Raw genomic sequence first — 72,089 nt, forward strand, 5'->3', positions numbered from 1 at the left:
TCTTGAGAGTTTTATTTCCTTTTGGGTGGTTTGTAATGATCTTTCTCTTCAGGTCGGTGTCGTTTGACCCTTCTGTGTTTTATGCCCTGTTTGACCATTGGCATGCTCGTTATCATAATGTGTGTCACTTGTCTTTCCTCGGTGGATTTTTCCTTCATCGTTTGGGGATGGAAGGAGCATTGTTTATACGCTCTCATGCTCTTCTACTGCAGTTGACATCTTCCATATTTATGATTGTTATTCAGATGGATCGAACACTACAAAAGGGTGGGGGTGAAGTTTAGTTTGGAACTTGCTTTTAACTTTTTACGGAATTATAAAAGAAACTTCAAATCAAGTATAGATAATAATGCAAGAGAGAATTTAACGTGGAAATCTTCTTGGAAATTATCAAGAAGATAAAAACCACGACGGAGTGGGATTTTAACGATGAGCTCCATTCATCAAGCTAATGACCTTGTTACAACTTACTAGAAAACTCGACCAACCTAAGCTCCTCATGAACTTAGGTTCCCAAACATTGAATATACCTTTCACGTTCAGTTGTGTCTAAAACTCTCTCAAGACTTATCTCTAAGTCTTTCCAAATACACCAAGAACTCACTCAAGTTTCTACCCCAACCTTGATACAATATATGAAGCGTAGAAGAACATAAGGAACTGAAACTTTTAGTGGAACAAACTCATAAACGTAGAACAAATCTATTTCTTTTAAAACCTTCCACGTAAATCAAACCCTCTATGGCACGACTATAAAGTCAGACACTTTCAAATTAATGAAACTATGTGCTTTTATAGCTTTAAAGAATGCCTTTGGTCAATACTCCATGATTTTAACCATTACATGTTATGCATCCTAGTTTCTAGGCGTGATCTCTATGTTCCAAAAAACCAACACACTAATATGTTTGTTATATTCAACGTAAATTAATCAATAACTCCATAGAATTCCCAATTAATTTGGAACCTATGTGATTGATTTACTTAATTACGTATATTAAGCCTTGACTACCTAAGATTCCCAAATTTATAGAACTCTAATTAACTAAATAATTTTATTAATTTATTCTAAAATTCGATTTATCTTATTTGGAATCCTAGACTTAGTATATTTGGGAGTCTAATAACACCTTTAATCAAATTGAAACTCTTAAATAAACTAACCTAAATGCACGTTTATATCCTAAGTTAACTGATAACTAGATGAATAAATACTAACGTTTTGACTCTTAGATTTTAGGATGCAGACCAAATCCTAGAACGAGTTACATTGAAACGAGTTCAACAACACGAGTTCCACTGACAAGAGTTCCTGAACCCTTACACTGAAGCCTAGAATGTAAACTCATACATCCAGACTTCTTCTCTTCAAGTCCCTTATGAACTGCTCCATCTCTTCCGGAGTTCTTCTAGCTCGTTTGTAATTCCAGTTCCTCCACATGAATCGTGTAATTTCCAGCTTGTCTAGAGTGCGTTCTTAGGAACTGCTATGCAGTACAACTCTGGATTTTATGCTTATTTTCTATAAGCATCTCACAATCATCAACCTACAGTAAGCTCTATTATTGATGATGTTAGCACAACATTTCATTAATGATCCTTGCACACATATAACTTGAAAATCACGTTAGTTGATTATTTTATTTTGTTTTCATCAAATCTATATTATCTCAACTATGACGAATCTTGGATTTGTTCTTCCAACGAGGACGGGGTAGGATGTGTGTTTCAACATCCTCAGACCTCGGTCGACATTAATCTTGGTTGGAGGTCTTGAGGCTTGATTGCTGGGTTTTACGCTTCAGGCAAAGTTAACAACATGTTTGTTGGTTCTTCACATGACTTTTAGGCAGGGTTTCTCCAGGATCCTGATTTAATCCAACTCTTGTACGTGATCTGGTGTTGTTACTTCAAGGCCGAATCTGGGTTCAAATTGCTACAACGTACTTGGCTGCTTTTCTAGCTACTGGATCTTCTTTGTACTTTGGAGTTTCGTTGTGTTCGCAAGGTCCCTCGGTCAGTCATAGCCCCAACTCATGATTTAGTAGGCTCTTACTCGTCGTGGCGAGCTGCACTTTTATAGCTTTTAGTTTTTTTTTGTTTGGTTCTTTGTTGTTTGGACTTCTTGTCCCCCAGTCAATCACAACCCCAACTCATCGTTTCTTTTGCTAAAGTGAAAATAAATTCAAACACACTCAAAAATAAGTTACGATATTTTCTCTCTTAGAGGATTTTCTCATAGTTTATAATAATAACAAAGTGTTAAGCGCTTGAGCACTTGTAATAAGCTTGTATATATGCACTACAACATTAAGTGTTCCACTCGTGAGGAGTGTCTGCTAGTACTTTTCCTTTTGTTGTTACATTCAGAAGGAAAAGAGAAAAAAAGTAAAATAACCTTGTAGTAAGGTTGTAGACGACAAGTTTGCACGTATTGAACATCTGAACCATCGAATTATACAGGAACTCAAAAGACAATACTCAATAACATTATTCGTGACAACAAGTACTATAAGACGTTAGGGTTGCTACAACCTTTGAGCAAAGTAAAAACACCTTAAAGTTTTTGAAATAAAGAGAAAAAGAAGGAATGTCTATTTCAAAAGATAACCATAAATTTACCAACAAATGTAAAAGATATGTTTATTTCTATCATCCTCCTTACCTAGAAGTACCCATAATTGATTTAATTCACATCACTTAATTAATCTTTAAGTTCATAATTAAGAATGTTTCACAATAGCATTTTTTAACCGAAATCCTATCCTTTGTGTTAGAGATCAAAAATTTTCAAACAAGTACCAATCTACGATATAATTTCAACATAATTAATAAAGAAATTAGGTTGTGTTATATAGTGATAGACTGAATTTATCTAAATCAAAATTAATTTATTTATTGTTAAATTGAACTGATTTATGAAAAAATGTCCAAAAGAAAAAGACAATATTCTTTTGGCTTATTTTCACTTTTTTAGTTTAGTTCAAATCAAATAAGTTTGATTTCTATAGAACTGTATGAATCTGATATGACCGAATGAAGTTGATCTGAATTGAAAATAAAAGAATGATGCTTCAATATCAACACTTTCCTTCTCCGTATCTTAGAGTTTTAGCTCATCACAATTCAATTCAGTTCGTCTGAGATCGCTTCGATTCAATTCAATTCATGTGCCAGAGCGGAAGGTTCGAGTCTCGATCCGAGGAGTTAGTCTGGAAGTCTTCTTCATTAGATAAGATTCAAAGGTAAACCTAGTCTGGCTCTTCTAGTCCATTGTTTGCATCCGTTGTTTCTGCTCATTTTTTTTCTGCTGTTGGAGGAGATTGATTTGACTTGCCTCCTTAAGTAATTCGGTTACCCAAGGGCAAGGTCGGGGTCTTCGCAGCCGGTACTGACGCTTGAGCTCTTAATTTTTCTCTCTCCTTAAGAATCATCTAAGAGCTCCCCGCTATTATTGCTCTTATATCCGAAAAATGCATTCAGTACAAAAGAATATGACTCCAATAGCAAACACCACAATGAAATAGGAAAAAAAGTAACAAGTGGACATACGCATACACATTACACAAGGGGTGAAAAGAGGAGAGAGAAAAAAAAAGTGATGAGGTATTATATAGCTTTAGGCCTTAGGGGGGGACATGTGAAAGAGAGGGGCAAGGCAGAAGTTGTAATAAGTTGAGGATAAAATAGACAAAGGCGCCCGGAAATATAGGGGGTTGTGCAAAAAAGCGAATTTTATTCACTTCTACTTTTGTTATTATTTCTCTCTAAATTTTATCCAACAACTCCTCCCCATTTACTCATCACTCAACTCACTTTCTCTCTCTCCTCCTCATCTCACTTACTGTATCTCTCTGCCACACATCACAGGCTTACACCAGCTGCTGCCCCCGCTTCTCACTCTCTCTCTCCTCACCAACAGCGCGCAGCAGCAGCAGCAGTAGCAACAGTCTGCGCGCACTGCAAACAAAGCAACACTCTTTGGCAGTGACATCAAAAACAAACAATGCAAAATATGGTCCATTTTTACAAGAAAACAAATTAACCCCACAAAAAAATCTCCAAATAACCCCATTATAATTAATTTAACACAATACCCATTTCATAATTTTGCAAATAAAACAACCCCTTTTGATTTGACACCTTAAATCTCAAACCCCTCATCTTCAATCCTAGAGAGAGAAAGTGATACTTTAGGTTTCTAGGGAGAGAAATTCTTCTTCTTAGCCCCCTCTTTTTAGCAATGCAGTGGGTTCTCAGTTTAAGTACCTGTCTTACCTAAGTTTAACCCCCTTGTAGAAATTTTCACAATCCCCCATTTTACCCCAATTCTTTCTTTCACTCTCTCTAAAAATCCCATCTTTCTCCCTCTAGAATTGTGCTATGATGGGTGTCTTAATTGACTTAAACACTGTCAATGAAGATGAAGAAGATAACAACAGCAACATCAGCAACAACAACTACAATTACCAAAACACTCTCCAAAATCATCTTCAAAATTCTTCATCATCTGTTTGTATGGAGCTATGGCATGCTTGTGCTGGCCCACTCATCTCTTTGCCTAAGAAGGGTAATTTGGTAGTTTACTTGCCTCAAGGTCACCTTGAAGAACATCACCAACAAAATAATTTGCCTGGTTTTGATTTTTCTCGTGGGATTAACAGTAACAATCATAATTTTGATTCCCACCAAAGCAATATTCCTCCTCACGTGTTCTGTCGAGTTCTTGATGTCAAGCTTCATGTAAGTTCCCTTTTTAATATACCCTTTTTTAAATTTGAGTGATGGTCCTTTTTTGGTAATTTTTGATGATTTTTTTATGGGGTTTTAATGTTTCAGTTTTGGGTAACAAGGGGTTTAAATGAATTATGGGTTTATAGTGAGTTACACCGGGGCAACGATGTAGACGAGATTTGATTCCATATCCTGGACTTGGGTACTAATTCTGGGTATATGCTGTTTCTGCTCTATGTTTGGTTCTAAGTAGTTAAGTGAAATTGATTTTTGGTTGGATTAAGAAATTGATTAATGGGTTTGGTTCTTTTTGGCTTTTAAAGAAAGTTTGCTTTTTTTGGGTATGTGTTTTTTCATAAACATGTGTGAATGTTGGTTTGAGTATGTAATGATTTTCTTTTCTGGGGATTATTTATTTAATTCTGGGAATTTGGGAATTTTTAAGTAAGTTGATTAATTATGTTATGTTTGTTGTTGTTCCTTCAAAATTGGGTGTTGCAAAATTTAATTAATCAATTTTGAAATGTGTGCTTATTTGTGGTAGGCGGAAGTGGCAACAGATGAGGTTTATGCTCAAGTTTCTCTAATCCCAGAAAGCCAGGTAAGAATGTTTAAAATAATCATCCATTATTTTGTTAAAAAATGTACTTAACTACTATAGTTAATTCACATTTCAAGTTTCCTAATCAAAACGTGTTTGTTTAATTGTTTTTGTTCCTAAAGATTTGTGATTTTAATTAATTAAACAATGTTGGTCTGAATAATGTCTGACAATGTTTTCTGCATTTCTTCTTTCCTGCTTGTAATTGGAGCAGATTGAGGAGAAATTGAAAGAGAGTGAGGCTGATATTGAGGGAGATGAAGAGGATTTTGAGGACCTTGTCAAATCTACAACACCACATATGTTCTGCAAGACTCTTACCGCCTCGGATACCAGCACACATGGTGGATTTTCTGTCCCTCGCCGTGCTGCAGAGGACTGCTTCCCTCCCCTGGTAAATTCAGCTTCATTCTCGCTCAAGTATCGCGAATATGCGCTTCTTTCACTTGCTAGTTACTGATAAAATGCTGGTCTTCTGATATATTTATTTTTTGTGAAAATGGTGCAGGATTACAAGCAGCAGAGGCCATCTCAGGAGCTGGTTGCAAAAGATCTGCATGGATTAGAATGGAGGTTTAGGCACATTTACAGAGGTACATTGGAGGTTAGGGGCATTGAGTTCAATTTTGTAGGTCCTAGGTTCCTCATCTACTTGAGGCTTTATCAGAAGTAGTTATTGTTTAAGGTCAATGTTTGCTAGAAGCTACTCAACTAGTAACATTGTTCCCCAATATGCATACTGTCTCCCTATTGATATACTTTTTGATGATTATGTTAATAAGTTCCCAAAGCTTTTTGATTTGACTCATTTTCAAGGCTTATTCCATGTTTTTGGGTCTGATTTAGACTATTGGGGCATACTCTTTAATGGTCTTGACAATAAACTCCAAGCGTTTGTTATGTTATACGGACTTTTCATTTTACCTTAAGTGTCTTAGCCTAGACACTTGTAGATGGGTATGCGCACTTGACACTTTAGTTTGGAAACGAAAATGTGTAGAATAGCCGAGTCACCCCAATACCCCGAGTCTGAACATATCTTTTAATGGGGAAGGGCATCTTTATTATACAATGACATCAGATCCCCCCCCCCCCCCCCCCATGTATTTACGTTAATTTTTTTGTATTTCCTGTTATGCTCGAGCAGGCCAGCCGCGGAGGCATTTGCTTACTACAGGATGGAGTGCTTTTGTGAACAAGAAGAAGCTAGTCTCTGGAGATGCGGTGCTCTTCCTCAGGTAGCAAAAACAAGTTTATTTAAAGACAAGTTTTATGATTTCTTTAATAGTTTTTCTTACCATATCATGTTTGTGAATGATAGAGGTGACGATGGAGAGTTGAGGCTAGGAATCCGAAGAGCAGTTCAGCTAAAAGGATCAGGCTCTTTTCCTGCTCTCCCCACTAGACCAATGAGCAATAATAGTGTATCGGCTGCACTTGATGCCGTTTCTTCTGGACGTGTTTTCAATGTCTGCTATAACCCAAGGTATTGCAAGAATCCTTGACAAATTCTATGAGTTTCTTTGTAGCTGATTTGCCTCAGCTTTCTTCTATAAAATGAGCCTCAAAGGTCACCATATTATGATTGAAAATTTTCTATTTATTTAATTGTGTTATTTTATTTGCCAAAATTTTAACACATGCAATTTTTGCCCTTATAATGTTGTATGTGAGAGTGTCTCCCTGGAGTTTTTCTTCTGTGCAACTGTGCTCCTTTGTTCATGCCATATTTCCTATTCATCTTCAACTTGTATCAAAATTCAAGATAATCATTTGTTTTCTTTTATTGATCGTCATTGAGTTATTTGATCATAGGTTACTATTTAACTTATGCTGAAAGATTTGCATTTATGCTATACATAAGTCACAATTGCTGAGTTATTTGATCATATTATAATCACTTATAACCAACTTTGGTTTAAGGCTTTCCGTTTGTCTTACTTATTGTGATGTGCCGTGTACATATTAGCTACTGTTTCTGTATCCTATTCTTTAGTTGTACCGTTATTTATTGGGTAGAAAATGGTTAGAGATTTGCATGTGAATATCATCTTGTACTCTTGTGATGTGCTTATGTTGTGTCAAATATTTGTTTCCTACCCTAAGTACCTCCATCTGATCCCTCAAATCATAGCAGAAAATAGAGGCCGCCCTCAAAGTCAAAACTATTGTACCCGGTCCTTGTCTTTAAGTGTGAGTTGCGGTCCACAAGCACACGATTGATTGTTACTCCTTGGTTAATGTGTTTCTTTTGAACATCCTTTTATATATATTTTTTTTATTTAATCTTGTAGGGCAAGTTCGTCTGAGTTCGTCGTACCAATCCGGAGGTTCTTGAAGAGTTTGGATACTTCTTTTAATGTGGGAATGAGGTTCAAAATGCGTTTCGAGGCAGAAGATGCTGGTGAAAGAAGGTAAGGAAATGCCGTCTTACTGTAACAACTAACAGCATTATAATGTTAGCTTTTATGGCGTTATCTTATATGCTCCTGATACAGGTATACTGGAGTGGTCACCGGTATGGCTGAGTTGGATCCGGTTAGATGGCCTGGTTCGAAATGGAGATGCTTAATGGTATGCAAGTTTATGATATTTCTTTTCAGCTCTATTTTTTATACACATCTTCAATTATTAGAAGCTGTGGCTATACTACAAAGTCATTTTTGTTATGCATATATGAGGAGAAATATGGAGAAGCTTCTTCCTCCAATAAATCAAAGGTTTAGTGTTTTAAGTGATCATCGAAGAATAATCAACAATTTCCTTTGAACTCCATGGGACCATGACAGATTTCTCGGAGTGTGATGGATTAAAATGGAATTCACTCACCCTTTCCTCACATAGAATAATACTCTCTTGCTCTTGCATGTCTTGCCCCTTCTTTCCTCCCTGCATTTTCTGATAACATCCTTTTAGATTTAAGGTATTGACTTGGGTGAATCGTCAAAATTTGCAAATTGTGGTAGGAGGAATCTTCTAAACTACATAGAGACTTGACATCTCAATTTATGGCAATAAACAGGTTGGCTTAATAGTCATCTCCAGGAAGGTTGCCTGAAGACCAAGGCAATGACACAATATAAAGTATACGTGTAGCTGTTCTAGAATTTTTGTTAGAATTTTTTGATTGTTTATCTCGTGTAGAAACAGAAAATGAAATGGCATGCATCGTTATTTCTACTTCATAACCGTTCAGGTTATTAATCTGATTATGGTCATAATGTGACAGGTAAGGTGGGATGATGTAGAGGTTAACCGCCATGGCAGGGTCTCTCCATGGGAGATTGAACTAACTGGTTCATTTCCAAGTCCCAGCAGCATAATGGCCTCTGGTCTAAAAAGGAGCAGAATTGGTTTGCCATTATCAAAACCAGAATTTCCGATTCCAAGTAGGTCTTTTTCATCCTGAAAAGGCGTTGAGCACAAAACACGACTCATCTTTTCTTCTTTTGTTTTAATTGTCCTTTGATTCTGTGTAGGTGGAGTTGGAATGGCAGACTTCGGAGAATCCATGGGATTCCGGAAGGTCTTGCAAGGTCAAGAAAAATTAGGTTGTCGTTCAGCCTGTGATGGGAATGACAACCCACATCTCCCCCCATCTGATCCAGGAAGACGCTTCCACAGCTCCGTTCCTCCAGGAGAATTTGGGAGGACTGCCAAAGGCGGCATAGGCTTCAGGGAATCATTCCGATTCCAAAAGGTCTTGCAAGGTCAAGAAATACATCATCTAAGTCCGGCTCATTTAGATGGTTTAACATCATCACTCAACCGGGGTGGTCATGAGGGTTGTGGTGGACCCCTTGAAATTTACGAGGGAGTGCAGGTGCCAAACTCATGTGGAACCGGATGGTTAAAGGCACAAGTATCTTCACCATCCTCGATATTAATGTTCCCACATCCAAGCATTCAACAGCAAGCTAGGAGCAGCTTCAGACCGCCCATGTCCCAACCCAGGTTGATGAATTATTCCGGTGTTCCTGCTGCATACAATTTTCTGTCAAAAGCCAGTGATGAGTTGGTTCCCTCTGGTAAAGCCAGCTGCAGGTTGTTTGGTTTTTCTTTGACCGAGGGGGAACACGATCACAGGGTGGATAATGAGAGAAAACATAGTAACTCGTTTCAACCTCCCGAGAGTTCGTTTTGGCCTCTCGTTGAAGGACAGCCATGTTACAAGTCTCCTTCTGTGAACAAAGTTGGCAGCAATTGTCCTGGAACAAACGATCTATATGCTGTAAGGGATATGCTCCTTGATATCGCCCTTTAAACTCGGCGTTTTACAAGATCCAGATCCACTTTAGGGCTTTGAACAAAAGAGTGGTTCAATGGCCCATCATAGACAGTTTAGTAGGAGAAACTTCAGAATGTATTTGCTGCAACATTGGTATCAAGTCACAGATGAAAAGAAGACTCGGGATATTCCCTCGATCAAGTTGTTTCAGTTAATCAAAGGATGATTTGTAATTGTCTAACTTGCTTCTTTAGTGTAGATGAAAACTAATGATGCATGTATGAATTTTTTTTCCCTTCAAGATTTGATTGTAATGTCAATCACATGTTTTCTTCCCGGAATAATAATGCTATGTATTTATTTCCAGAAGAACATTGTACAACAGCGTTACAGTACACATAGCTGACACGAGCTTAATATGCTAGCGCTGAAAGTAAGCGAAAGTAATATGGTTCCCATGCCTTTTATTGTATGTATAGTATGGCGTATAGCTAGCATAAGTTTTGTTATCCTCCACTTTTTCAACACTGGTGTCGACACCGACACACGCCGTCAGACGAAGTGTCGGAGTAACGTAGTCCAAAACATTTTGACATGGGTGAAAAAACGATAGTCGCATGTCGGTGGGGGACCAAGTAACGATCATAGGCCGGTGCGACCACGTGCCTCCCTACTGCGAATCGATCTCTGAAACAACCACTGAACAGGCCGAGGGCATGATCGAAGAAGAGGGTTGGTTTATCTTGTGCTTCTGGTTTAATAATCCATTCATAGTGCAGCGAGCTGAGGATCATTTACAGCATGCGTGATCATTTACAGATCAAGTCTTTGGACTTTCTGATACATTTGGCAAAATTGCTGCTCCAAGATCCACTGCTAGCTTACTACTTACATCTAAGTGGTATTCAATCATAGTATATTGTCAGAAAAATTAAACATATGGTCCTCAGTGAAAGGCTCTGTTGGATATTTTGTTGCTGGTAAAGCAATGCATTTGGATTAAGTGTTTACAGTTCTTGCCAGGAAATCCGGGAGAGGATAGAGACACGCATAATATTGACTATGTTAGGAATTAAACACAACTTAGTTAAGTCGATAAGAATACGAAACAGAATTGGAGTCAAATATAAGTCTTGTTTGATTTAATATCTTATTTTCTAGTTTAATTAGAATTGTAATTAGGAAACTAGATATATTTTGGTATGTAACAATCTTTAGGATTATTTAGACTTGGGGAGCAAGTATAATTCTAATAGATGTAGGTTTCTAGTCTAGCCTATAAAAGAGGGTTTAGGCCTAGCTAGAAGATAAGAGGGAAAATACATTGGTGACAGGAATCATCAATTGAGGAGTTATTGTATTATTTTGTAGGAACTTAATAATAAGATAATATTTGAGGGGAGGAAATCTAAATTTCCTCACAAAAACTTGTGTCTTTTATTATGCTTTTGCTATTTGTTCTATATTGTATTTGCAGGGTTTGTTCCCTAATCGTTTGGGCGGGCGTTTGGTTATAACAAACTGGTATCAAGAGCTGGGTTTTAGCCATGTATAATTCCGGGAGCAAGTACAAGGTAGAACTTTTTAATGGGAAGACGAATTTCTCATTATTGCAAAGTACAATTAAGGATATTCTTATACATCAAGGTCTTCAAAAGAATTTGGAGGATAAAAAACCCAATTCGGTGGACAAGGACAAGTGGGAGGATATGCAACTACGGGCTACTAGTACGATCAGATTGGCTCTTGCACTGGAGATCAAGTACAACGACTTAGAGGAAAATAATCCAAAGGAGTTGTTGGACAAATTGATTAAGATGTATGCATCTAAGTCATTCGCCAACAAGTTGTTCTTGAAAAAGGACCTTTATTCACTCGAGATGGAGGAAGACAGAGCACTACAAGATCATCTAAATAAGTTTAAAGCCTTGATCACCCAATTGGCGAGTGTGGATGTGAAAATTGAGGAGGACAAAGCAATTTTATTGTTGACATCTCTCCCTAAAAGTTATAACTCTGTGATAACTAGTTTACTTGTAGGGAGACAGCAATTGATTTGGACGATATTGTGGTGGCGTTATTCGAGGCAGAGAGGTTCATGAAGCAAGAGAGATCGCCAATCCATGGAGGAGTAGGATTAGTAGCGGAGGGTAGTAGCAATAACTGGAAAGGCAAGAAGAAGGCGAGCAATACAAACCCTAACATCAAGTGTTGGTACTGTGACGAGGTAGGAAATATACAATTAAAGTGTTCTAGGTACAAGGAAGACTTGATGGTGTTGAGGAACGGTAGGGTTAGAGGTGCTGCTACTATTGCTATAGATGAGGATATATCTCTAATGATGGAGGAGAGTAAAGATCCAAAAGAGTGTTTGATTTTGGATTCGGGATGCTCACAACATATTTGTTGTAGGAAGGAGTGGTTTACTTCTTATAAACAAAGTGATGTGTTGTATTTTACCTTGCCTAACGGGGAAGAGGCTAAGGTTCAGGGTATAGGTGAGGTTGAGATCAGGACACATCATGGGAAGAATCGAAAATTACGAGAGGTAAGGTATATTTCGAAACTTGATTGTAATCTCATATCTTTGTGTTGTTTGGATGGCTTGGGTTATGCTATTCACATCGAGGGAGGTCGTTTGGAGGTCACCAGGGCTAGGAGCTTGATCTTGAGGGGACGACGTAACAAACAAAACCTCTTCATACTTGAAGGAGGTATTGGAAGACGAATTTTGGCTCATGGGAAGGCAAGCTCTGAAAGTTGTTCGTTGGTTCTTGAAGAGACTAAGTGGAGTTTAAGGGAAGGTTTGTTAGGAATTAAATACAACTTAGTTAAGTCGATAAGAATACGAAACGGACTTGGAGTCAAATATAAGTCTTGTTTGGTTTAATATCTTGTTTCCTAGTTTAACCAGAATTGTAATTAGGAAACTAGATATATTTTGGTATGTAAAAATCTTTAGGATTATTTAGACTTGGGGAGCAAGTATAATTCTAATAGGTGTAGGTTTCTAGTCTAGCCTATAAAAGAGGGTTTAGGCCTAGCTAGAAGATAAGAGGAAAAATACATTGGTGACAGGAAACATCAATTGAGGGGTTATTGTATTATTTTGTAGGAACTTAATAATACGATAATATTTGAGGGGAGGAAATCTAAATTTCCTCACAAAAATTTGTGTCTTTTATTATGCTTTTGCTATTTGTTCTATATTGTATTTCCAGGGTTTGTTCACTAATTGTTTGTGGCGGGCGTTTGGTTATTGCATGAGAGTTCAGTAGGAACATTGACAAGGGGGGGGGGGGGTGAATTGTTTTGAGGAACGTAGTACGTTTCTTGCGGAATTTAAACGTTAAAGGAACAACGATCAATAAACAAGAAGAATGTGAAAATGAGGAACCTTCTTGACACTAATCAAGAAGGAAAACCTCAACCTCTTTTATATATTGCAATGCCTCGAATACAATACCACTCAACAACTCGAGTTCCAGTTGAACACGAGTTCCTCACATCAATCCACATTGATTACTGTGCTTGCTCCTTTCACACTCTCTCACTGTCTGACTTGACTCTAAGTAACTTTAAGGATCACTCAACCCTTACACTCAAAACTCAAGAATCACTCAATCCTTGCACCCCAAAACTCAAGGATCAGTCGATCCTTAACCCCACAATTATAACTCGAATTATGAAACCTCTAGTATTTAATAAAGCTTATGAATAATAAAGTAACTTTGAGGAACACGCTCTTTTGTAAACTGACTTTTATAAAAACTCTTAAGTTCTTTAGAAATATTGCCCGTTGTCTGTTGTGATTTGAGAAATGAAAACTCTTTTCCTTTTATAGAGGAGCCTCCCTAGGTCAGTTTCCCATGTTCCCCTCAACTGCCACTAACAGTTACTGGGATCAGTAACGCGCACGTTACTTGAGAGAAACAGGGAGACTTCTTCAAACCACTTTTAACACGTTCATTTTAGAGAAAATAGTGGTAGTGGTTTTAGGAACAAGTAAAAACCTTTTCTTGGAAAGCAAGGAATTCTGAAACAGAATTCAACGTTGCTTTTATTAAAATCGTTTTATTTATTTTCCAAAGATTTTTTCTTTATAAAACATTATTTTATTTACAAATACTATTTTCTCAAAACGTATTAAAACACACGTGTTCCTTTTGTTCCATATTATGCATAAACAATATTAAAATACTTACATAAAATCCAAACATAAACTCATATGTTGTAGCTTTCATGTTGGCACCTTTTGAAGCTTTGCTTGAACGCTTCGCGCATTGTTCCTTCTCCGGAACTTCGATGATCCTCATAATATATGAGGAGCTCTCTTAATAACTTGTTTAGGATCAACCATATGAGGATCAGCCGTCTGAGGATCACCCTGTTGAGGATTGAGGATCAGCCGCCTGAGGAACAACCTCTTAGAGGATCAACCACTTTAAGGATCAACCTCTTAGAGGATCAACCACTTTGAGGATCAACCTCTTAGAGGATCAACCTCAGTGAGGATAAACCTTTTTGAGGATCAACCTCTTTGAGGATCAACCACTTGAGGATCAACAACCTCTTGAGGATCAACCTCTTGAGGATCAACCTCTTGAGGATCAACCACTTGAGAATCAACCACTTGAGAATCAACTTCCTGAGGATCAACTTCCTGAGGATCAACCTCTAGAGGATCAACTACTTGAGGATCAACCACACTTAAGGATCAACTTCTTGAGGATCAACTTCCTTAGGATCAACCATTGATAACATTTGCAAACTGATCGATTCTTTAGGAGCTCCTTATATTGCTTGTGCTTGTTCCACATGCTTAGTTTTTCCAACTCAGGCGCTTCCTAACTTAGCATTACAATAACACACGTAAACAATAATTAGCAAGTTTGCGTTGTTATCATCAAAACTCAGAACCAACAATATTCCCCCTTTTTGGTGATGACAACAGAAGCAAACTTTTACCAAAAGAAATCAAAAGTTTTTGCAATCCTAAACAAGCATTCAAGAACAATTAAATTAAATAAATATAAAAAGTAAAAATTTAACACAAACTTTTCAAAAATAAAAGAAACATAAACGAAAATTTATAAACAAAAAACTTACAGTGAGAAGAGAGTTAATGAGATACATGGAAATAAGAAAGATCATACTAAGAAAGTTTGCATTCTTTTCCCCCTGTTGGCATTAACAAAAAGAAAAAAAATACATGGCAACAATATAATATTCATAGCACCCCACGATCAACGGTTGACAAACTAAGTTAGCCTCAAAGTGAATTATCAACATGCACAATTAATCGTAAGCATAATATATATTTAAATAAAGCAACCAAGTTTTAGAGATGCGTTAATTAATGTTCCACATGTTAAAAAAATAAATAAAAATAAAATAGATGTTTCCCAACAGAGGGTTACATACCAAAAAGAAAAAGAAAAATAAGAAAAAGTTCCAAACAAATAATAAACCAAAGGAACAATCAAAGTGGAGGATCAGGCTTAGGAGGTGAAAGGATTAGTCTCAAGTTTCTAAAGAATAGTAGAGGAACTTGTAGTGACTTGAGTGTTGAGAAGATGTAAACCAGATCCTATCTACTGGATCACTATCATTAAAGCACCTACATGTGCCTGTAGCTGAACAATTCTAGCATCAGTGCCTTGCTGTATATCCATCATCCGAGCCATCCTCTCCTTAAGCTGACTAACCTGCTCCTTGAGTTCCTCAATAGAGGGATCCTTCTGTGATCCTAAGGAACTAGAGGAACTAGCAAAAAAATGAAAGCCACCAAAACCAGTAAAACCAATAGGAACAACCAATGGTGTAGGAACATGAACAACCTTTGGTTGAGGATCAAGAACAACATCCTTGGGTTGAGGAACTTGGGGGGAGTTCCTCTCATGGGATGCTTGTCCCGTTTCCTCCTTTTCAATTTCAATTTCCTCCATCCCTGTCTCCTCCGTTCCATCCTCATCATCACAAGAGATATCAACATAAGCAGCATGACAGATTATCTTTGGTGCCCTCGTAGCTATCCTAATACTCTTTTTACCTCCCTTAGGTGGTTTAGGAACAACCTTCTCCACCTTATTTTCTGTCACCTGTTTCTTCACCTTTTTTCACTTTCTTAACTTTCACAGGATCTTCCTCCTTTTCACTTGCTTCCTCTTACTCATCACTGACCAATTCGGTCCAATTCAATCCTAACTATTGCAAAACCTTCAACCAAATCAACCTACTTGGCCGAGAGGACCTTCGCCGCCTCCTTTTCATACCACCACCCACTTCCTCCGGCGCTCGGCCGGCTCCTCCTTCCCCCTGCGAACCGCCACTATTGTCGCCGGTGAGAATCATCTCTTCGTCGGTATTGGGTCGAGCACAGTTCCAAAACTTGGGGGTTTTTTGTGGAGAACGAGTTTGGAGTGGTTTTGGAGTATGAATTGGGGATTTGTCCATGGGAACAAGGGAAGTGGATTTCTTCTTTCTTTTAGTTTTCAGATCTGTGTTTATACTTGTTCTCACCATGGTTGATGAAGGGAGATGAAGAGGTGTGGAATAGAGTGTGAGAGAGGAACAAGGTGGAGGAGAGGAGAGGTTTGACCGTGTATATTCTTTTTTGGGGGAATGGTAGGTGCGTTCCATTGGGTTAGGTTGTTCCATTAGTTTCTTAATTGTTGGAAACAAGAAGAATTTGAGAATTAAACAAAGTATGAGGAGTTTTAAGAGAATTAGGAAGGATATATATGGAGGAAAAAAAAAGAAGTAGAAAAAAAAAAAAATTAGAGGATCTCGAAAAATAAAATAAAATATAGCAAATAACTTGTTTGTGGAACAACTTAATTTTTGCATCTCATATTACTAGTAGTTCATGTAAATATCTATTACGTACTTTCACTTAGTAGGTTGATCCTTAACAATGGTAAACTTCAGCTATGCTTTCGCACGTAAAATTATGAATATATATCGAAGCCATGCATTTAATATGAAAGTAATACCTTGAGGGGATCTTCCTGCTTACTTATCTTAGTTTGATCGTTCCGAGTTCCAGTCTCATTTTCTCGTGCTTCTCTCTGCTTGTTTACTTTGTAAGATCCATGCACATACTTTCATTAGTTGCACCAAATAGTATATTATCAACGTAAATTTGTACAACTAGTGAGTCAGTTCCTTTAGATTTTAAAAATAAAGTTTTTCGTTTAAAATCATTTTTCAGAAGGAATTTAGATAATATTTCGTACCACGATCTAGTAGCTTGCTTTAACCCATAATGAGCTTTGTCAAACTTATAGATGTGGTTTGGAAATTTAGGATTTTCATAATTGGGAGGTTGTTCCACATAGACTTCATCTTCCAAATATTCATGTAGGGAAGCACATTTGACGTCCATTTGGTACAACTTAATTTCCGTAAAGGCTGCAAAAACAGTTAAGGTTCTTATAGTTTTTAATCTATCAACATGAGCAAGAGTTTCTTCGAAATTAATACCTTCCTGTTGATTATGGCATTTAACAACTAACCCTGGTTTGTTCCTGACTATTGTTCCATGTTCATCAAGCTTGTTCATGAAGATCCATTTGAGTCCTAACCCCTTCTGGTTATTTGGCTTGATTATGGAGAGGAACGACTGGAAAGTACAGAAGTTCCTGAGTTGAGACCTTGTTTGAATTCTCCTTACAATGTTGCTGACGATCAGTTCCATTGGATGGGAACTCTGATGTTTCCATGGCTTAGGTTGAATTTAAGCCATAGGAACATCTAAAGTTTCTTCAGTTTCTTCTGTTTCTTGAGTTCCCTGAGATCCTTGGGTTTCCCGAGATCCTTGAGTTCCTCGAGATTCTCGAGTTCCTCTTGATCCTCGAGTTCCTTGTTCCTCTTGAACAGGGACTCCCTGATTTTCTGCTTGTTCCTCTTGAACAGGAACTCCCTGATTCGCTTTGATTTCCTGAATTCCCGGCTCAGCTGTCTTTTTATTATCATCTGTAAAGTGAATCAAACCAAGTTCGAAATCCTCCTGTTCCTGAACTTCATTAATACTATCAGTGTCATCAAGAATAGTATGTACATTTTTAACTCTTTCAAAAGAGTCTTTAAGAGAGCTGTTCCTGTCAGGCAATTCAAAGAACCTACCCTGTACCTCACATCTAATATTATTTAGGTAGGTCATGTGTTCTTTACTGGGCTCCAATGCCTTATTACTTTGTTCCTTTACTACACTAAGCTTTTTAAAATTAACTAGAGTTTCAATCGGTGATTCAATTAACCTATTATTAGACAAAGATTGAGAAGTTGTGGAACTTACCTCGTTTGACGGATGTTGCACTGTTCCATCAATCCTTTCCATGAAGCACACGTTGGCAGTTTCTTTTTCTGGTTGGTCCTCATCGTCCTCCGGGTCTGTAACATCTCCCCATGCTGCAATCATTGCCTCTTTGGGTTTGGAAAAGGTGGATTAGTTGAATCTTTCCTTGAACACTACAAAAAAACGCGGCACATTGTGACGCTTTTTGGGACAAATTGCGACGGTAAAGAGTGTCGCTATTTCACATAGCGACGCTTTGGGAGAGGGTCGCTATTTTCATTGCCGCTATTTACCGACGCTTTAGAGCGTCACAATTTGCAAAATATCGATGTATTTCACCGCCGCTATTTGGGATATAGGGACTCTATAGATAGTCGTAATATTTAGACTGTAAAAAGCGTCACTATTTGCACGCTTATAGACACATTTCTCCGCCACTATAAACCATTTAGAGACGCTTTAGACACCCAAAATATATAGACTCTTATTAGAGTCCCCATACGTTTACTTTCGTGCGAGTTCTCCTCATTCCCTCCAAAATAATTTAGACCCTTTGGAGTGTCACAATTTGCATCATATATATATATATATATATATATATATATATATATATATATATATATATATATATATATATATATATATATATATATATATATATATATATATATATCAATTAATCTAAAATCACAAATTATTTATAAAATATATATTGACCATAGATGATAGAAATCAAATACTCTACTACATTATCATAAAACACCGTAACGTCGTGCTTTGATTAATTTAGAAAAAGTGATATATAACAATATAAATCATCCATACATTAAATTAATTTCCAGAGTCTAGTTAACTGAAATAAAAGGAATATGTTAAAACAAAAACAACTTCCTAACATCATTTTTTCTACAAGATAGTCCAAAACTAAATAAAAACTACTTTCCTGACTACGTACAAACTAATTACCAAGTAAACCTATTGCTATGCTAACTTAGCTTCAAGATAACTTGTTGATCTTGATCTACATATACCATTACCACTTGAATCATCAATAATCTGCAAAGAAAATTTAATATGTCAAAAATATATATATATATATATATATATATATATATATATATATATATATATATATATATATATATATATATATATATATATATATATAAGCATGATGAACACATTTTAAAATCAAAGGAAAATTAACAATATCATTTGAATCACTCAAATTATATTTTTCAAGGTAGATCAAGCAAACACTTGTTCAATCTACGATCTTTGAATAATGAGATAAATTATGGTTCAGCAAATTCAATCATACATGAACATTATTAAAAAAAAAGGTCCAAGTATCTCCGCGGAAAATGAAACAAAGAAAAAAAAAGTCTAGGTATCGCAGCTAGAGATTTGTGGTATCCTACTTAGTTCCCTATGATTCTTCCTATCCTGCTCTTTATGGTATCCTTTACAACTTTTACAAAAGAATCAATATGTATAACTTCAAAATGCCAAATTGCATAACTTCTAACTCTCCATATTGGTATTACTAAGGCAGGAACAGCAGTTTACTGCACCCTTTTCTGGAATCTAGAGCCTTTGTAGTCCTTCTGTAGCCATTTTAGCCATTTCAGCAGGTATAACAGATCAATTCTTGAAGTTCTTATCCCTAGCCACTGCTTAATCTGGTCTAAAGCAGCCTTGCTGTAGACACAACTAAAAGACAGGTGCTCAAGAGTTTACCAGCAGCCTAGCTCTCTATTTTAACATTCTACGCTAGAAATTAAGCAGGTATACATAAATATTGATACTCCTGCAGACAAAAATTTGGTGTGCGTCTTTGTGATATTGGGGCTGCTATCCACCTGTTGTAGCCCTTGTAGACGGGTTTTCCTTTCTCATGTTTATCAGTCTGTTTAGGTTAAGATAGTCTTGGTAATGATTGATCCTAACAAGACATATACTATTACCTCAACACAAGTAACAGTAAACAAGGCAGATAGAAAGATCCAAGAAACTTCTGTATTGAGCAACAAGACATCAGATAGCCTGTTCATATAGCTAGTATGGAGCTGCTATATAAAGATAAGTGAACTGATCAAAACAGACTATAGATTACTGTTAATTTCAAAATATGTTCATGCTTGGTTTTGTTTTTGGTCTGTTCACTTATCAACAAAGCATTAACATATTTTAAAATCAAGGGAAAATTAACAGTAATCTTAACCAGGATTTATCCTAACTACTAGTGGTCTTCTCAAAATAATACCAACTATTAATCAAGGGGAAAATGCATGACTATTATAAATATAGACATGAACAATGTAGAAAGTTGGGTCAAATAATGGAAGGTCCTATCTACTACTTCCCATCACTAAATAATAGGCTGCATTTCTATCTTAACCTGTCCGATATAGGTTACAACTCCAAAGAATATATATTTCTCTTAATATTCTGAATGTATCTAGGGCTCTAGAACTAACTTTTCCTGGCATAACATCATATGTGATTAGATAAACCTTGTAAAATATTGCAATCGATTATTGACGAGCTTGATCCCACATATATTATAATAGTAGGCCTATTCTTGTAAAACATTTCCCAACCATATTGATTAACTAACTGATAATGAAGCTGCTATGTACTTAACTTGACAGGTTGATAATTCTACAATTTCTTATTTCTTGGAAGTTCAGAATAACATTGTAGAAATCAAGAGATGTTTACTGGAATTCTGCTAGCTAGTTGATGGAGCGTGGAAACGCAATAAGAAGTCTGAAAATGTGACTGCAACAGTTGGATGGGAGTTATGTATTGGAACGAATAAGATTAATGAGGAAGGTAGTGAATCATAGCAGGCAGTCCCATTTATACTGAAACAATGGCTATTCTGCTTGGACTCATAAACAGGCAGTCCCATTTTCAGCATTAATCTTGATTTCTGCTTAATATAGCAGAATGCATAAAGAACAACATACTGAATCATGGCAGGCAGTCCCATTTAAACAGATGTACACATCTCTTGATTTCTGCAAAGGCCCGCTACATGAATCAATTTTTCTACCTCAAAAAAAATTGAATCAAATGATGTTGGAGGAGGAAAAGGAGAGACTAAAATAACATCAGTATCAATGAAACAGGAGGAAAGGGGGAAGAAAGCAAGCAAAGAAATATTCTTGTTCCTAAGGTTTATGATTTTTACAATTCTCCAGTAAAGAATGTAATATTGAGCTGCCTTTATATATGGGATAAGATACGATTGGTATTTTGTTCTCTTTATTTTTGGTGTGTCTGGATGAATGTGCTTTTGGGAGGCTGGCAATAGACAGGAGACAGCCCCCCTCCCCACCCTGTTTATTGATCAAATATGCTAACTTTCTATGGAAGCCTAGGATTAGATGGGTGGATCCGAACAATGTCACATCACTGGCCTGCGAAAATCTAAGATGAAGTTGACGATACAGATCCTATTTACCAACCAGTCCTCTTCAGCTTAAGCTGAATCGTTGATGCCTGATGAAATTAAAAAACAGTAGCTGATAAACACATAGCATCTGAGAAAATCATCACAACAGAGTAAAAGTCTCCAGCTTTCTCTTTAAAACTACCCCCTCAGCAGGAAAAATTTGCTCAATGTGCATATAAGAATTTTTTGTTCAAAGAAGGAAAGCAAGCAAATCTAAGGAGGAAAAAGAGAGAAGATGAGAGATATATTCTGCTGTGATTAACCTTTGGCTTGGTTGTTAATGTAGACTTCACATTCATAGTCTAGGTGTAACCCAGAACACAATAGAACTCGTAACAGCTAAGTCCACATGAAACCCTTGTACATCAATGAATCCACAACTTTTATGATTGAAATACGGGAAATCCCACAAATAGGAAGTAATTAATTAAAAGCAACTCGATTTAGACAATCATCGATGCAAACCTTACTTACAGTTCATCATCATCATCCAACATTCAAACTTGAATTAATTGATTAAATTAGCAGGAACTAAGAACGAATTAGTGATGAAATTAAGTTGAAATTAGAAGATGAATTGATTACCTTTGGTTTGGTGGAGAGGAATTGACGGAGTTGTTGGCTACTTCCATGGATTTGTTGGCTACTTCCATGGAATTGATGGAGTTGTTGGCTACAGTATTCAGTTCTGAATGTAATACAGACATTTTTTTGTTAACTTACTGATATTTCACCCTTGTCTCGACTTTGTTCCTGCAAACAACGAACCACAGTTGCATTCAGAATAAACGCGTAACAATAACAGAGGAAAAACAGAATTCCGACTGGAAGAAAAGTTGCATTCAAATTAAGGGTATTTAATGATCACATGACATGATTTTAAGGTATTTTGAGATCGAAAGGGAGTGGATTCCTAGTTGGATAAAATTTTCTTAACTGGCAACTTGAAAAAATGTTATGATGTTTGGGATGCATTACTATTATTTCCCCCGTGATTATTAAATTGGCAACTTGAGCTAGAAAACGCTTGAGAGGAGTCTCTGTGGTCAGAAACCAGGATATGCTAGAAAATGGGAAAATCCATTGTAAATATCAGATTGGGAACACAATGAGTGGAAGAGCCGATCGATCTTCTTAAGCTAAGGCCACTAAAATTCTTGCTAGCTACTGCACAACACCGGCTGAATTAAGTCTATTTCCTAGGGCGATTATCGGTGTTTTGAGGAGAAGCCGTGTTGGTGGCGACCCTAGCAACATCCAAAGCATTAGCCTCAGACTTTTTCTTAGAGTATAAAACAGTATACCTAATTATAGCATAAATAGCAAACCCTGCTATAGTCATAGTGGTATAACTAAATGGAAGACGACGACACTGGTGTAGCACCTCCCCAGGACTACGGCCGTGTCCTGGGGGACGCTGCGACGCCTTGACACCTGCGTCCTTAACATGTTCAGGTGTCATCTTATGGGTTTCAGCCGTTTTTCTCCAAGATTGGAACTAAAGAAGTTACAAAACTAAAATATGGAAGGCCTAAAATGAGCCATGTAGTCAGTTCATGAATCTATTGCGAAATGGGTATTTGATTAAAATAATTAGTACTGCACCAATTGTTGCATGACAATACAATGAATGGAAGAGTATTTGCCCACTGAGCAGATTTTCATGGGAGTAAAGCCTTTGAATTTGAACTAGAACCCTAGGGTTTTGGCAGTTGAATAAAGATTGTTATAGATCGGACACCAAAACACAGCAACATCTACATCACTCTCGCCAAGAACGACATTAACTTTAATGGAACACAATGGGAAGGGTCGCTTAAAAAAAGAGAAAAAGAGAACCTACGAAGTGAAACCGACCCTTTCACATCAATACAAATACACAATATTCTGTCAACCACAATAACTTTCTAGAGGATTATGAAGTAAGAATAAAAAAAAATTAAAAGGAAAGACATCCAAAACATCAATAATGACCGTAGAATTTATTGAACAGTTCTAATTATTTCTAATCAGATCAATTCTGTTCTGATCAATTCTACTTAGACCAGTTCTGTTCAGAACTTCAGATCAGTTCTATTCAAACCAGTTCTGTTCAAGCTTATATTTCACCTGCTGATGTCAAAGAAGGTAATAGTCATGGATTACATCGCGGAGTTTTGAGCTAGAATCTAGGAATCGATTAGTGTGTTGGAGGGGAGAGATTGGTTTCTATATACAAAGCAGCTAAGTTGGGTCCACATAAGCTAGAAATTCTCATTTGGTTTGAAAATAGTAACTCGCCATATAAAATTTTCTCAATTTTAGTAAGTTGATGGATACCTTGAGTCTGTGAGTGTGTATGAAATTATTGTAGTTGTAAAGGACAGCCATACCAACGTAGATGAACTGTATATGGAAATCTCTGCACAAGGGATTTTGTTGTTCCATAACCCATCATTTCTTGCTTGACAAACTTTAAAACAGGCTAACCACCTAGACCAATCACCAACTCGTGTTTCAGCTAACAACATAATACCTTATTATGATAATACTAAATCTAAGCATCTGCCTTCTAATCTCACCATCATCCATAAATAATAGGCAATTATAAAGCCTGTTTCAACTATCAGTTTATCAAAAAGCATGAAAAGCAGTTAACTACATGTGAAATTACCTTGGTTTTGGTAAGAGTGTCAAAGTCTCATGTCTCGGCCTGTTTTCACCATTGCCACAAGAATCATCAATAATCTACAAAAAGCATTTTAATATGTAAATTAGATATGCCACATTGCCACATTTCAGGTAAGGATACACTATTGCATAGCTTATGTAGCTCTGATCAGTACTGTTTACGCGTATTAAAATTCTCTAATCATTGGTCGCTTTGCTCCACTCCACACTTATCTACTCTGATTGCAAGATAGTGTAATTCGTAAATAACATACATGACAGTTAATGAAAGAATGCACCCATGAATTACATCATGTTAAAGTACTACATTAGCTTCTGCCTTCTGGCTAACAAAAAAGGTCTACAAGAAGCTCTTAACATGTTCTAGAATGCACCTATGAATTACATCATGGTGCCATGAGGGAAACTACTACAAATTGGTCACAAATCTAGATGTCATATACTGAATCCTTAGCAGCACAAAAATATATAGAACGTGAGTCCATTATCAACTAAAACACAATAGTGTTACACTGCTACATGCACATACAATTTCACTGGACAAGCTACCTAATATCACTATTTGTATCATCCTTCCATTAATGTGTTCAACCAGGAAAATTCAATAAAGAAAAAGAGAGAAACGCCAATGAAGCTGCAAGTTAGCCACTGCACTGAAACAACCATTTCAATTCTCATATTTTCTTTTTTCAGAACATGGGAAAAAATCAGACTCAATCAAACTAGAAAATATCAGACACAATCAAATTGGAAAAAAATAAGACCCAATCAAACTGGAAAAAATCAGACACTTCGTATTATTATTGTCATATTCTTCTCTCTCTCCTTTGCTCTTTATTTATGAAATTGGAAACCATTTCAGACATCAATTTCAGATTTTCAAAGGAATTAGGACAAAACGCTAGATATGACAGTAAATCATACTTTGAATAATATTTTTCTAATACCATAACTAACTCACCTGCATTAATGAATATTCTGAGGGGTATACAAGATTTCGAACACTATGGATCAAACCGTCTCGTACAAGAATTTAAAATATATGTTCATTCAGTAATTTAATAATAACTTTGATTAAACTTATCTTAATTCTTTTTAATACCAAAACTCCTGGAACTACCAACAATTGGATTTCTGAAAAAATTGACGAGCTTACAACTGTTGACCCTATGATGATGTTTCATAAGATAATTCTAATTAGTAAGAGTGATCAAATACCAACATTAAAACCAATTGACAGAGAAGTGCAGTACCCTCGTATACATTTATAACTCCATTTTCAGCATATTGTTTTGTTTATTCAAAGTGCCTAGGCATCAAGGTCAAAGTACTCAAAAGATACCTAATGTCTTAAGACTCTTAACATCTTGACTATGATGGCGGATGTTAGGTTATGATACATATGACAATTCATAAATCATGCGGAAAAACCATAAAGCCAGGAAAGCATATTATTTACACATAATCATTTAGCATAGTTTAGATGCATACACTTTGTTGCGTGCCTTCCCTAGCTGCGCCCGAACCGAACAAGAACAAGTCTTTAGGACTCCAAGTGTCGTCCCTCCATAGATAGTCCACAGCACGTCCGGATCCGCCTTAAGCTTGACCAACTAGGATCGCCCTTAAGGTACGTAGAATTTTCGGCTAATGTAGGCAATTGTATGACTGGATTTTTGCTCTCAAAAATCACTTTGAATACTTGAATTGTTTTTTTTTTTTTTTTAAATTATGACCCTAGGCACCTATTTATAGAGGTATGGAAAAGGAACTGGAATCCTATTAGGATACGAATTAATTAAACTAGAATCCTAATAGAATTCTTATTTAATTAATTCATCCTTTTAGGTTTAGGAATTTAATCATATGTAGAAACCTGATAGCTTTAGGATTCGTATAGCACACAAACACACACACGCACGCACAGCAGCCCACGAGGGGCGCCATGCTCGCGCGCGCAGCCCGCGAGCTCGCAGCCCATTGCCACGAGGCCCACACACTGCCGCAGCCTTGGCGCGCGCTGGGCCTGCCTTGCGGTGGGCCTGGCGCAGCCTTGGCTGGTGCGTTGTGGCGCGCTGGCTTGCTGGGCGATGGCCCGGCTTCGTGCTGGGCCTTCGTCTGGCAGGCCTCATCCGATGCTAATTCGTACGATACGGTTCCGATTAATTTCCCGATTCCGGAATTCATTTCCGATACGAACAATATTTAATATTTCCGATTCCGGAATTAATTTCCGTTTCGAACAAATATTTAATATTTCCGTTTCCGGAATTATTTTCCAATTCCGATAATATTTCCGATTCTGACAATATTTCCGTTTCCGGCAATATTTCCGATTCCGGCAATATTTCCATTTCCGATAATATTTTCCGATACGTACCATGTTTCCGTTTCCGGCAACATCTACGACTTGGATAATATTTATATTTTCGATACGATCCATATTTCCGTTTTCGGCAATATCATCGTTTCCGGAGTATTCATTTCTTGCCTGTGACGATCTCAGCTCCCACTGAAACCAAGATCCGTCGATTCCGAATATCCATAGATGGAGTATTTAATGCCATTAAATACTTGATCCGTTTACGTACTATTTGTGTGACCCTACGGGTTCAGTAAAGAGTAAGCTGTGGATTAATATCATTAATTCCACTTGAACTGAAGCGGCCCCTAGCTAGGCATTCAGCTCACTTGATCTCACTGAATTATTAACTTGTTAATTAATACTGAACCGCATTTATTAGACTTAACATAGAATGCATACTTGGACCAAGGGCACTATTTCCTTCAGTCTCCCACTTGTCCTTAGAGACAAGTGTGCATTTCCTAATTCCTTTGTCGCTCGATGCTTGCTCTTGAACATAAGGTAAGAGTTGTCATCCTTATTATGTCCAGAGGTGTTCCTCGGTTTCAGAGTTCAACTGATCAAATAAACAGATAATCATAGCCTATGATTCATCCGAGCACGGCCATGCATTTCACAGTTTCTAGCTCTCCGAGTGGCCTTGTACAACTTTTAAGCATCTCATCCCGATTTATGGGAGGACAATCCCAATCTTGCGATCTTGAGATTAGACTTCGTTTGATAGGTGATTACTTGAGCGTTGCCTTTATAGCCTCCTTTTACGGTGCGACGGTTGGTCAACGTCAAAGCAACCAGTTCTCAAACAAGTAATCTCAAATCACTCAGGTATTGAGGATTTAGTGTCTAATAATTTTAATGAAATTTACTTATGACAGATTTTCATCTCTTACAGTAAAGTTTCATAGGTCTTGTCCGATACTAGTCTTCCCAAAGTAAGTATCTATGCAAATGATGATGACATTGCCATGTCCACATAGCTCAAGAAACAGAACTACTAGTCATCTTGCATTCTAGTCGTCTAACGTTTTCTATGCGTCCAATTTTATAGAAAACTCCGACTAGGGACCATTTTCAACTTTTGACATTCAAGTTCACTTGATAGGCATTTCTTAGTCACAGGACTGGTCCTGACAGTCTATCTTGAATATATCGTCAAATTGAAGGGACTCATCATTTAATACTAAACCAAGATTAAATGGAATATGAAAATACATTTCATATATGATAAATGTTCAACCCCATTGTTTTACAACCATGGGCGTCAAACCCATCTTTAAAACAGTTCATGGAATTCAAAGCTATGCTTGATTTCCAGTGCTACAACGTGAGTGTTGCTTGTCACTTGTTGCATAGGTTTAGTTATCACGCTTTGCCAATCTTAACATCCTTTTCATCGTATGTTCTTCGAGATATGATGATAAGAACTTTTGAGTATGTTTATTTTGTGATCTAGTCTTTCTTGCTACATTAGTGGTTCTACGCATTTTGCAATGAAGAACCATTAAGTCAACAGACATGTGATCTTCCCAAGTTCAATGAAGAACTCATTAATATAAACAACTCTGTTTTATTGCTTCTTAGGCAATAAGTACTTTTACTTCAACTGTTTAGGTTGCTAGTGATGCTTTGTTTGGATTTGCTTATCCAAGCAGTTCACAGATATGTGGAAGACTTTCCAGCTGTATCTTAGAACATAGAAATTAATATTTTAATTTCCCACGCAACAACTCATGGTCTCCAATCCATGTTGCCATTTCAAAACACGATGCTCTATAGCTCGTCCTTATCAATGGTTAACTCCAAAGGGATCTTGCTTGATCCTTTGCCAGTGTTTCTGCGTGTAGCATCAATATTTAGCATATCTTTATTTCCTTGAATCAAGAACTATTCCTATGTACCTTTTCAAGTACCATAAGTATTCTTGATCTCAATCTAGTTGATCTTTACTTAGATCAATAGAGATTGGTATATGTTCGTCATGCCTAAAGTCATACGATACATTTTTGGCGATCCTCATATTATATCATACATGATAAATTCTTTTGCAGAATAATTCTCAATTGAATTGTATTCATGTAACTTTAGCTCATTCAATTTCAGTAGATACTGAATCCAGCTAAATTCTTTGACATATAATATAGGTTAAGAATCTCACTTAGATCCTTTGATGTTTTAACTTAGTAAATGCTTATACAAAGTTCAAACATTCTTTACTTAGATTTATTCACATGGGTCGAATATCTCCAATGGAGTCTTTCGTGTTTGATTTAGTAAATTCCATTACTTAATCTAAAACATTAATATAAGATCTTTGTAAATAGATCTTAATACCCAGTATGTTCTAAGTTTCGCCTTGGTCCATCATTGATGAATAATTTCAAATCTAAGTCAATAGCATTTGAATGTTATTTCACAATAGAGAGATATGTGTGTGATACACATAGGACCAATTAAGTTTTATGTACTCCCACTAAACTTCTTATATATCTATAAGAATCATGTACATTTTATGAAACTAAAATACTTATTAGCTTCACTAAAATATAGTTCTAATTCCCAATTTCTTGCTTAAATCTGTACTTAGATTTTATAAACTAGCTTTTCTTTTCAAGCATTTATTTGGATCCACAAATCCTATGACATACCATGTACATAGTTTCTTCCAACATTTGACTGAGGAAGATGTTTTGTCATCCAATTGCCATATGCAATCATTGCTTGAATTATAGACTTAAGCGTTACGATTTTGCATGAGGTTTCAACATAATCCACACCGTGAATTTGCTTGTAACCTTTAGCAACTAATCTAGCTTTGTGTGTGAAAACACTTTCATGTTTGATGGTTTTTATCCTTAAAACAAACTTGCAACCAATAGGTGTGAAACTATTCTTGCAAATCAACCAAATTTCAATTTTGTCATCAAAACCTTGAGTATGTTTTATGGCCTCTAACCATTTAAAACATTTGAGTCTATATATGGCCTATAACCATTTTAGGGAATCTGGGTTTCGTCATAGCTTTCTTACAGGTCACAAACTCATTAATCTACATGATAATAGTTTGACTGCAAGTTGTAGGTTTCTTTACTATCTAATAGAAGAATTGCATAGTTTCAGTGACCTGAACTCCATGTTTCTTCACTATCTAATAGAAGAATCTCATAGTTTCAGTGATTTGAACTCTATGCCTACTTTGGTATAGAACATCAAACAATAGAATATGAATAGCCACTTGAAAGTCCTTTGAATATTCTGTTCTCCTTAAAGCACTTGTAAAGTCTTCTAAGAGATGTCTATTCCTTAAAGCCACTTCTAAAGTCTTTAAAGAATAAGTTCGGATTTTCTGAAGCACTTCGAAAAGCCTCCGGAATGTCCGTTTATGTTTGTTGTTCGCCTCGAAGACTTTCGAGGTCTATTTTCTCCCACTCGTCATTTTGGAAGCGAATCCTCAAAAGGACATCATTTCGAGCAAACAAACATTATGTTCTCAAAAATTCGTGGTAGAAACAATACCCTTGTGTCTCATTTGAATAAATCACAATGAAACATATATCTATACTTGGGCCTTAGTTTGTTGAATAACAAACACTAAGCTCCCACTGAGTTTAGCAACTCTTTAGATATATATAATTGAAAAGATATCCTGAAATTACTTTTCAATAGCTTTGACGAATTTGGTTTAGTTTGGTGGTAGTTGAGCATTTTGTTTTAGAGATTATAGGAAAAGTCTTTATGATTCATCATTAATCGAATCAAGTACTAATTGACTTCGATTATTCCAACTAAGATATGCCATATCTTATGGACCTAGATTGTGAAATTACAACACACGATCATTGATGATCATATTTGGTCTCAAGTAATCATCAACATGATCTAACCTAGATCTTTATGATTTCTTGCCAAGTGGATTTTATACTTCTGAATCTTTGAACTAGCCAAACAGATTCAACTTATATCACATTTGAGTAAATAAACCAATATTTACTCAAATCCATGTGAAATAATAAAGTCATAAAATCTTTCTTTAGCTTTGAACTCTATCGTCTAGGCGTTCTAACAATAGTTCATATCTTTTGTTACTTTCAACAAGTAAGACTAGTTGTCTTAAATTGATTTAGAAATCAATGAACTTATAAAAGTCCATCAAAATAGAGCTTTTGAATGTTAACTTATTGATATGGTCTAAGCAACAATGCCAAAGATTAGTGGAACTCAAATCAAGGGGTTGATTTGAACCTAGTAAAGTTCTTTAAAGAGTTGTTTGTTTTAATCAAGCATATTGACTCAACCCGTAAATGACCATTTTATTCAAATAAACAAACAAACAAGCATTGTTTTTGTTCTTCTGAATGTGAGTCTTTCTGTGTTTGAAGCAGAAATTTAGGTACGCTGATTATGGAACAAAATAGCCATTAAGTTCCAGCCTTGAAAGGACTTAAAACAAACTAGATGACCCTACAACTAATGTAGCATTGCCATGCTTTATTTCCCACTTGTAGGTCATTAGTGTAGCCTAGCTTCCATTGTTTGAGTTATTACCGAAGTAAGAACCTCAAGCGGTATATGATACCAAGGAAGTTTGATTGGTAGGTCACTTCTCTTTAAACATAAACTTATAGGTAGAAACGGAATCGTAAATTCCTTTCATTTGTTCCTTGTTTTCCTATTTCTTGTACCCTTTCTTATAGTCCTAAGAATTGAATTCTATAGTGTTGACTTTTATACTTTGTTAGATATGTCCGATGTCATTCCAACAGAGTTCTTACCATTTTATTTATGTTGAATATTCTGTTTCAACTAGATGATCTTACCAGAAGCTTCTAAAGTTCTCTAAGCATCAATCTATTCGAATGTCCAGGGACTAGACTCATTCGAGAATTAAATGGACAAAGATATTAGGTTGTTAACCATTGGTAAAGCTGAGTGTTTAAACTCAATGCTTTATGATTTCAAAACTACATTGTATTTTGAATTCACAAGCACCAATCGGTTTGCCATTCGACTTTGATACTCGAAAACAACCATAAAAGTCGCTAAAAGAAACTTACATTTTAAATCGCTCATTTTCTCTCATTTCCGTGAATCGTTCTTGAATTCACTACCAATCGAGGAAATTTACTGTTACCTTTCTAAAAGGATTTATTGCAGTGCAAGATATTTAATTATAAATAATAATTAAAACATTCATTGAAGCATGCAAAGTGTAAACATTTATCATGAATAATAACTTGAAAATTAAAGCAATCATGCAATTTAAACAAGTCATTAGCATTTTATTCGATTTATGTGTTCCGGCAGGTGTGAATAAAATGATTCCAAGACCCTAAAACCATTGAAGTATTAAGCACAGTTTGTCGACTCAATTCTAAAACATTTTAGGTAAGCAAAAACCTTTTGCTAATAGTCTAGAAACTATTCTTGGTTGATAGGCACGTCTAAGAACTTATTAGGTAAACCTATCGATTTTGCCACGACATAAAAGGACTCCTTACTTATATCGTTGAGTTTCACCAAAACTAACATGTACTCACAATTATTTGTGTACCTTGCCCCTTTAGGACCAATAAGTAACACCTCGCCGAGCGAAAACTATTACTAGATTGATGTAAAGGATATCCAAGCAAATGTATATTTTGGCATGGCACCTTTTAACTCAATTTTTAAGGTTGGAACTTAAGGCTCTTACTATGTTGGTTAGATTTTAAGTGAACTAAAATCCTTAATCATGCAACATAATCAAGCTTTGATCTCATGCATTTTAAGACATATTTAAAAGCAATAAATAACTTAAAACATGCATAAGATAAATGTGATCTAGTATGGCCCGACTTCATCTTGAAGCTTTAACTTCAAAGTCCGTCTTGAAAATCTCCGTGGGAGGCATCATTTTCTTCAAATAGGATAAGCTTATAATTAAAACTAATTACAACTATTTGATGGTACGCAGACCATATTTGAATTGAAAAACAACTTTGGTACTTTAGACTAATTACATTCAAATTAATGGTACGCAGACCATATTTTCTATCCTATTTGGGCCATACTAGTCACTTCATAACCTACAAAACAGTACATATACAATATATACCATTCACCCATTCATTATCATGAATGGCCCACACAGCTCGTTAGTAAAACACATTATGCATCACATAAACATTTGCAGCAATTAATCAAGGGCACCAATAATCTACAAATTATTCAGTCCTTATTAATTCTAATCAAGTTGTTTTAACCTTAAGGATTTGTAGACCTAATCAAGAGTTTATGACTAAAAAGGGCTCCCACTTAAACCAATAAATTCATATGCTTTACTAATTTTAAACATAAAAATGTATTTATAGTCTAACCGGAAACATACAAATTTAATTAAAATTTAAAGCTCATATAAATTTATAATTGAATCCAAAATTTAATTTAATTTCAGTCGTATTTAAATTAATTCATGATTTTAATTTTAGTAAAATAATTAGAATAAATAAAATTTATTATAATTACAATATTCAAAATTAAAATCCAAGAAAATAATTTAAATTATTAATTTTAAAATTAATTAAAATTACGTAAACTGAAAATTTCAAATTAAAATTTCAAAACGATCTAATCGCAACGCAACAATCCCACGCAACGCACGCCCATGGGCCACACGCACACAGCCATCGCTGGCCATGTGCGCGCAGCCCATGCGCTGCGTCGCATCGCTGCTGCTCACCATCGCAAGGCATCACGCGAGATGGTGCTCGCTGCGCGCGCCAGCGCACGATGCACGCGAGCCATCGCTCGCTACGCTCGCTTGCCAGCGCTCGATCCATGCGAGCCATCGCTCGCTGCGCTCGCTTGCCAGCGCTCGATCCATGCGAGCCATCGCTCGCTGCGCGCCTGCCTTTCCCGCACGCGAGCTTGCGCTCATCGCACGAGGCAGCAGTATGCGAGCTGGCGCTCGCTGCGCACGAGGCATCGACGCTGTGTGTAGCGCTCGTGGCACGCGAGCTTGCGCTCGCTGCGCGCGAGGCTCCGCATGCTTGCGCGAGGCAGTGCGCGCTGTGGCGCAGCACGCTTGCTGCCCACACGCGGCTGCTCGTGCCTTGCTTTCGCCCCAGCCCACACGCCCATTGCTCACAGCCAACGACACAAGGCAGGGCTGCTGCCTTGTGCTCGTGCACCATGCCCTTGCTCGCTGCATTCGTACCGCATGGGCGACGAGCTCCCTTGCTCGTCGTCGCATGCCCGCACTATACAACACCCCTTAAGGGTAACACGTAGCGTCCATTGCTTTGTGCGTGCAAGTTATATAAGCGAGTCGCATAAAAATTAAAAATTTATATTCAAAATTAATGACAAATTAATAAATAATATTAATTTCATAATTTTAGGGCGAAAAATTTATTATTTAATTGATTTCCGATTAACATGGATTCAAGTATAGGTCATAAAAATTTAAAATTTAACATAAATTTACAATTTTTATGGTGGTTTTTAATCATAGGTTTCTAATTAAATTATAACTAATTATGAAAATCAAATTAATCTAAATTATTTCAATTTTCAACAAATTAATCATAATTACAAATTAGATTGCATAATTAACAAGGCTAGGCATTCAAACTTGTTAAACATATACAGTACGTCAATCAAAAATTCAAGATTTATCAACAAGAATCGCAAATATTTAATTTAACATCTTAAATTTACGAAATTTTGCATTCGAAAAACTAAAACCTCCAAAAAGTCATAGTTAGGCTTCGAATTTGAGAATTCTGGGTTCGGCCGAAAATTATTATTTTTGTCAAAATTTTAGAATGCCTTTTACATGCGGAATTGACACAAAAATCACTCGATTTGGATGAGTAACGAAGAAACTGCCGAAAAACTGCGTACGTATAATTAAATAAACGCAATTTGCAATTAATTAACAATTACGAAAATTAATCACCCCTTTTTAATTCTTGCAAATTTGTACTCCCTCCATTCCTTTATGTTGTTCCCATAAAGAATGTTGGGGGGTTTTTAAGAAAACTGAATCTTTGTTTGTATTGGGATAAGAGTAATGATTGAGTGTAAGAATAATGATTGTGTGTAAGAGATTATATATTTAAAATAAAGTAAGGAGAGAGAAAATATTAAATAAATAAGATAAATGAGAGATATTTCATTAACAAAATAATCAGATTAAAATCGAACCAGAAAAAGAACAAAATTAGAACAACTCTAAATCGAACCACTAAATCGAACCAGAAAATTCGATTTAAAATATAACCAAAAAATAAGAAAATCCAACAAAAACCCAGAAATTTAGACTTCAATAACTCACAAATTCGTGAACAAATTCGAGCACAATTCAACCCATAAATACGAACATATTCAACCCAGAAAATCAGGAAAATTCAACCCAAATCGAACAAATTAAACCCAGAAAATTAAACCCAGAAAATTAAACCCAGAAATTAAACCCAAATCTTAAACCCAAATCGAACAAATTCAACCAAAATTAAACCCAGAAATTCGAAAAAGTTCAACCAAAATCAACCCAAAAATTAGACAAGAAAATCGAGATAATTCAACCCAAATTTAGACCAAAATAAACCCCAAAAAATCGACCAAAATCAAACCAAAATTCGAGAACATTCAACCCGAAATTCGACAAAAATTTCGGCAAAAAGTTCGTCCAAAATCAACCAAAAATTCGACAAAAATTAAACCAAAAACTCGACCAAAATCAACCAAAAAAACAACCCAGAAATTCGTCATAAGTTCGCAAAAAAAAAACCCTAAAAATTTGAAACGTGAATACAAAAATAAATAAATACCCAATTGATCTCAATTTCACGATTTTGAGGATTTAGAGGTCAAATTCGACCATGAAAACTCTAGATCTAGGGTTTTCGTGGTCGAATTTTACCATCTAAAACCATAATACGTATTCTACAGCTTTTTCGGGTGGTGGTGGCGGTGGCGGAGTTGTGGTGGTGGTGGCGGCGATATTGAACGAGGAGAGAGAAAAGTGAGAGAGGAAGGAGGAGAGAGAGAAAAGTGAGAGGAGGAATATGAAAATGAAGAACATCTTTGATGTTCTTGAGGGTATCAGCAATCGAAACAGAGAAGGAAGGAGGAGAGAGAGAAAAATGAAAGGAGGTTGAAGAGAGAGAGAGAAATCAGTGAGGTGAGAGAGAGTGAAATCGGAGGTGAGAGAGAGTGAAATCAGAGAGGTGAGAGAGAGTGAAAGTGACGGTAGTGGGGTGGGGTTATGGGGGATGGGAAATTAATTAAATAAGGGTGGTGGGGAAAAAGAGGGTGGAAAAAGGGTAGAATCTTAGGGTTTTTTGGTAAATAGTGGAGAATCTTAGGGTAAATTGGTAAAAAAACTATGGCCAAAAATAGTAAAGATTCAATAGGGGAACAACAAAAAGAAATGCCAAAAAAGGAAATGGGAACAACAAAAAGGAATGGAGGGAGTAATATTTAACCATGTTCATGCAATTTAGATTATGAAATTAATAAGAGGCTCGTGATACCACTGTTAGGTTACGATACATATGACAATTCATAAATCATGCGGAAATACCATAAAGCTAGGAAAGCATATTATTTACACATAATCATTTAGCATAGTTTAGATGCATACACTTTGTTGCGTGCCTTCCCTAGCTGCGCCCGAACCGAACAAGAACAAGTCCTTAGGACTCCAAGTGTCGTCCCTCCATAGATAGTCCACAGCACGTCCGGATCCGCCTTAAGCTTGACCAACTAGGATCGCCCTTAAGGTACGTAGAATTTTCGGCTAATGTAGGCAATTGTATGACTGAATTTTTGCTCTCAAAAATCACTTTGAATACTTGAATTGTTTTTTTTTTTTTAAATTATGACCCTAGGCACCTATTTATAGAGGTATGGAAAAGGAACTGGAATCCTATTAGGATACGAATTAATTAAACTAGAATCCTAATAGAATTCTTATTTAATTAATTCATCCTTTTAGGTTTAGGAATTTAATCATATGTTGAAACCTGATAGATTTAGGATTCGTATAGCACACAAACACACACACGCACAGCAGCCCACGAGGGGCGCCATGCGCGCGCGCGCAGCCCGCGAGCTCGCAGCCCATTGCCACGAGGCCCACACACTGCCGCAGCCTTGGCGCGCGCTGGGCCTGCCTTGCGGTGGGACTGGCGCAGCCTTGGCTGGTGCGTTGTGGCGCGCTGGCTTGCTGGGCGATGGCCCGGCTTCGTGCTGGGCCTTCGTCTGGCAGGCCTCGTCCGATGCTAATTCGTACGATACGCTTCCAATTAATTTCCCGATTCCGGAATTCATTTCCGATACGAACAATATTTAATATTTCCGATTCCGGAACTAATTTCCGTTTCGAACAAATATTTAATATTTCCGTTTCCGGAATTATTTTCCGATTCCGATAATATTTCCGATTCTGACAATATTTCCGTTTCCGGCAATATTTCCGATTCCGGCAATATTTCCATTTCCGATAATATTTTCCGATACGAACCATGTTTCCGTTTCCGGCAACATCTACGACTTGGATAATATTTATATTTCCGATACGATCCATATTTCCGTTTTCGGCAATATCATCGTTTCCGGAGTATTCATTTCTTGCCTGTGACGATCTCAGCTCCCATTGAAACCAAGATCCGTCGATTCCGAATATCCATAGATGGAGTATTTAATGCCATTAAATACTTGATCCGTTTACGTACTATTTGTGTGACCCTACGGGTTCAGTAAAGAGTAAGCTGTGGATTAATATCATTAATTCCACTTGAACTGAAGCGGCCCCTAGCTAGGCATTCAGCTCACTTGATCTCACTGAATTATTAACTTGTTAATTAATACTGAACCGCATTTATTAGACTTAACATAGAATGCATACTTGGACCAAGGGCACTATTTCCTTCAGCGGATACCAAGCTCCAAAAGAGCCATTTATTCCATATCAATATATCATACTCTGATATAGTCAAATGCTCTTTAATAGTCTCCAAAACCCAATTGATATGGAGTATAGATTCCTCCCTCTAACTTCTAAAGGCTCCATTCCCTTTGCTAAACACCAGCCTTTACAAGGATAAGAGGCCAAAGAAAACCCTTCAACATTAACAAGTAAAATGAAATTACAAAAATGACAATTCAGCCATACCTATCAGATCATGCGTCAAGATAGTAAGATAAAAATTTCACCTAATTCAGCTTTGTATGCACCCATAACATAAAAAATAAATTGTAAGGACGATAAAAGGATGATATGCATATCTTCAGGCCATCTACTGAGAGTCTGAGATACATTATTGGTATTTCATTCTAGAAAAAACTGATGCAAAGAAAAGGAGAGTCTAAAGGAAAATAAGTCCAGAAAAAAGACATACATCCCTACAATCAAAACAAATGTCAAGCATTATTCCCCAAACCTCACAAAAAATTGGAAAACAACTCTAATTTCATAATTCCCCAAATTGCAACAAAGACAACCTTTAATCTAGCTCACTATGATAACCATGTATGAAACACTAGGGCCATAACTCAGTCCATGTTTATTACTGTCAAAATTTCAAGCATAACATAAATGCATCATTCATATAATGCACCAACAATTCAACTTAAGGGAAATTCCCAATTTCTAACTTTACTACTCTCAGCTCAGTTATATATATAGAACATCAAGATAGAACAAAACTACTCTCAGCTCAATAATTCCAAAAGTATACAATAATTTGATACAATTTGGTAACTAGGAGAAGAATATATAACAACACAACAATAATGATCTTAGTGAAAAAAACAATGCAGGTTTTTAATTTTAAAGGACGGCCTCTCAAGCTCTCAGCAACAACTAGCAATCTGGGAACTTGACCAAGAGAACTAGACTAAGACCCATAAATTAAACTCACCAACAAGAACAAAAACACAATGCTATCCAAACTCATCAAAAAATCCAACCCAATCCCATCTGTTGGATTAAATATCCTTTCCAGCATATCAACGAAAATCAGCAAAACACCAAGAACAATTGCTTTCATAATGTTGATCCTCAAATATCTACTTAAATTAGGGTTCCTCACAATAACAAAATAAAGGGAGAATGATTGATCTTATTCTTAAAACGAGCCCAAAAAATTTATAATAAGACAGGTGTATTATATGAGATGGAATCAAAAGCAACCTCCCACCCCCAAATCCCCCCCACACAAGGATTAACTTAAATCATCATGCAATCAAGAAAAACTTAAAATTTACTATGCAAAGCTCACGCAAAGGACAAGCAATGGGAAATATAAACTTCATCTAATCAGGGAGGCTAGTATAATTTAAACAATCAAGAAACTCTCAAATTAACAATCAAGCATACAATTTCTACAACAAAAGTTATAAAAAAAACCTAACCTGGAAGATCGAGTTACTAGAGCAAATGCATCCCATACACCAAGGAAGCAGCAAATAAAAAAATCAGAGGATGCTCTCGAATAAACAAAAACCAGAGGAAACAACGAATTCAACTTGAATTTGTTGGGCGAATTGGAATTCAATTGGGATTTTCCATGAGTATATAGAATGAAGTGAGATAAAAGTGGGATGAACTGAGAGGATTGAGAGATTTGATTGGAATTCGTTAGGTGCTGAAGGTGAGGAAGAGTGAAGACGGATTCATCAGGAAATCTGATGAGGGAGGTTAGGTTTTGGAGGTAGGTCGGTGAGGAGGTTGAGGGAAACGTGGGAGATGGAGTGAGTGTAAAGCGCGATTCAGCGAAAATTTTAGGAGAATTAGGCGGGATTTTTTTTAAGGCCTGAATGTGTAATTGGTTTTGTAGGCTTACAAATGTGTGGGTTCCACGTGTTTTTTTTGCTAATAGCGACGCTTTAGAACGTCATAATATATTTCGACACTGAAAAGCGTCGTAATTTCCAAACGAATATTCGCGGTGCCAAAACTCTTGCGACCCTTTGTCACACCGTCGCAATTACTCCGTCTAAATATGTACCCTTTTTTTGTAGTGGAATTGATCCTTTCCTTTTCCTTTTTCATTTTCCCACTGAGGGCACTCGCGGATTTGATGGTCAGGATTACCGCACTTGAAGCATCCTTGGTTGGATTTGGAACCACTTGTTCTTCTTCTGGAGTTCCTTCCTTTTTTTTTCAGGTCTGCGGTTCACTACAAGAAATCATCATTTTTCCGACCGCCAAAAGTGGTCGGAAAAATGGTGAAAATAGTCGCTAAAAAATTTTGCGGCTGAAAGTAGTCGGTAGTGTGTGGTCGGAAACCTACTGGTCGGAAAATTAGAAAAATACGACTGAAAAGTAGTCGGTAAAGTTCACTGACTACTTTACCGACTACAATGTGGTTTCTAAATTTCCAACCACCTTTGTAGTCGCTAAAATACGACCACAAGGGTAGTCGGAATATAGCGACTACAAATGTAGTCGCCAAATTAACGACTACACAAGTAGTCGGAGAATAGCGACTACTATTCTAGTCGCTAAATTAACGACTACAATAGTGGTCGCTAATTTTCAACTAAAAAAGTAGTCGTGAATTTTGCTACTACAATTGTAGTCGCTATTTTCCGACTACTTATGTAGTCGTTAATTTGCGACTATAAATGTAGTTGAAAAAATACAAAACTAGCAAGCTATTAACATACCTACTAGTCGTTATTTCCTGCTAAATATTTACCAGCAAGATGTTCATACTGTTAACATAGCTGCTAAATATTTCAAGCTGTTCATATCTACTAAATATTTAACCAAAATTTCCTGCTATATAATTTCCTGCGACCACAATATTCAAAACACGAACAATATTAACAAAGTTGTTCATACTGATAGAAATATATAATGCATAACTACGAGTTAATACATAAATATATAAAAAATATGTTTGAAAATCTACAAAGTAGCTAGCCCGTAGGTGCGCCTAGCCCAGCCCCTCCGCCGGGGGGATCTTGACGGTACTGAGATTGAAATTGACTACATTGACTGAACATCCTTCCATAGTTCTCCATTGCCTCTTTCAACTCGGCAATCACCTTTGCTTGGACCCTATCATTTTCTTCTTTCTCCCTTTGGCGCTCTAGTCTCTCTGCATCTCTCTGCCTTTGTAGCTCTTCCTTCTCCCTTTGTAGCTCTTCCTTCTCCCTTTGTCGCTCCAGTCTCTCTTCTTCTCTCTCCCTTAGTATCTGAGCTTGTGTCGCCTCCAACGCTTGGGTCTTTTGAGTAAATTGTTGTTCAAATTGCGAATAAAGGGAAGGTATATATGAGCTAGAAGAACCACCACCCCTAAAAGGTGGTGCATAATACAAATGTGAACCACTCCCCAAGCCATGAACCTTTCCCTTCTTCCTCCCACTAACTGTCTCAAAAAATATTTGATTTGGATCCTTTTCAATACCTTTTTCACGGCATTCAGCAACAGTCTTTTCATATGTTTCCTACAAGAATTGAAATGATTATCAAACATGCATAACAAATATGCACAACACTTCATATGCATTCATTCATTTCAAACATTAGATAGAGTTTCGATATAGGACATTTATAGCCCAGATATGGAATTTTCGATCCCAACTATCAACAAACAAACTTATATTCAAATTCTAAACCTTATTCATGATTAATATGAGTAGTTACAGGTTTATGAAACTCATTTCAAGTTCGTTATGTAGGCCTAAGAGTCATTTGGGTTAAAATAGGTCATTTATGGACATAAAAGGCATTTTCGATCCCAATTATCAACAAACGAACTTATATTCAAATTCTAAACCTTTACATGATTAATATGAGTAGTTACATGTTTATGAAACTCATATCAAGCTTGTTATGCACCCCTAAGTGTCATTTGGGTTGTTATGGGTCATTTATGGTCAAAAATGCCATTTTCGATCCCAACTATCAACAAACAAACTTATATTCAAATTCTAAACCTTTTACATGATTAATATGAGTATTTACATGTTTATGAAACTCATTTCAAGTTCGTTTTGCACGCCTAGGGGTCATTTGGGTCGTTATGGGTCATTTATGGCCAAAAATGCCATTTTCGATCCCAACTATCAACAAACAAACTTATATTCAAATTCAAAACCTTATTCATGATTAATATGAGTATTTACATGTTTAAGAAACCCATTTCAAGTTCGTTTTACACGCCTAAGGGTCATTTGGGTCGTTAAGGGTCATTTATGGCCAAAAATGCCATTTTCGATCCCAACTATAAACAAACGAACTTATATTCAAATTATAAACCTTTTACATGATTCATATGAGTAGTTACATGTTTATGGAACTCATTTCAAGTTCGTTTTGCACGCCTAAGGGTCATTTGGGTCGTTATGGGTTATTTATGGCCAAAAATGCCATTTTCGATCCCAACTATCAAAAAAAAAACTTATATTCAAATTCTAAACCTTATTCATGATTAATATGAGTAGTTACATGTTTATGAAACTCATTTCAAGTTCGTTTTGCACGCCTAAGGGTCATTTGGGTTGTTATGGGTCATTTATGGCAAAAAATGCCATTTTCGATCCCAACTATCAACAAACAAACTTATATTCAAATTCTAAACCTTATTCATGATTAATATGAGTAGTTATACTCATATGAAACTCATTTCAAGTTCGTTTTGCACGCCTAAGGGTCATTTGAGTCGTTATGGGTCATTTTTGACCAAAAATGCCATTTTCGATCCCAACTATCAACAAACGAACTTATATTCAAATTATAAAGCTTTTACATGATTCATATGAGTAGTTACCCATTTCAAGTTCGTTTTGCACGCCTAAGTGTCATTTGGGTCGGGTTATTTATGGCCAAAAATGCCATTTTCGATCCCAACTATTAACAAACAAACTTATATTCAAATTCTAAACCTTATTCATGATTAATATGAGTAGTTCCATGTTTATGAAACTCATTTCAAGTTCGTTTTGCACGCTTAAGGGTCATTTGGGTTGTTATGGGTCATTTATGGCAAAAAATGCCATTTTCGATCCCAACTATCAACAAACAAACTTATATTCAAATTCTAAACCTTATTCATGATTAATATGAGTAGTTATACTCATATGAAACTCATTTCAAGTTCGTTTTGCACGCCTAAGGGTCATTTGGGTCGTTATGGGTCATTTATGGCCAAAAATGCCATTTTCGATCCCAACTATCAACAAACGAACTTATATTTAAATTATAAACCTTTTACATGATTCATATGAGTAGTTGTATGTTTATGAAACTCATATCAAGTTTGTTATGCACCCCTAAGTGTCATTTGGGTTGTTATGGGTCATTTATGGCCAAAAATGCCATTTTCGATCCCAACTATCAACAAACGAACTTATATTCAAATTCTAAACGTTATTCATGATTCATGTGAGTATTTATAAGTTTATGAAACTCATTTCAAGTTCGTTATGTACGCCTAAGGGTCATTTGGGTTGAAAGAGGTCATTTATGGCAATAAAAAGGCATTTTCGATCCCAACTATCAACAAACGAACCTATATTCAAATTCTAAACCTTTTACATGATTAATATGAGTAGTTATATGTTTATGAAACTCATATCAAGTTCATTTTGCACGCCTAAGGGTCTTTAGGGTCGTTATAGGTTATTTATGGCCAAAAATGACATTTTCGATCCCAAATATCAACAAGTTAGGTGAAAATCATATACCTTGATCCGTTTCGCTTTGCTACTGCATGGTACATTCCCTTTACCCGGTATGTTCTTCGTGTGCGTCCTCAAATATAAATCACCAGCCGTAGGCAAAGCACCTCCATTGTCTTTTGCCTTAGTATAAAAGAATTTGTGTAAGTATTCAATGTAGTTACATATTTAGGTAAAAGTAAGGTACATAATTATATTTACAAATTTTTTTGCATGCTCTACTGTGGAAATGGAACCTTGAAAATGTGTTGGTTCAATTGGATTGGTTAGTGAACCGCCTCTCCTATTCTTCTTTGAACGCTCAGACTTTTTCAGGAATTCAGGATCCTCCGTTGCATGCCTCATCATCTCTTTATGCACCTCCTCAGGCAACCACACAGGACGTTTTCCACCACTTCTTGACATGATGTAGTTGTGTATGTCCTTTAGTCTTGCAAAGCCAAGTTTTCGTACTCCGGTGGCCACTTGTGGGTCCGCTACAAAATTTTGACAAAGCATTTTTTTAAGTTAGGTTTATAACTAAAAGTAAATGTATTAAGTAATATGAAATTGATTATACCTTGAAAAAATTAAACCAATGTTCTTTGGTATGGTTGTCCACATGTGAATAACACGTCCACGGACTCTTGTAATACTTTTGATGACATTCGTGATGTGTCGGGCGAGGGAACTATGATCAAACCTAACATAATGAAAGAAGGAAAAGAAAATTAGTCGGTAGTTAATAAAGTTCTAAGTCATACCATAGTTTACCAAATAAAGAAAATTAGTCGGTAGTTACTAAAGTTCTAAGCCATACCATAGTTAACAAAAAAAAGAAACTTAATCATACCATAGTTCACCAGGTGTCATCCAAAAGACTCCTGGCTCAACAACCTCTTCATCTTGTTGTGTCTCAGGTACAAACTCACTATCATACTCACCCTGAGTCATGTCATCATCAACGAAGGTATCCTGAGTGGATTGTGTGATATGTGGCCTACCACGAGCACCTCCATGAGCACTTCCACGAGCACCCGCACGAGCACCTTTGCGTCCACCTCCACGAACACGGCCACTGCCTGAACTTTCCCCTAGACCAAACATCTGTTTAATTAGTAAAACACAAACCAAACAATAGCTATATAAATAAATTCCAAGAACAGTAAACGTTGGCTATATGTAAGTTTCTAATAAAAGAGATAACATAATAAAAGAAATAAATTCCATAAAAAGAGATAACATAATTCGCACTTCAAACATAAGATTATCAACGTTCGCTCCTTACAAATAGATAGCATAATTCGCGTTTCAAACATAAGATTAACAAACTACATCTTAATCAAACTAAATTGAATCAATCACATCAAGAACATGCTAGCTAGTCGTCGTATGCATCATCATCAAACTCATCATCAACATCATCATCGTCACTTGTCTCAAACTCAGCATCCTCATCGCCACTTGTCTCAAACTCATCAGCCTCAACATCGTCATATATCACGTCCTCATCATCTTCTTGATCTTCATAATCTGGAATCTCATCTGGAGCACAAATAGCTGAAGAAACCTCATTCGCATCTTCTTGGAGAAATTCTAAGTCAACCGGAGCATGAATCACTGACCTTGCCTTAGTCTTAAACACAGCCCACCATTGGGCTTTATCCCTCTTCAAACTGGGGTAATGAGCAAAGTACACTTGGCTAACTTGGTAAGACAATACAAATGGGTCGTACTTTGGATACCTCTTAGAATGATTGACCTCCACAAGTTTGTATTGTTCGTGAATGTTCATACCTTTCACGGAGCCCATCCAACTGCACTTAAACAAGATTTTCTTGTACTCTCGAAGCTTACCACAATAGGCAACTTCAATCATCTCCTCTAAAATGCCAAAGTAGTCAATTTCTTCGGGACTTTGTACACACACTCCATAATTCATAGTTGACTTGTGTTTTCCATAGTCATTTGTGTGAAAATTATATCCAATCACATAGAAATGACTCCACGTCCTCACTTGTCCAGAGGGGCCCATTGCAAGAGCGCGTATCACATCATCAGTTATCAAAGACCGGAGAACCTAATTTGTAGAAGAAGTCAGTCATTTTTGTATTCTTTTAATGAGTAGTATACGTGATATAATATATCAATATAAACATTATAAAATTAATCTCACATGTGACTTAAACCATTCATTGAATTGAGCTTCGAATTTACTCCAAATATCCTCCATAGCTATGTGTGGCTGAGTTTGGCGAATATGCTCCTCAAATTTCCTATGGTAAGTAAATATTAGTTTATTTCCTTTCATAATTAAATATTAGTTTATTACCTTTCATAATTAAATATTAGTATATTACCTTTCATAATCACCTAAGATGCCTGTAGACACCTACTTTTGTCCCCATTCCCGAAAGGGAAGGTTCGATGATGAGAACATAAATCTCCACTTGGCAACGCATCTCCTATAAAATAACGAATCTCAATTCCCCTTTTCATTTCACCCGAAACCTGCTATTTATGGAAACCTGCTAAAAATAGTAACTGTCGTAATGGGTAGTTGTTAAAAGTGGCAAGTCATAAAAGATAGAAACCTGTCAGAATTAGGTGTTGCACTCCAACATAAATCCTAAATGAGATAGAAATTGCGAGAGAATCCTATTCCTAATACGATTCAAAAATAAGAGTTACGTATTAATTAAAATCCTAACGAACCTAGAGTTTGTAACGGGCCCAGACGCATTCCGTCACAAAGTTAATACGCACTAAAAGACTCGGATAAGTCTCAAACACTCCGGATTCTAAGGGTCCAAATCTGACAAAGAACTCGGCCCAAACATCATTTTCAACGCCCAGCCCTGGGCGCTGAAATTGCCTGGATCCCATTTTCAACGCCCAGAGCTGGGCGCGGAAATCTTTAACGCCCAGCCCTGGGCGCTGAAAATACTTGGGACGTGTTCTCTCCTAATTCTTCTTGGATTAGAGCTCTACAATTCTATCTTTCCACGAACACTTCCCTATAAATACAGCCCCAAATTCGACGTGAACAACACACAATTCATTATTCTGAGTATTGACTCTAACCCCTAAGCCTAAGCCTCACGCTGCAAAACTGATCACGCGTTCTGTCGCAATCGATCCAAAAATCGAACAGAACGTATCCTGTCCTATAATTTGAGATTCGTTAAATAAAAGGAGAAATAGCAAAGTCAAAGTGGTTAGTTTTCTGAGAACCGTGACGCACCTCTCAAGGGTGCGTCATAATGTGTCCCTCTTCCATGGTTTAATTGCTTTCCTCGCCCTTTTATGAACTGTTAAACTAATTAAATCTGACTGTTCTATCACGCCTAATAAAGATAATATGTTGGGAAATTGGATTATCATGCTAGGTCCCTTAAAACAATCTAAATCAGATAATCGCGTTCGATCTAGTACTATATGTTGCATATTGTTAAAATCAACTCATATTAGTTTAATAGTTAACGCATGTCCCTTCAATTATTTATGCTGAGCTAATAAGGATATCCTGCCTCTGGAGTTATTGAAGATCGAGTACTCCTCTCGGTAGTTACAGTCCCCCGAACCCTCAATCTCTACCTTTCGGGTGTATGTTGAGAGATCCCCACACCAGGGATCACAAGGGAACCTACGGCCGTCGTGGTCAAACATAATTGCACTGCCTTTATGTCACGATAACCGGGTTTTGTCAGTTTTTCTCATTGTTGTTAAAAACTGAATGGCGAATCCTATATTACTAGTCAATTGGGTGTAAACTCATAGGAAATCTAATTACACTTGATTTGACAAAAAGAAACGTCACACCCACGAGGGACAAGGTCACGCATTAGCCTCGTGCTTTTTCGACCCCCTCACAGTGGCGACTCCACTGGGGATAGTGAAGGAAATACTCGTGCTTGTAGGTAATCAAAATAGCCGAAGGGTGAAACGATCCTACCCCGTGTTTATTTCCCCATCAAGTTGGGACGACCTGAAAATCAGCATATTAATGTGAACGAACAGAACCGCATAACGAATCTTGGCTCCCTCAGGGAGTTAGGACTAAGGATACCCATCGCCAACCGGGGGGTGCATACGCTTCGAATGTTGTCCACTCGGCACTTTCGCTAGTAGTACACCCGTCCCAAACCCAATCGCTCGCCCATTAGGTCCCTCTCATTGGTGCATGCCCCCTTGGCTTACATCGTGATTGGCCTCTTGGGCGAAATTCGTCTGTTGAAGGCACTACCTCGACCGGGGCATGTGTTGGATCTGCGATAGAGGCGGTACCAAGCTAGGCGCAAATACTACCCATAGAAGCCTATCATAAACTACATGACATATTATTATTTATATTATTTTGCCTCATGATGTAATGTTAGTTATGTGTAGCGAATTATGTGATTGTGTGTGACGAATAATGCTAGAAAATCAACGACCTTAAAAATTTCCCAAACATTCATAAACCAATTGGCCAAAGAGTTATACCAAAATACGTGTTCCGCAAACCCGAACGATCGCCACAAAAATAAGCGACGCTCGGGATGGCCCGTAACGAATCCCACAAAAGTTGTGACGCGTAAAGGACGTTATTAGGCAAACACGCAAAATCAAAGTCGCATAAACAAAAAACATACGCAAACAAGAAAACGAGCACCAGCCAGGGACGCATTTTCAACGCCCCTGGCTGGGCGCCATTATTTCTCACGCCCTACGCTGGGCGCTGGAGTTGCTGCCTGGCCTTTTGGTCAGGCGCAGCAGCCTCGGTGCCTGCGCATAAAAAATATACGTAGCAAAAACTATTCGTAAAGATTGCTGCAAGGGCGTATGAAAGGCGCTCGATTCTAAAAGCGACTAAAAAAATATATAAAAATAAATAACTCTTTGTGTCATTGTTAGGCCTCCTATGACGACAATGTTCGGCACCAAAACCGAGCATGCTAATTAAATAACCTTGAATGTCACATGGGTAAAGTATTCAAAAAATAATGTTCAAATAGAGTCTTCAAGGAAAAATAATGTTCGAATAAAAAATAAATCCGAGTCTAGACTAGGCTATGCCAAAGTACAATCTAAATCCTAAGTGTTAGTTGTCTTATCCATAGAATCGGTCCTAATGCTTGGTGTCGTTCTGCAAGTTAAAAGGTTAAACCATATTGAGTCTCCCTTCCTAACATTTAAATCAATAAGCACCCATATGTAATTGTCATCCATTGCTAAGAATCTACGGCTCCAATACTCTCTCTCACCAATAAAAAGAATATATTATGTAATTCAAGTATTTGCAAAATGGAAACAGTCACATTCTGAAAATCATTCCCCCATAGTCGCACAACCCCCAAAGTGAGCCTAAGGTATCAATACCATTGGCAAAGAAAAAATTAATGGCCTCAAGGCTTATGATCATATTGGGTCACGACTATCATAGTCCTCTCGAGCCACTCGCTCCTTGAAGTATTCCTAAGTACGGACTAAAAGATTTTCCATGAATAAAACATGACGAACCATGAAAATACCCAAATCGGCATGCCATAAGGATACCATTGGGGTAAAGCAATACACACTAAGAGGGAAGCCGCACTAATGATTCTAGTCTTGCAAAAATAAAAATTCGATCTCCCCAACTAACTACCTTGCCAACATTAAGCAAAATGGCGCGTAACAAATGAACACCCAAGGGTTAAAATCTAAAGTGTCAACCAACGGAAGTTGTGGTCCAATTAGCCTAAGTCTGAGAGTAGCTTGGTCAAGTATTATAGGCTTACGCCACGTCATTATTTTGAGTCTAGGCCACCTCCTTGTATTCATACACGGGTTATAATCAGAAAGATTAATGAAAGTTCGAGCCTAAATAACAACTTCCAATTAAATCCCGAAAATTAGAATCTGAAAAGAAACAAAAAATTATTTTCGATGTAATTCTTTCGTTAAAATTCAATAAGGTAAAAATAACATTTTGAATCTACGCTATTTGCACATTTTAAGAAACGACTAAATACGCTTGCAAAGTAAGACAATTAAAAGGTCCACCCTAGGCCTACTAAAGTTAAAGGTCCACTATAGCCTACCAAACGAGGCTCACTCAGTCTCGCCTCGTGACTCAAAGACCACAACCATCTACCTTTTAGCCCAAATAAAAAATAATATGTTGGGGAGAAATCCCAAGCAAAAAGAGAAAATAGAAAGAGAAAAGGGAGAGCGGAGAGAGCAAGCCATGAAATACCTAGCCCGTACCTCCCAAAGTGCGAAATTTTCCCAAGTAAACGAAGGAAAAGAATTGAGTCAAACAATCCAAATCATGTCACAAAAACTACATAAAGTTCTACGATGTCTACCCTTTCCAATCCTTATGTTCTTAGACGCCTTCGCTCCGGGGCCCCTGTTCAGCTCATTTAACCCATCCATGTTCTCACCGCCATAACCCAAGAAACCATTAACTCGACTCTTGTTCTTGAACTTGTTATCAACTGCAAACCACGTACGACCGTTGACACGTGCGTCATACCCATTATTACACCACCATTAGTATAATGACCATATAACTTATGTGGATACATCCTTGAAGCCGTCCCTATGCTATTCATTAGCCTTGGTTGATGTAATCCTCATGCTTGACTAAATACCTATACAAATTATCCTATCGCATTCAACCCATCTTTCAAGCCGTCTTGAGTCACGAATAAAAAAGAAGACAAATGAAAAGTACAAAAAAATAATAAATAATAAAAAAACAAACTTTGCAAAGCGCCTTTAAAAGTTCGTCTAAAAAGAAAAAGAAGCATTTTGCGCGCCAAAGAAGATCCGCCCAGAAATCACTTTCAACGCCCAGAGCTCGGCGCCGAAATCTTTAACGCCCCAGCCCAGGCGCTGATTCTCTATGCTTGCCAAATTTTGTCCAGAAGTGCTCGTCATTTTATCCGCACATACACGGAAAAATAACGAACACTTGGAGGGGTACAACACGTATTCAGATATACGTACCAAAAAACACATGAAAAGATTTTTGTGCAAATACATGTACTCAAAAAAAATATTACAAAACAAATTTTTGGCTTACGGAAAAGCAGCAGATTAAAATAATAATAAACCTCACTTATTCTACCGTTTCAAATAATATGTTTCCATCTCAGAACAAACTTATCGAATTCGGCATTCTAAGAAACCATTTTCTGGCTAAGAACTACGCAAGACCTGATTCCAAATTAAATCTATTTAAGGCGGATACGTAGGCAATCCATGATTCGGTCCAACCAATTTGCAAAGATGTTAGAGCCTATAAAATAACAAGAATAAGAAATAGAGTCCCTTATTGAAATTTAATTACTTGCAACCCAAGTCGAAAGAAAAATTTAAGTCAAAGGAAGAATCCAAGTCATCAAGATGCCAAAACGAGCATACATCGAAAAATAATAAGGGCACGTACCCTTGCCAGAAGGAGCACTCACACTCCTAGGCACTTAGCCAAGACTCAAAAGATCGCTTTGCCTCAATTGAATGGGGGCTAGCGCAAGCGTCCATGACCTCTAAAATACTCGACTTGACCCTCCCTAAAGCGAACTAACTCACTTAAAGACCTTCTTTCACCACTAGACCTAGTCGTTCGCTTAAAGACCTTCTTTCACCACTAGACACAGTCATAATCGCCAACAAGTAGTAAAAGCAGTAAGCTTGTAATAAAGAGGATTGTTCTACGGCATCGCCCCATCGATCCTTCGAACTCAGGGCACCCGTTCATGGTAATTCAAATGTTTGCGAATCCCCTTTGAAAAAAAACAGACATTGTCAATAGGACTTGGCACTTAACCAAGGCTCACCCTACTCAGACATATGACACGGGCATCTAAAATCGAAATCTAAAAGCATCGTTAATGAGAAGACATAATAGCAACTGGGGGCTAAAAAATTAAAATGAAAGGGCTCGGGAAAGAACTAAGTATACCTTGACCTTTTGTACAGACATACACCAAGTAAATCTAAGTCAGTTTGAGAGCGGTTTATATTCCCGCAATCCTGGAAAAGATGGCCCTAAAAGCCCAAAGCATGTACCACACGGGCACAAGTAATATCTTGACGCCTGCACCCTGGCTTCCAGCAAATCCTTAGACAGTATTCCGAAAATCGTAACAGTATTTTGATTCACTCATGTGATCCTGTACGAACCCTTCTATAAGTCAACTTGCTTAGGACACCTCGGATTGTACACAGTAAGACTCGGATTTTTAATAAGTTTCAAATAATTTTCAAAGACTTTTTCGAACATAATAAAGTGTCGTTGGTTTAAGCTAAGTATGTGTTTATCTTCGATGTTGCAAGTGAGTCAAAAAGATTTCTAAATATGATTATGGGTAAAGAAAGGCACCTAGCTTTTGGTCAAGGCACACTTCAACATGTGACTACCTTGACCATCGCAATGTCAAACAATACGACATTTACAAGAGAAGTAGCAAATCACTACTCGAACGTACCTTGCACTAAACGAGTCTGGTTCAAACTATTCATGATCCATGTCACCATGAATGCATAAAAACGTATGCCAAGCATTATAACACCATAAGTTGGGGGCTTGAGAAAAACACTCTAAAAATGCTCGAAATGATGATGTTACCGCAAATTCTCGACGCTAATGCTATACACACGTCATAGGGGCACAATCCTAAGGTCAATCGTGTAAAACAAACCTTAGAATGGCTACAACCCCTCCCAAATTCTAAGCACTACTTAGAATATATAAAGTCACCCCACTAACAAGGGTAACTGAAAATCGCGAGTCACCAAAACTCCGATCAAACTACTGCACATAACGCTCGCCCTACAAGCGCCCGTTACACAGTCTACCTCAATCCAAAGCAAAAGCGAAAGAAAAAATCAAGGATAAGAACTGTCAAAATATACCCAGAAATCATTTTCCACGCCCAGAGCTGGGCGCCGATATCTTTAACGCCCCAGCCTGGGCGCTGAATCTTTCTGCTAACCAAGTTTTGCCCAGATATAAAAATAAGAAAGAAACACCTATGAATCCTCGCATCGAACGAAGTAATAAGCCGTGCAAACCCACGCAGAAGGTGCTACACTTGTTCGAACACCTGAACGAGGCATGATGAAGTACTCCAATGCAAAAATAATAAAGATATCCCAACACCTGGAGGAATGTTCTAAGACACGTCGTTAGGCCACACAAGCCTACGTCGCACCATAAGTTCAACCGTCCCACGGTACAAATCTAAAAAAAAGGGGAGTAAGGCATATTGCACTAATGCAGGCACGACCAAGAGCATGTGTAAAAGAGGCAAAGACTACTTATCGCCCAAATTCAAAATGCAAGCCACACGACTTCTACATTAAGGATTAAAGGTAGCAAAATATTACTTACCACGAAAGGGATAGCTCGCACCTACACGAGCGGAACCCCAAGGCATCTTTCTCGAAAAAACCAACAAAAATCGTACGCCAAAAGGAAGCATCCCAACATGCATACTTGGGGGCTCCAAGCTACGAAACGACCATAGCAAAATAAAAAAAATCTTGAAGCAAATGTTTGAACAATCAAAAGGGCACGATGCTTGAGCCTACTTCATGAATGGGCCTAAACCCTATCAAGCTTCTAAGCAAATTATTCAGTATCAGTCATTGCTCAAAAAATAAAATGATTCAAGCGAACTGATTAATGGACCGCACGCAACGGCCATTCTATGAATGCTCGTTCGCACATACATTCTAAGTATCGAACATTCACGAACACGTTCAAAAGAGAAATATATGTTCAAAATAGCAACAAGAGCAATCAAAGTCTTACGCCTCAACGCATGTTTCTCGGGCCATATAGACTCGCCCAACTATTGCAATAACGGTACGCCTTAAGAACGACGGTTCATTTAAATAATCGCCCCCAAAGCGACAAACACCATAGTCTACCAATCGGCTACGACTTCTCGAGAAATCATCACGAGAAAGTCCTGCCTAGGACGCACTTTCAACGCCCAGGACCAGGCGCCAGATATTCCAACGCCCAGCCCTGGGCGCTGAAAATCAGCTCATTTAATTGTGATCTCTAAAATTCTACGTTCCAAAAAAAAGGAAAAAAAAGAGAAGAGAATGCGTAGAATTTCCAAGTAAAATAAACGAACGAACAAGAGGCCAACTGTGTCATCAAAAGACCAGCCCAAACAACATTTTCAACGCCCAACCTAGGGCGTGAATTATTTCAACGCCCAGGCCTGGGCGCCGAAAATGAACCCAGGCTCAAAAAAGGCCCTAACTTCTATAGGGCCCTGTCGTATCCGTTCGACTCAAAAATTGCCGATTTCTTTACTGAAAGTCGCACCTCACGGCTTTGTTAAGAATAGCACACCACTACAAAAATCGCTCGCACTTACGAGCACGATCCCAAACACAATCAAGGACATTACAAAATGTGTATCCCCAAAGAACCTCTTGGGGGCTCGAAAGAAAATATATAGAGAGTACGCAGAGTTAAAACAATATTCCCAGACTACACTGTACGAATTCCCGTGTTTGGATAACCTCAAAAGATAAAATCGGATTACGACCTCAAGACAAAGGTCGCCGTTGATACTTATACATAGGACCCAGGTAGTGGAAAAATTGAGCTGTAAAGACTAGCTCAAAACCATGGAAAGATGATAACCACGAGACAATGGTCTGTCTAACCACGTTGTCAACCCACATTCAGGTTGCAACTAAATCCGAGCATCCCTCGAAAGAATTCGCTCTTACAAGAATGAACAAAAAGAAATTCTCAAAAGAAATCACGATGAACAAAAGAAATAGGGACTTGCCCACCTCAATCTGGCAAGATCGCGCCACGAACCACGCGAGTTTCAAATCGAAAAAACGAATTCAGGGACGTCCACCCTCAGCGGACAGGCTCGCCCACCTTCAGCGGGCGGGGTCTGCGTCATTAGCCGCGCAGATCCTCAGTTTTCGAAAAATAGAATCTTCAAAAACAAAATGAAACAGGCTCGCCATCTTCAGCCGGCGGGGTCTACGTCACTAACCGCGTAGATCCTTATTTTCAAAACTTCAAAACAGACTCGTCCACTTCTATCGGACGGGGTGTCCACCCTTAGCGGACAGGCTCGCCATCTTTAGCCGGCGGGGTCTACGTCACAAACCACGTAGGTCCTTATTTTCAAAAAGCACAAACAAATTTCAAAATAGATTCGTCCACTTCTATCGGACGGGGTGTCCACCCTTAGCGGACAGGTTCGCCATCTTTAGCCGGCGGGGTCTACGTCACAAGCCGCGTAGGTCCTTATTTATAAATTTCAAAAACAGATTCGTCCACTTCTATCGGACGGGGCGTCCAGCCTTAGCGGACAGGCTCTCCATCTTTAGCCGGCGGGGTCTGCGCCACTAACCGCGCAGGTCCTTAGTCGCTGCAGCGATAACTTTTTCTGGTTTTCCCTTTTCCAAAAATTAAAGGATTGGTTTTCCGTTTTTTCCAAAAAAGAGCGATGTGCTGGATTTTCCTTCGTTTTACGTCCTACGAAAACAAGGGGGTTTTCTCGTTTAGCTAACCCTGAAAATGAGAATCTTTAAAAACATTTTTACCTCGTGGTTGGGCTTGGCCAGGCCCAATTACACTTTATAGCTTTGATTTCGAAAACATCTGTAGCTACTCCCAATGACAAAGTGAGGGAGTTTCTACGCCTCTTTAGATACTTCCAATGACAAAGTGAGGGAGTTTCTATACTATCCGTTGACAAATCCCAATGACATGTGAGGGATATGTCGACACTTCAAGTGATGACCCTTAAGTCAAATGTTATCACTCGGGGGCTCGTGAGACCCTCGCAAAACAAGTCACATACACTATGGCTTGTGTGACGCACTCCGTCCAGTACTTTGACCATCGTCTCATCCCGAGACTCAGTCAAAGTGGGGGCTAACTGTACACCTACTTTTGTCCCCATTCCCGAAAGGGAAGGTTCGATGATGAGAACATAAATCTCCACTTGGCAACGTATCTCCTATAAAATAACGAATCTCAATTCCCCTTTTCATTTCACCCGAAACCTGCTATTTATGGAAACCTGCTAAAAATAGTAACTTCCGTAATGGGTAGTTGTTAAAAGTGGCAAGTCATAAAAGTTAGAAACCTGTCAGAATTAGGTGTTGCACTCCAACATAAATCCTAAATGAGATAGAAATTGCGAGAGAATCCTATTCCTAATACGATTCAAAAATAAGAGTTACGTATTAATTAAAATCCTAACGAACCTAGAGTTCGTAACGGGCCCAGACGCATTCCGTCACAAAGTTAATACACACTAAAAGACTTGGATAAGTCTCAAACACTCCGGATTCTAAGAGTCCAAATCTAACAAAGAACTCGGCCCAAACATCACTTTCAACGCCCAGCCCTAGGCGCTGAAATTGCCTGGATCCCATTTTCAACGCCCAGAGCTGGGCGCCGAAATCTTTAACGCCCAGCCCTGGGCGCTGAAAATACTTTGGACGTGTTCTCTCCTAATTCTTCTTGGATTAGAGCTCTACAATTCTATCTTTCCACGAACTCTTCCCTATAAATACAGCCCCAAATTCGACGTGAACAACACACAATTCATTATTTTGAGTATGGACTCTAACCCCTAAGCCTAAGCCTAAGCCTCACGCTGCAAAACTGATCACGCGTTCTGTCGCAATCGATCCAAAAATCGAACAGAACGTATCCTGTCCTATAATTTGAGATTCGTTAAATAAAAGGAGAAATAGCAAAGTCAAAGTGGTTAGTTTTCCGAGAACCGTGACGCACCTCTCAAGGGTGCGTCGTAATGTGTCCCTCTTCCATGGTTTAATTGCTTTCCTCGCCCTTTTATGAACTGTTAAACTAATTAAATCTGATTGTTCTATCACGCCTAATAAAGATAATATGTTGGGAAATTGGATTATCATGCTAGGTCCCTTAAAACAATCTAAATCAGACAATCGCGTTCGATTTAGTACTATATGTTGCATATTGTTAAAATCAACTCAGATTAGTTTAATAGTTAACGCATGTCCCTTCAATTATTTATGATGAGCTAGTAAGGATATCCTGCCTCTGGAGTTATCGAAGAGCGAGTACTTCTCTCTGTAGTTACAGTCCCCCGAACCCTCAATCTCTACCTTGCGGGTGTATGTTGAGAGATCCCCACACCAGGGATCACAAGGGAACCTACGGCCGTCGTGGTCAAACATAATTGCACTCCCTTTATGTCACGATAACCTGGTTTTGTCAGTTTTTCTCATTGTCGTTAAAAACTGAATGGCGACTCCTATATTACTAGTCAATTGGGTGTAAACTCACAGGAAATCCAATTACACTTGATTTGACAAAAAGAAACGTCACACCCACGAGGGACAAGGTCACGCATTAGCCTCGTCCTTTTTCGACCCCCTCACAATGCCACTGTTTGCAAGCACATAAAGATGTGCTCGATCATACTCCTTGTCTTGCAAGTAGCGCAAACAGCCATTAGTAGGTGCACGACCACTATCAACCCTGAACATCTAGGGGATATTAACATCATCTTGTTTCTGAACAACCGAATTGACGTTTCTTCCTAGATCCCTTGCTTTGGTGTCAACCTCCGGTTGAAAATAGTTTGAACAAATTAAAAGTTTGAAATCTCCTCCATTAGGTAAGCATTGCATATGGAGGCTTCTACATGTGCCTTATTTCCAACCTTACGCTTTAAATGGTTAAGAAACCTATAAAATACGTAAGTGTAATCAATAGTTACTAATAAACGTGTAGAATACTTAAAAAAGATTACTTGTTTACACTTAAGGGAATTTTTTTGATTACCTTTCAAATGGGTACATCCACCTGTACTGCACGGGACCACCAACCTTTGCCTCATGTGGAAGATGGACTGGGAAATGTTCCATTGAGTTGAAAAATGCTGGTGGGAAAATCTTCTCTAGCTTGCACAAGATCTCAGCTATATTCTTATCCAAGCGATCTATATCACTCATTTTGATAGTGGGAGCGCATAAATCTCGAAAGAATTGACTGATCTCCGTAATTGCCTTCCAAACATGCAAGGGAAGCAATTCCACTAAAGCAACAGGCAATAACCTCTCCATGAAGACAGGACAATCGTGGCTCTTCATTCCATGTAGCTTACATGATTGAAGATTGACACACCTGCTCAAGTTTGAAGCGAATCCATCCGGGAATTTCAAGTCTCGAACCCATTCACATAACACCTTCTTTTGAGCCTTGTCAAGTGCAAAAGGTGCTTTTGGCATGGTTTTACTTCCATTTTCAAGCTCTAACTGCCGACGTTTACAATACTTTGCCATGTCTTTTCTTGCATTAGCGGTGTCCGAGGTGCTGCCTTTCACATCCATTACAGTGTTAATGAGTTGGTCAAAAAAGTTCTTTTCAATGTGCATGACATCTAGGTTGTGCCGGAGAAGCAAATCCTTCCAGTATGGGAGTTCCCATAGAATACTTTGTTTGAACCATCCCTTTTTGGCAGTCTTCAACTTCTTAAGAGCCTCGGGACCATCAGTTGCTTTAGGCAAGTCCTTCACACATTGCCACAATTCTTCTCCACTCATTATATGCGGACCCATGCCATTAACTTTGTTTTTGCAGAAAGCTGTTTTATTCTTCCGAAAAGGGTGACCTTGTGGAAGAAATTGTCGATGGCAATCAAACCATGAAACTTTACCTCCATGTTCTAGCCAAAATGCCTTGGACTTATCCATACAGTAAGGGCATGCCTTCTTTCCGGCAGTGGACCATCCAGATAGCATTCCATATGCAGGGAAATCACTAATAGTCCACAAAACGGCTGCGCGGAGGTTGAAATTTTTCTTGCTTGATATGTCATAAGTCATAGCCCCAACCTCCCATAACCGTTTCAACTCTTCGATGAGCGGTTGCATGTACACATCCAAGTGTCCCTTTGGATTTTTAGGACCGGGAACGAGCAAAGAAAGGAACATGAAGGGTTTTTTCACACACATCGATGGAGGCAAGTTGTATGGTGTAAGAATAACAGGCCAACATGAATATTGGGAGCCAAACTTACCATGGGGGGCAAATCCATCTGTGCACAAACCAAGCCTAACATTTCGAGGCTCTGATGCGAAATCAGGAAAAGTTGTATCCAAGTGCTTCCATGCTTCACTGTCACTAGGATGTGCAAAGGTGTTTTGAACTCGAGGATTCTTGGCGTGCCAAGTCATATCCTCGCAAACGTTCTTGGTAGCATACAACCTTTGCAACCTAGGTGTGATAGGAAAATAGATCATGACTTTTGCTGGAATAAGCTTGCCTCTAGAAGTCTTCCTATACCGATCACTTCCACATAATCTACATTTATCTAATTGTGCATCGGCTTTCCAGAAGAGCAAACAACCTTTAGGACATGTGTGGATCCTCTCGTGAGGAAGTTCCAAGCCATGAAGAACCTTCTTTGTACTATTAAAAGTTCTACCCATTTGGTTGTTATTTGGAATAGCATCATTCATCAAAGAAGCAAACCCATCCACACACCTGTGTTGTAAGTTGAATTCACATTTCAAACTTGCAATTCTTGATGCCATCTCCAACACAGATAGGTTGCTCCCTTCATATAATGGATCTTCGGCTGCCTTTAGAAGGTCGATAAGCTTCTTGGCTTCACCATTTGGCTCTTCTTCAACTACATCGACCTCTTCGTTCAACATATGTTCTTGATTATTTCCAAGAGCATCGATAACCATATCACGGTATGGATTTGTTTGAACACGCGAGGCGGGCTCTCCAAAACTTTCCCCTTGACATACCCATTCATAGTAATTACGAACAAAACCCTTCTTGTACAGATGTAGTCTAACTGTTTCAACATCATAGAACCGTCTGTTATCACACAGGGGACATGGGCATCTTATTTTGTCACCGTCACCACAACTTGGATGCTCTTTGCAAAACTCGATGAACTCTGTAACCCCATTGAGAAACTCGGGCTTAATATTGCGCCCATCAAGTCTATCATACATCCGTTTACGCTCCGTCCTTTTCATGATACCAAATTCTACACCCTCCACAAAAAACATGTTACTAATTAATCAAATTCTACACATCTCACACTACTCATGATACTAAACCTAATACATAGTCTTACTAACGCTAGATGTTTTCTAAAGTATATAATTTAAAATACTCTCACATAATTTCTACAAGTCCATTTAATAAAGATGTTAAAACAAAAAGTGAATTCATTTAGATTGACATCATGCAGATAGGTAGCTAGTTAGATTAGAAAATTAAAAGATAAAATGGGACATGCACAAATTTAAAAAACAAACCCTAAAAGATTAAAGAAAATCTCATCCACAAATTTATATGCATAACTATCTACTACACATGCCATGTTGCCCACATCACCATGTCAATTCCTAAGCAAGGATAGTTTTATCACTATGATGACCGATAGCAATGCCATCCTAGACTTTAGAGGTCCACCAAATTCAATAGTTAAGATCCAGAATAAGGAAACACTAAGTTATTGCATTCAATGTTACATCACTTGTATGCACCAGAAATTTAATTACATATTTGCGGCCATAATTAAAAATAACCCAAACTAAGAAGTAAATTAACATAAACTGTTAAATTAAAAAAAAAAATTAAACTAATCACAACCCACGCTATTTGGTGGAGTATAAACCAGTTTAATAGTAAAGGGTTTGGTGGATTTTAAGGGTCATCGAATCTTATTCATTAACAACATTTTCAGATTCTGTTCTTTTTCTTTGATTTTCCCCGTGTTCATTATCTTACAAACAATAGTTTGGGTTTGAAAATAAGAAAAACAATAAGTCGATTAATGAATAAAAATTTAATTTTACCTAGTAAGGGAGAGGAAGCTAGGTAACTGCAGCGAAGATGGCCGGTGGTGCGCTGGTATCTGCTGCGAATATGGGCGGTGGTGTTGCGGCGGTAACTGCTGCGTCGGTGAGTGTGCTACACGGACGGTGGTTCTGCGCCGGTTAGTGTGCTACAACGGACGGTGGAGTTCGAAGAAGGCCGGTGGTGCTGCGCCGGGAGCTGCTCCGTCGACGGACGAATTTCGCCGGCGAAGGCGGAGTTCAGATCTACTCTCTCCTCTTTTCTCTCTTTGAATTTTGGATGTGTTTTGGGATGTCGTTGTTCCCCGACCACGAGATAGCTTTTTGGAATAAAATTGATAATAAAAAATTAACGACCAAGTTTCTAGTCGGTATAATAGACGGAAACCGCAAATAATGTGGTCGGAAATTTTGGGATGAATTTTTTTTTTTTCAGAAAATTTTAGCGACTACACAGTAGTGGAAATAGCAAAATTATTAGTCGCAAATTTCCGACTAAACAAAAGTTGGTCGGTAAATATTTTATTTAACGACTACATTAATAGTAGTCGGTAAACTATAGTTTACCAACTAATTTTTTATCAGTCGGTAAAAGTAGTCGGAAATTAAGCGATTTTTTGTAGTGGTTCCTGTATAATCTTATCATCCTTCTGACCAAAGTGGCAGCCTCTTCTTCATCTGGTTCTGAATCCTCCAGTTTCTCATCCTTAAGAGCAAGACCTCGGTTCTTGGGATTCTCAAGAACAGCTGCTCCTAGATGTAGTTCATGTGTCATTAAGGATCCTGCCAGTTGCGCAATGTTGAATTTGGTGAAATCCTTGGTTTCAAACAATGCAGTGACCTTGGTTCTCCATCGATCATCTTGAGGCATGCTCCTCAGAATTTTCCTAAACTGTTCATAAGAGGGAATAATTCTTCCAAGGGAAACAAGTTCATTAGTAATGTTAGTGAAACGAGTAAACATCTCCTGAATTGTGTCTTGTGGTTGCATTTCAAAACATTCATATTTAGACATCAGTAAATCAATTTTTGAACGTTTGACCTCATTTGTTCCTTCATGTGTTACTTGAAGGAGATCCCATAATTTCTTTGCGCTCTTGTACCCCATAACTCTGTTGTGTTCATGAGGTCCAAGGCGGCAATACAAAATCTTAACAGCCATAGCATTGATTTCATATTTTTCAAAGTCTTCTTTCACAAATTCAGAAATAGGTTTAGGAACTACCTCATTTTCAGCATTGGTTTTTGTTACCTCGAAGTTACCGACTTCTATGAATCGCCAAACTTGATAGTTCGCTGCCTTGATAAAGATCTCCATTATGTTCTTCCAATAGGTATAGAATTTTCCGTTGAACATTGGAGGTATTTGAGTTGAATAACCTTCTTCGAGTTTCTCGTGAGTGTTCATACTTTCTAGGAACTTTTTGTCAACAGGGTTTCCTGTACTTTTATGAGATCCTGCTCTGATACCAACTGATAGTTCAGTAGGAACACTGACAAGAGGGGGGGGGGGGTGAATTGTTTTAAGGAACTTAGTACGTTTCTTACGGAATTTAAACGTTAAAGGAACAACGATCAATAAACAAGAAGAATGTAAAAATGAGGAACCTTCTTGACACTAATCAAGAAGGAAAACCTCAACCTCTTTTATATATTGCAATGCCTCGAATACAATACACTCAACAACTCGAGTTTCACTTGAACACGAGTCCCTCACAGCAATCCACGTTGATTACTGTGCTTGCTCCTTTCACACTCTCTCACTAACTTGACTCTAAGTAACTTTAAGGATCACTCAACCCTTACACTCAAAACTCAAGAATCACTCAATCCTTGCACCCCACAACTCAAGGATCACTCGGTCCTTAACCCCACAATTACAACTCGAATTATGAAACCTCTAGTAATAAAGCTTATGAATAATAAAGGAACTTTGAGGAACGCGCTCTTTTGTAAACTGACTTTTATAAAAACTCTTAAGTTCTTTAGAAATATTGCCCGTTGTCAGTTGTGATTTGAGATATGAAAACTCTTTTCCTTTTATAGAGGAGCTTCCCTAGGTCAGTTTCCCATGTTCCCCTTGAAGGAAATAATGCCCTTGGTCCAAGTATGCATTCTATGTTAAGTCTAATAAATGCGGTTCAGTATTAATTAACAAGTTAATAATTCAGTGAGATCAAGTGAGCTGAATGCCTAGCTAGAGGCCGCTTCAGTTCAAGTGGAATTAATGATATTAATCCACAGCTTACTCTTGACTGAACCCGTAGGGTCACACAAATAGTACGTAAACGGATCAAGTATTTAATGGCATTAAATACTCCATCTATGAATATTCGGAACCGACGGATCTTGGTTTCAGTGGGAGCTAAGATCGTCACAGGCAAGAAATGAATACTCCGGAAACGATGATATTGCCGGAAACGGAAATATGGATCGTATCGGAAATATGAATATTATCCAAGTCGTAGATGTTACCGGAAACGGAAACATGGTACGTATCGGAAAATATTATTGGAAATGGAAATATTACCAGAATCGGAAATATTGCCGGAAACGGAAATATTGTCAGAATCGGAAATATTACCGGAATCGGAAAATAATTCCGGAAACGGAAATATTAAATATTTGTTCGAAACGGAAATTAATTCCGGAATCGGAAATATTGAATATTGTTCGTATCGGAAATAGATTCCGGAAATGGAAATTTAATCGGAAGCGTATCGTACGAATTAGCATCGGACGAGGCCTGCCGGACGAAGGCCCAGCACGAAGCCAGGCCATCGCCCAGCAAGTACGCACGCCACAGCCCAGCGCGCACAAGGCCGCGCATGCGTGGGCCGTGCTGCGCGGGCTGCTGCTCGCACGCGCATGGGCAGCCCTTGTGGCTGCCGTGTGTGTGTGAGTTTCAGCTCATGCGAGATTCCTGAATCTGCAAGAGTCAGTGTATGATTAAATGTCTATTCCTATTGGATAAATTGATTAAGTAGAATTCGTGTAGAATTCTAATTCCAATTAATTCGCATCCTACTAGGATTACGATTCCTTTTCCATAACTCTATAAATAAAGGCCTAGGGCTCATAATTTATACACAAGTTTTCAAGTATTCAAAAGTGAGTTTTTGAGAGAAAATCAAACACACATCTTGCTCAAAAGTGCCGAATTTTCTGAGTACCTTAAGGGCGATTCTAGTTGGTCAATCTTAAGGCGGATCCGGACGTGCTGTGGACTTTCTACGGAGGGACGACACTTGGAGTCCTAAAAGACTTGTTCTTGTTCGGTTCGGGCGCAGCTAGGGAAGGCACGCAACAAAGAGTATGCATCTAATTATGCTATATGATTATGTGTAAATAATATGTTTCCTGGGTTAATGGTTGTTTCCGCATGATCTATGTAATTGTCATATGTATCATAACCTAACAGTGGTATCACGAGCCCCTTATTATTTTCATAATCTAAATTGCATGAACATGGTTAAATATTACAAATTTGCAAGAATTAAAAGGGGTGATTAATTTTCGTAATTGTTAATTAATTGCAAATTGCGTTTATTTAATTATATGTACGCAGTTTTTCGGCAGTTTCTTCATTACTCATCCGAATTGAGTGATTTTTGTGTCAATTCCGCATGTAAAAGGCATTCTAAAATTTTGACAAAAATAGTATTTTTCTGCCGAACCCAGAATTCTCAAATTCGAAGCCTAACTATGACTTTTCGAAGGTTTTAGTTTTTCGGATGCAAAATTTCGTAAATTTAAGATGTTAAATTAAATATTTGCGATTCCTGTTGATAAATCTTGAATTTTTGATTGACCTACTGCATATGTTTAACAAGTTTGAATGCCTAGTCTTGTTAATTATGCAATCTAATTTGTAATTATGATTAATTTGTTGAAAATTAGAATAATTTAGAATTAATTTGATTTTCATAATTAATTATAATTTAATTAGAAACCTATGATTAAAAACCACCATAAAAATTGTAAATTTACGATAAATTTTAAATTTTTATGACCTAGACTTGAATCCATAACAATCGGAAATCAATTGGATAATAAATTTTCGATTTTTCGCCCTAAAATTATGAAATTAATAATATTTATTAATTTGTCATTAATTTTAAATATAAATTTTAAATTTTATGCGATTCGTTCAAATAACTTGCACGCACGAAGCAATGGACGCTTCGTGTTACCCTTAAGGGGTGTTGTATAATGCGGGCATGCGACGACGAGCAAGGGAGCTCGTCGCCCGTGCGGCACGAATGCAATGAGCAAGGCCGTAGTGCACGAGCACAAGGCAGCAGCCCTGCCTTGTGTCGTGTGCCACGAGCAATGAACGTATGGGCATGGGCGAGGGGCGAGCCAAGGCAGTCGCGTGTGGGCAGCAAGCGAGCTGCGCCACAGCGCGCGCTGCCTCGCATAACAGCGCGCAGCCTCGTGCGCAGCGAGCGCAAGCTCGCGTGCCACGAGCGCTGCGCACAGCATCACTCGCGCGCACCAGCGAGCGATCTCGCGCGCCAGCGAGCGATGGCTCGCGCGCACCAGCGAGCGATGGCTCGCGCGCGCGCAGCGAGCGATCTCGCGCGCCAGCGAGCGATGGCTCGCGCGCACCAGCGAGCGATGCAGCGCCCCAGCGAGCGATGGCTCGCGCGCACCAGCGAGCGATCTCGCGCACCAGCGAGCGCGGTAACGCGCGCGCGCTGCGAGCGATAGCTCGCGTGCGGTGGGCGCTGTGCGGAGGCTTGCGTATGGGACAGCAGCAGCTATGCGACGAGCGCATGGGCTGCGCGCACATGGCCAGCAATGGCTGTGTGCGTACGGCCCATGGGCGTGCAACGCGTAGGGTGTTTGCGTTTCGATTAGATCGTTTTGAATGTTTAATTTGAAAATTTCAGTTCACGTAATTTTAATTAATTTTAAAATTAATAATTTGAATTAATTTCTTGGATTTTAATTTTGAATATTATAATTATAATAAATGGAATTTATTCTAATTATTTTACTAAAATTAAAATCATGAATTAATTTAAATGCGACTGAAATTAAATTAAATTTTGGATTCAATTATAAATTTATATGAGCTTTAAATTTTAATTAAATTTGTATGTTTCCGGTTAGACTAGAAATACAATTTTATGTTTAAAATTAGTAAAGCATATGAATTTATTGGTTTGAGTGGGAGCACTTTTTATTCATAAACTCTTGATTAGGTCTACAAATCCTTAAGGTTAAAACAACTCGATTAGAATTAATAAGGACTGAATAATTGGTAGATTATTGGTGCCCTTGATTAATTGCTGCAAATGTTTACGTGATGCATAATGTGTTTAACTAACCAGCTATGTGGGCCATTCATGATAATGAATGGGTGAATGGTATATATTGTATATGTACTGTTTTGCAGGTTATGAAGTGACTAGTATGGCCCAAATAGGATAGAAAATATGGTCTGCGTACCATTAATTTGAATGTAATTGGTCTAAAGTACCAAAGTTGTTTTTCAATTCAAATATGGTCTGCGTACCATCAAATAGTTGTAATTAGTTATAACTTATCCTATTTGAAGAAAATGGTGCCTCCCACGGAGATTTTCAAGACGGACTTTGAAGTCAAAGCTTCAAGATGAAGTCGGGCCATACTAGATCACAAATATCTTATGCATGTTTTAAGTTATTTATTGCTTTAAATATGTCTTAAAATGCATGAGATCAAAAGCTTGATTATGTTGCATGATTAAGGATTTTAGTTCACTTAAAATCTAACCAACATAGTAAGAGCCTTAAGTTCCAAACTTAAAAATTGAGTTAAAAGGTGCCATGCCAAAATATACACTTGCTTGGATATCCTTTACATCAATCTAGTAATAGTTTTCGCTCAGCGAGGTGTTACTTATTGGTCCTAAAGGGGCAAGGTACACAAATAATTGTGAGTACATGTTAGTTTTGGTGAAACTCAACGATATAAGTAAGGAGTCCTTTTATGTCGTGGCAAAATCGATAGGTTTACCTAATAAGTTCTTAGACGTACCTATCAACCAAGAATAGTTTCTAGACTATTAGCAAAAGGCTTTTGCTTACCTAAGATGTTCTAGGATTAAGTCGACAAACTGTGCTTAGTTCTTCAATGATTTTAGGATCTTGGAATCATTTTATTCACACCTGCCGGAACACATAACTTGAATAAAATGCTTAATAAACATTGAATTATGCATGTATGCTAGAATTTAAGTTTATTAAGAGAAACTGTGAATGGTTATTTATTTGTTTATTCTTTTCAATTGTAGTTTTTAATATGGCAAACAACAATTCATTCAACATTCGATCAATTCTCGAAAAGGAGAAGTTGAACGGGAAAAACTTCCTTGACTGGCAAAGGAACTTGCAAATAGTTCTTATGCAGGAAGAAAAGGAGTATGTCCTAGATGAGGCGATGCCCGAAGCTCCAGGCGACGGGATCACTCAGGCAGCCCTCAATCGTTGGATTGATGCCAACAAGGATGTGAAATGTCTAATGCTCGCCACTATGAGTGCGGATCTGCAGAAAACGTTCATCAACTCAGATGCTTTCACAATCATCAGTGAGTTGAAGAACATGTTCCAAGATCTGGCTCGAGTCGAAAGATTCGAGACTCATAGGCAAATTCTTGAGACCAAGCTTAAGAAAGGCGAGCCCGTAAGTCCACATGTTCTCAAAATGATTGGACTCATTGAGAATATGAGTCGGCTGGATCAGCAATTTTCTCAGGAAATGGCTGTAGACACCATCCTCCATTCTCTTCATAGCGGGTATGATCAGTTCAAACTGAACTACAGTATGAATAGTCTGGACAAAACGCTCACTGAGCTTCACGGTATGCTGAAGACCGCTGAAAAGACGCTCAAAAGTGATAAGCAAGATGTGCTTATGGTGCGTGGGGGCAAGTTCAAGAAATCTGGAAAGAAGAGGAATGCTAAGAAAGGTGGCAACAAGGCCAGCCCAACTAAGCAAACTGGCGCCAAATCTGCAAAGAGGAAGGTCAGTCAACCCACTTCTGAATCCGAATGCTTCTACTGCAAGAAGAAGGGGCATTGGAAGAGAGATTGCTTGAAGCTAAAGGAAGATCAGAAGAACGGAACAGTCGTTCCATCTTCAGGTATTTTCGTTATAGACTGTATACTTGCTAATTCAACTTCTTGGGTATTAGATACTGGTTGTGGCTCACACTTATGTTCCAATCCACAGGGACTAAGAAGAAGTAGAAAGTTAAGCAAGGGAGAAGTCGACCTACGAGTGGGAAATGGAGCACGGATTGCTGCATTAGCTGTAGGAACTTACTATTTGTCGTTGCCCTCCGGGCTAGTTTTGGAACTGGAAGAATGTTTCCATGTTCCAAGTCTTACTAAAAACATCATTTCAGTTTCTTGCTTAGATGCTAAGGGATTTTCCTTTATAATAAAAGACAATAGTTGTTCGTTTTATTTTAAAGAGATGTTTTATGGATCTGCTAGATTAGTCAATGGACTTTATTTATTAGATCACGACAAACAAGTATATAACATAAATACCAAAAAGGCCAAAAAGGATGATTCAGATCTCACCTATCTGTGGCATTGTCGATTAGGCCATATAAACTTGAAACGCTTAGAAAGACTTCAAAGGGAAGGAATTCTAGAACCATTTGACTTAGAGGATTATGGTAAATGCGAATCATGTTTACTTGGCAAAATGACAAAGCAACCTTTCTCTAAAGTTGGAGAAAGAGCAAATGAACTATTGGGTTTAATCCATACAGATGTATGTGGACCAATGAGTACAAATGCTAGAGGTGGTTTCAGCTACTTTATCACTTTCACTGATGACTTCAGTAGGTATGGTTATGTCTACCTAATGAAGCATAAGTCTGAATCCTTTGACAAATTCAAGGAATTTCAGAGTGAAGTAGAGAATCAATTAGGCAAGAAGATTAAGGCACTGCGGTCTGATAGAGGCGGTGAATATCTGAGCTATGAATTTGATGACCATCTGAAAGAATGTGGAATTCTATCAGAATTGACTCCTCCTGGAACACCACAATGGAACGGTGTGTCAGAACGGAGGAACAGAACCTTGCTAGACATGGTCAGGTCAATGATGGGTCAGGCCGAACTTCCATTAGAATTTTGGGGACATGCACTAAATACAGCTGCACTCACTATAAATAGAGCTCCGTCTAAAGCTGTCGAAAAGACTCCATACGAATTATGGTTTGGAAAGCCTCCAAATGTGTCTTTTCTTAAGATTTGGGGATGTGAAGTATACGTCAAACGATTAATTTCAGACAAACTTCATCCAAAATCTGACAAATGTATCCTTGTGGGCTATCCAAAGGAAACAAAGGGGTATTACTTCTACAATACATCTGAGAACAAAGTGTTTGTTGCTCGAGATGGTGTCTTTTTGGAGAAGGATCATATTTCCAAAATGACAAGTGGGAGAAAAGTAGACCTCGAAGAAATTCGAGTCGAACAACAAACTCTAGAGAATGCTCAAGATGACATTCAGGATGAAACTCAGAGATCTTTAGAAGAATCTGGTGAGAATCATGGTCAATCTAGAAATGTTACCCCGCGTAGATCGCAAAGATATAGATCTCAACCGGAAAGGTACTTAGGTATTTTGACAAACGAGAGCTATGACGTTCTATCACTTGAAAGTGATGAACCTGCGACTTACAAGCAAGCTATGACGAGCCCTAGCTCCAAGCAATGGCAAGAAGCCATGCAATCTGAATTAGACTCCATGTCTGAAAACCAAGTATGGGATTTGGTCGATTTGCCAGATGGCTACCAAGCCATTGGAAGCAAATGGGTTTTCAAACTGAAAAAGGACAAGGATGGGAAACTTGAAGTTTTCAAAGCTAGATTGGTTGCAAAAGGTTACAGGCAAGTCCACGGTGTGGATTACGATGAAACCTTTTCACCAGTTGCAATGCTAAAGTCTATTCGAATAATGTTAGCAATCGCTGCATATTACGATTACGAAATATGGCAGATGGATGTCAAAACTGCTTTCTTAAACGGCGTTTTAACAGAAACTGTGTTTATGACACAGCCTGAAGGTTTTGAGGATCCAAAGAATGCTAAAAAGGTATGCAAGCTAAAGAAATCAATCTACGGATTGAAGCAGGCATCCAGGAGCTGGAATATACGTTTTGATGAAGCAGTCAGTGACTTTGGTTTCATCAAGAACGCGGACGAATCTTGTGTATACAAGAAGGTCAGTGGGAGCAAAATTGCTTTCCTAGTATTATATGTCGACGACATATTGCTTATCGGAAATGACATTCCTATGTTGAACTCTGTCAAGATTTGGCTTGGGAAATGTTTTTCGATGAAGGATCTAGGAGAAGCACAGTACATATTGGGCATCAAGATTTACAGAGATAGATCTAAAAAGATGATTGGACTTAGTCAAAGCCCTTATATCAATAAGGTGCTTGATAGGTTCAAGATGGCGGACTCCAAGCGAGGCTACCTACCCATGTCTCATGGAATGACTCTAAGCAAGACTCAGTGCCCAAAAACACTTGATGAGCGTAGACGAATGAATGGGATTCCATATGCATCATTGATTGGTTCAATAATGTATGCTATGATATGTACACGCCCGGATGTTGCGTACGCACTCAGTGCTACGAGCAGATACCAGTCAGACCCAGGAGAGGCGCATTGGACTGCTGCCAAGAATATTCTGAAGTACCTGAAAAGGCACAAAGATGACTTCCTGGTCTATGGTGGAGATGATGAATTAATTGTTAAAGGCTATACGGACGCAAGTTTCCAAACCGACAAAGATGATTTCAGATCACAGTCTGGGTTTGTCTTCTGCCTCAACGGAGGAGCAGTAAGCTGGAAAAGTGCTAAGCAAAGCACCATTGCGGATTCTACAACTGAAGCGGAGTACATTGCTGCACATGAAGCAGCAAAGGAAGCTATATGGCTAAGGAAGTTCATAGGAGAACTTGGTGTAGTCCCCTCCATTAAAGGACCAATAGCCCTGTATTGTGATAATAACGGAGCTATTGCACAGGCAAAAGAGCCTAGACACCACCAGAGAGTCAAGCATGTACTTCGTAGATTTCACCTTCTACGAGAGTTCGTTGAAAGAAAAGAAGTCGAGATAAGCAAAATTGGAACTGATGACAACATATCAGATCCATTAACTAAACCTCTGCCGCAAGCGAAGCACAACTCGCACACTGCAGCTATGGGAATCAAGCATATTGGAGAATGGCTTTGATGTCTCTGTTTAATGTTTTAAAGTTTTAGAGTTTAAATCTTTGTAAAACATTATTGGTTAATCATTCACAATAAATGAAAGGAATTCATTTTTCCATTTAATTTGTGGTTTATTAAATGATGAGTCCCTTCAACTTGACGATATATTCAAGATAGACTGTCAGGACCAGTCCTGTGACTAAGAAATGTCTATCAAGTGAACTTGAATGTCAAAGGTTGAAAATGGTCCCTAGTCGGAGTTTTCTATAAAATTGGACGCATAGAAAACGTTAGACGATTAGAATGCAAGATGACTAGTAGTTCTGTTTCTTGAACTATGTGGACATGGCAATGTCATAATCATTTGCATAGATACTTACTTTGGGAAGACTAGTATCGGACAAGACCTATGAAACTTTACTGTAAGAGATGAAAGTCTGTCATAAGTAAATTTCATTAAATTATTAGACACTAAATCCTCAATACCTGAGTGATTTGAGATTACTTGTTTGAGAACTGGTTGCTTTGACGTTGACCAACCGTCGCACCGTAAAAGGAGGCTATAAAGGCAACGCTCAGGTAATCACCTATCAAACGAAGTCTAATCTCAAGATCGCAAGATTGGGATTGTCCTCCCATAAATCGGGATGAGATGCTTAAAAGTTGTACAAGGCCACTCGGAGAGCTAGAAACTGTGAAATGCATGGCCGTGCTCGGATGAATCATAGGCTATGATTATCTGTTTATTTGATCAGTTGAACTCTGAAACCGAGGAACACCTCTGGACATAATAAGGATGACAACTCTTACCTTATGTTCAAGAGCAAGCATCGAGCGACAAAGGAATTAGGAAATGCACACTTGTCCCTAAGGACAAGTGGGAGACTGAAGGAAATAATGCCCTTGGTCCAAGTATGCATTCTATGTTAAGTCTAATAAATGCGGTTCAGTATTAATTAACAAGTTAATAATTCAGTGAGATCAAGTGAGCTGAATGCCTAGCTAGAGGCCGCTTCAGTTCAAGTGGAATTAATGATATTAATCCACAGCTTACTCTTGACTGAACCCGTAGGGTCACACAAATAGTACGTAAACGGATCAAGTATTTAATGGCATTAAATACTCCATCTATGAATATTCGGAACCGACGGATCTTGGTTTCAGTGGGAGCTAAGATCGTCACAGGCAAGAAATGAATACTCCGGAAACGATGATATTGCCGGAAACGGAAATATGGATCGTATCGGAAATATGAATATTATCCAAGTCGTAGATGTTACCGGAAACGGAAACATGGTACGTATCGGAAAATATTATTGGAAATGGAAATATTACCAGAATCGGAAATATTGCCGGAAACGGAAATATTGTCAGAATCGGAAATATTACCGGAATCGGAAAATAATTCCGGAAACGGAAATATTAAATATTTGTTCGAAACGGAAATTAATTCCGGAATCGGAAATATTGAATATTGTTCGTATCGGAAATAGATTCCGGAAATGGAAATTTAATCGGAAGCGTATCGTACGAATTAGCATCGGACGAGGCCTGCCGGACGAAGGCCCAGCACGAAGCCAGGCCATCGCCCAGCAAGTACGCACGCCACAGCCCAGCGCGCACAAGGCCGCGCATGCGTGGGCCGTGCTGCGCGGGCTGCTGCTCGCACGCGCATGGGCAGCCCTTGTGGCTGCCGTGTGTGTGTGAGTTTCAGCTCATGCGAGATTCCTGAATCTGCAAGAGTCAGTGTATGATTAAATGTCTATTCCTATTGGATAAATTGATTAAGTAGAATTCGTGTAGAATTCTAATTCCAATTAATTCGCATCCTACTAGGATTACGATTCCTTTTCCATAACTCTATAAATAAAGGCCTAGGGCTCATAATTTATACACAAGTTTTCAAGTATTCAAAAGTGAGTTTTTGAGAGAAAATCAAACACACATCTTGCTCAAAAGTGCCGAATTTTCTGAGTACCTTAAGGGCGAT

The 72,089-nt window shown here is 38.0% G+C and overlaps 3 protein-coding genes across 5 annotated transcripts; 1 reads left to right on the top strand and 2 right to left on the bottom strand.

Moving 5' to 3' along the window:
- Positions 1-3,697: 3,697 nt before the first annotated feature.
- Positions 3,698-10,041, top strand: LOC110784039 (auxin response factor 3). Its single transcript, XM_021988439.2, has 10 exons — positions 3,698-4,743; positions 5,279-5,335; positions 5,550-5,729; positions 5,844-5,928; positions 6,483-6,573; positions 6,657-6,821; positions 7,630-7,749; positions 7,834-7,909; positions 8,565-8,724; positions 8,815-10,041. The coding sequence occupies exons 1-10, from the start codon at positions 4,384-4,386 to the stop codon at positions 9,597-9,599; spliced, it is 2,079 nt and encodes a 692-aa protein (XP_021844131.1). The 5' UTR covers positions 3,698-4,383; the 3' UTR covers positions 9,600-10,041.
- Positions 10,042-22,517: 12,476 nt separating this feature from the next.
- On the bottom strand, positions 22,518-24,962 carry LOC110796345 (uncharacterized). Its single transcript, XM_056832042.1, has 4 exons — positions 24,957-24,962; positions 23,979-24,052; positions 23,698-23,797; positions 22,518-22,823 (listed from the first exon to the last, which is right to left on the bottom strand). The coding sequence occupies exons 1-4, from the start codon at positions 24,960-24,962 to the stop codon at positions 22,518-22,520; spliced, it is 486 nt and encodes a 161-aa protein (XP_056688020.1).
- A 15,138-nt stretch (positions 24,963-40,100) lies between these two features.
- Positions 40,101-60,274, bottom strand: LOC110784016 (uncharacterized). Of its 3 annotated transcripts, XR_008923951.1 has the most exons (6): positions 59,865-60,274; positions 43,870-44,110; positions 43,597-43,719; positions 43,274-43,513; positions 43,044-43,160; positions 40,101-40,802 (listed from the first exon to the last, which is right to left on the bottom strand). XR_008923951.1 is itself a non-coding variant. In XM_056833043.1 (2 exons), exon 2 carries the CDS (start codon positions 59,034-59,036, stop codon positions 56,820-56,822), a length of 2,217 nt encoding a protein of 738 aa, XP_056689021.1. In that variant the 5' UTR covers positions 59,037-59,047; positions 59,865-60,274; the 3' UTR covers positions 55,736-56,819. The 3 variants fall into 3 exon arrangements, 1 of the variants encoding a protein (XP_056689021.1); XR_008923952.1 differs by lacking the exons at positions 40,101-40,802; positions 43,044-43,160; positions 43,274-43,513; positions 43,597-43,719; positions 43,870-44,110 and adding an exon at positions 45,513-55,066; XM_056833043.1 differs by lacking the exons at positions 40,101-40,802; positions 43,044-43,160; positions 43,274-43,513; positions 43,597-43,719; positions 43,870-44,110 and adding an exon at positions 55,736-59,047.
- Positions 60,275-72,089: the final 11,815 nt, after the last annotated feature.

The sequence above is a fragment of the Spinacia oleracea genome, chromosome 6, assembly GCF_020520425.1.
Source record: "Spinacia oleracea cultivar Varoflay chromosome 6, BTI_SOV_V1, whole genome shotgun sequence".
NCBI lineage: Eukaryota > Viridiplantae > Streptophyta > Magnoliopsida > Caryophyllales > Amaranthaceae > Spinacia > Spinacia oleracea.

Bases quoted from the DNA above. Each gene is read 5' to 3' on its own strand.
- LOC110784016 (XM_056833043.1), bottom strand. From the start codon at position 59,036: ATGAAAAGGACGGAGCGTAAACGGATGTATGATAGACTTGATGGGCGC.
- LOC110796345 (XM_056832042.1), bottom strand. The intron at 23,798-23,978 runs GTAATTTCACAT...TGATTGGTCTAG, and splicing joins ACACTCTTACCAAAACCAAG to GTGGTTAGCCTGTTTTAAAG. The intron at 22,824-23,697 runs GTATGGCTGTCC...TAACTTCTTTAG, and splicing joins TATACAGTTCATCTACGTTG to TTCCAATCTTGGAGAAAAAC.
- LOC110784039 (XM_021988439.2), top strand. From the start codon at position 4,384: ATGATGGGTGTCTTAATTGACTTAAACACTGTCAATGAAGATGAAGAA. The intron at 5,730-5,843 runs GTAAATTCAGCT...AAAATGGTGCAG, and splicing joins AGGACTGCTTCCCTCCCCTG to GATTACAAGCAGCAGAGGCC. The intron at 5,929-6,482 runs GTACATTGGAGG...ATGCTCGAGCAG, and splicing joins GTTTAGGCACATTTACAGAG to GCCAGCCGCGGAGGCATTTG.